This window comes from Macrosteles quadrilineatus, unplaced genomic scaffold (genome assembly GCF_028750875.1).
Source record: "Macrosteles quadrilineatus isolate MER2022 unplaced genomic scaffold, UCM_ALF_1.0 Scaffold_74__1_contigs__length_567022, whole genome shotgun sequence".
Lineage (NCBI taxonomy): Eukaryota > Metazoa > Arthropoda > Insecta > Hemiptera > Cicadellidae > Macrosteles > Macrosteles quadrilineatus.
The window spans coordinates 245970-318058 of record NW_026542667.1 but is presented as its reverse complement, the minus strand read 5'-3'; the positions used below and the strand labels follow the sequence as shown (position 1 = coordinate 318058).

General features: G+C 38.1%; 5 protein-coding genes across 5 annotated transcripts; 3 read left to right on the top strand and 2 right to left on the bottom strand.

Moving 5' to 3' along the window:
* Positions 1-2867: 2867 nt before the first annotated feature.
* LOC128981992 (cyclin-dependent kinase inhibitor 1C-like) lies at positions 2868-3188 on the bottom strand. The gene has a single exon (XM_054401022.1). The coding sequence runs from the start codon at positions 3186-3188 to the stop codon at positions 2868-2870; it is 321 nt and encodes a 106-aa protein (XP_054256997.1).
* A 5740-nt stretch (positions 3189-8928) lies between these two features.
* Positions 8929-18565, top strand: LOC128981991 (uncharacterized protein K02A2.6-like). The gene is made up of 4 exons (XM_054401021.1): positions 8929-11408; positions 14192-14286; positions 16487-16602; positions 18089-18565. Exons 1-4 carry the CDS (start codon positions 8929-8931, stop codon positions 18563-18565), a joined length of 3168 nt encoding a protein of 1055 aa, XP_054256996.1.
* Positions 18566-31910: 13345 nt separating this feature from the next.
* Positions 31911-33062, bottom strand: LOC128981990 (uncharacterized). The gene has a single exon (XM_054401020.1). The coding sequence runs from the start codon at positions 33060-33062 to the stop codon at positions 31911-31913; it is 1152 nt and encodes a 383-aa protein (XP_054256995.1).
* A 17790-nt stretch (positions 33063-50852) lies between these two features.
* LOC128981989 (uncharacterized) lies at positions 50853-51317 on the top strand. The gene has a single exon (XM_054401019.1). The coding sequence runs from the start codon at positions 50853-50855 to the stop codon at positions 51315-51317; it is 465 nt and encodes a 154-aa protein (XP_054256994.1).
* Positions 51318-51898: 581 nt separating this feature from the next.
* On the top strand, positions 51899-65068 carry LOC128981988 (nucleolin-like). Its single transcript, XM_054401018.1, has 4 exons — positions 51899-51969; positions 53186-53424; positions 53824-53934; positions 64920-65068. The coding sequence occupies exons 1-4, from the start codon at positions 51899-51901 to the stop codon at positions 65066-65068; spliced, it is 570 nt and encodes a 189-aa protein (XP_054256993.1).
* The last annotated feature ends 7021 nt before the right edge of the window (positions 65069-72089 follow it).

Sequence of the window (72089 nt, the reverse complement as noted above, 5' to 3'; positions counted from 1 at the left end):
GAACGACATACACTGATACACTCGTTGCTGGCGGCTCGTTCTATCCCTACCACTTTGGTTGGAATTGTGGGTAATTGACCAGCTGACTATTTGTTTGCGTCTGCTACACGTTAATTCGTTGTTTATACGACGAAATCGGTACAGTGTCAATACAAACAAATTACGATGTTAAAAAATTCAGAAACCCTAAAAAGACTAGAACATTCGTACAGGCAACTATACACCAGGCGTGCGATCGATGTGGGAACTGGAAGACCGGCCTATGTGGCACAAGATAGATTAATTGCAAGTGCTACGGATGGCCTCTGTCAAGGATTTTCTTCCATATTTGATTTCTTGATGCGAACAAGCCAATCGGTCAACGATGCCATTGTCACTCCTGGCGTTGACAGTGAGGAAGGAGAGGATGACGAGGACTTCGGGCCACCGCCGCAGGGACCACCTAACTTCGGTGAGTCAATATTTTATGGTTGAAAGATTGTATATCCCATTTTCTCATCGTACATTTAACGATAATTGGGTGATTTAATTTTTATTTTTGACTCTAGGCCGTGATGAGTATCGTTTACCTACAATTGTGGTAGTTCTTTCAATTTTACAACATATATTATAAGTTAGATGAAACTTTGCACCGTTGGTAGGGAGCATAATGCATCACTAACCAGAAATTGTGGATAGTAATTCTGACTTAGAAACACCATAACAAGGAAAATGGAAAACTTTTTTTAGAATAAAATAGGTAAATTCTTTCTCATTCTCTTACTGGAATATATATTCTGGAACTTAATAACGGTTGTACAGTGTGATTATATTAAAGAATTAATATTGTAAACAACGCTCCATTTACAGATCCGGCAATCCTAGATATGGGCATACAACCCAGGAACAGGGGGCGTGGGATAGGAAGGAAGGACCCGTGAAAGTTGAAAGAAGAATGAACCGTGGGCTAGAGATGGTGGAAGGTAAATATTGACACAATAAGTAACATACGTACAAGGGGGGGGGAGAAGCCTGGCTAGGTATAGTTTATTACAAATGTAAGAACAATATAAACGAAACCCACGTGTTATTTACAACTGATGTGGATTTGTATTATTTAGTTTAGGCTCTTGTGAACGAGTTAATCTCCTACTCACCTATTGATAAAAATTTGTGAGTTATCAATTTCATTGCAACAACTGTACACATATTTTGAACTTTGAAGGTCATTTCTTGTCAATGTTTTCTGTAGATGAAGAAAATGTTGATGATCCTGCCATTCCTAATCACTTAAATGCACCAACTCGTGGGCGTGAAAGAGGTCGCGGGAGGGGTGGTGAGAACAATTTTACTTACATATTACATTTGCTTGATATTATTTGTGAAAAATAAAGAAAAACAAGATAAATCTGTTGTGTAAGATTTTATTTGGAGATAAAATTGCATACTTTTATTTAAACGTAGTGTTCGGGACTAATAGCTGGACCAACTATCGTCTCATGCAACCATCAGCTGTGTTGCTCACTTAATCCTCGTTTCCGTTCGCAAGTTGTTACATTATATTGCTGTTAGTTCAGAAATATGTATATTATTGGTGTGATAATTATATTTTAGTGATTGTAGTTAAGTATTATCAATGACTAGCTATACCCGCGGGCTTTGCTCCGTTTAACGTCAAAAGTATTCGCATGGCTCAATCACGTCCTGGTTGAAGTTCGTTCGCTACGCGTACTCACCTTTAGGTTGGAGCTCGTTCGCTGCGCTCACTTGTTTTCAGGCTAGCTCGTTCGCTACGCTAACTCGCCTCTAGGTTGATGTTCGTTCGCTACGCTCACTCACCTTTAGGTTGCAAATTAGCTGTTGTCATAAATTACAAAAAAGTCATCCCTTTTATTGTTTATAATACTTTGATAAAGGTTTTTATGTTTTAATATTCAACATTGAAGAATTTAAACGTTGTTAAGTGCACAGGTGTGCTGCGATTGGGGTTTAATACATTTGGACTTACAGTATTCAAAAGTAAAATAGTTTTCTGTGCTGCACTCTGTAGAAACACTGTGGCACAATTTCAAATCATGACTATTGCTAATACAGAATGTTATGATTATTCAAACCTACAAAACAGTTGGTGAAAGCTTAGAGTAATAAAACAAAAAGTTTTGTTTTATTACTCTGAGGTGAAAGTAAACATCTGCTTTTGAATTATATTTATTTGTAAACATTGTAGATCAAAAAGTCTGACATTGGCCCACTTAAAACCCTCTGGGGCAGAGCCCTTTTGACGGATCTGCACCAAACTTCACTCGAACCATCCTTGAAAGATAACGAAATAATGCCTGAAAGTTTCCTTACAATCTGTCGAGCGGTTTCGGAGTCCGTAACGTATATACATATAGGTATACACACATCTATAGTTCCCCTTTTATAGATATAGATACACGATTGTGTCTAATTACAGACAAATGTTTTTAATCTACCAACTAACCTCTGTAATTTTTTTTGTTGATGTTAGTTTTGCTTATGTGGATATTGCATAGCTTACTCGAGTTAGGTTAAAATAACATTTTTTATATACGTGTGGTTTTTTATCCGGCCAAGACTTTGTGGTCACCCTGTATATTATGTTCTCTGACATATTATTTTTTTTTGTGTCAATGACATAAAAATTATTGGTCACAAAAAACATTTGCTCAGGTACGGTAATTAACTATGACGTGAAAATACTTGTGGTGTACATTTTATTTATTCTGTCAGAAAATGGTGGGCAGCCTAGAGAAATTCCTCAAGAAGAAAGAGGCCACAGAGGGAGAGACCGAAGAGGAAGAGGAGGAAGAGGGTTAGGACGAGGTCGCGGTCATGCCTAAACCAGGTGGAAGATGAGCCACTGGTCAAACCAGCACCCGCACAGGCACAGGCACCGGGACCAGCACCCGAACAGGCACCGGCACCGGCACAGGAACCGGGACCAGCACCCGAACAGGCACAGGCACCGGCACAGGAACCGGGACCAGCACCCGAACAGGCACAGGCACCAGCACCCGCACAGGCACAGGCACCGGGACCAGCACCCGAACAGGCACCGGCACCGGCACAGGAACCGGGACCAGCATCCGCACAGGCACAGGCACCGGCACAGGAACCGGGACCAGCACCCGAACAGGCACCGGCACCAGCACCCGCACAGGCACGGGCACAGGCACCGGCACCATCACTCGTACAGGCACCAGCACTCGTACAGGCACCAGCACTAGATATCGACGACCTAGAGCTGGAACTCGATATCGTAAGTCAAAGTATTTAATTTGATGGAATAACTGAAACTATGTTTTAATGTATAAAGAGTTTACCGATTATAACTATGTCCTTGATATTGTTTACAAAATGAACAACTCTAATAATTTATCTTCACCATGAGCTATGTTTTCCTTTAAACTTCAAAATAACGATACTAAATTAACTATAATTTTTTAAATAATTTTTACCATAGATAATGCATAATATTCATTACTTTTTCTGTAATATATCAACTAATCAATTGATTTCAGTGTGAGGCCAGGCCATCAAAACTCATACACAGAGAAATTAAATCACAAAAAGAAGCAGATCGCTTGTTGACTAGGAACGATGTCAAACTGATCCGAACTAGCACTACTAACTAGCGTTCAAAAGGAAAGACTACGCCATATGCCTAAATTACCAAAGTCTCTAGAAGAAGTACAACAGGCATTGGACAAGATCTACATAAGGACCTCAAGGACGAACTGTTTTTACTAGTCAATGACAAGGAGGCGCGTGTTTCTATTTTCTCTTGTGACACTAATCTTCAAGGTTTAACTGACAGTGAGTAATATTTATGGATGGCACGTTCGAGTACGCTCCTAAATATATCACGCAGTTGTTTACCCTCCACGGCTATGTAAACGACGTATACGTTCCTTTGGTATTCTGCCTGCTTCCGGACAAAAAAGGAGACATATTCAGATGTACTTAGGATGATTAAGGTGTGTATATGCAAATGTATGTTAACTTAGGTTAAAGTGGGGAAAAGTTTGAGTACATTTAGTATTTTTATTTTATTTTGAATTATTAAACTTTTTGTATAAACTATTTTATAAACAAATATTTTGTGCGTATGCTTGCCCTAAAATTAAAATTTTAATTTAATTAGATTTTTTATAATTTTTACTATGTAGTCCGATCACGGCAATAGAGGTTTCCTATTTCCCAATTTTCGGAAACGTGTTTTTTAAAAGTGAATTTAAAGTGTTTTTATTGTTAACATTCCAGTAATCCGGCATTTTAACTTATCCGGTAGTATCACGGTTCTAGGCCTATATCTACCGGATCACGGTACTGCGAGTCTAATGCATTTACTCAAACGGTGGTTAATAGAACAAATTTTATTTATCTGTGTTCAATACTTGGTTCAAAGTTCTAACACTATTTTTGTGTTTCAGTGATGGATAAAATGAACCACATGATTGGAATGATTGCCTCGCTGAGTGAAAAGGTCGACCAAATCCAAATCAACCAAAGGATTAATAATTTAAACGCAAATCAGATTATTGGCACACAATATAACGAAGATATGTTAAAGTTTTTGCCAATAAAGACGATTGGGGAGTTTGAAGAATTTGAAGTAAAATTAGAAGAAGAATTCTTCAAAAAATCCTTTGTAAGTATAGGTAGTGTTTAAAACCTAACTTTTATATGTATTGTTTCTATTAACACATTAGCTACCGACCATACTCACCCCTCAGTTACAGTGTAGAGTGGTCGGTAGGGAGCGTGATAATGGCTTAACATGAGATACTTCTCTTACAATTTTTATTTTATTTTTTCTAAAAATGTTACAGTGTTGAACCTTTCTCACCCACATTAAATCTTTTAAACTTAGTTTAAAAATTACCGTACTCAAAATTTTTATTTTTTTTTAGAAATGCTCCCTATTTTTTATGATAATATGATTGAATATTGAAAAGTCGATTTAAAAATATATAAATTATTCTGTGTTTTCATTCAATTGTATTGCAAAAAAGTCATTTTATGCAAATTAGAGGACGAAAGACTGTGTCAGTGTCAGTTGTGTGATGCCATTTATTCTAAATGAGATTCCATCAATTCTTTCTTCGCTAAAGCCTGGATACTAGGGTAGGATTTAAATTTTTTTTGCAGAAGTTACCCTTACAATTAAAAATTAAATAGATTTGGTAAGCTTAACATTAAAATGGATAGGCCTACTAGAATGTTTCATCAAGTAACTGATACTTTTTATTTTAAGGTGAAAGTGTCTACACTTGGAGGAAAAGATGCACATTTTTATGATTAATATCCTAAAAGCAACATTAGTGGACGAAGTTGCAGAATTGTTTTCCCTTACAGGAAAGAAAATGGGAAATTTCCCCCTTAAGAGGAAGTTCCTAGAAACGAAAACTTGTTGCTCGATGTTTGGTAAGCATTTTTTATGATATTTTTACTTGATTAATAATTTGCAAGAATGTACTTTAGAGGTTCAAGAATTGTCTTTTTTCAGATATTTTTCATTTTGATGTCCCCAGAAGTCAAAAACACCATTCGTTCAAATTGATACATATATATATATATATATATATATATATATATATATACGGTGTGTATATGCAAATGTATGTTAACTTAGGTTAAAGTGGGGAAAAGTTTGAGTACATTTAGTATTTTTATTTTATTTTGAATTATTAAACTTTTATATTTCTGCCTTTTATATTTCAGTGTGAGGCCAGGCCATCAAAACTCATACACAGAGAAATTAAATCACAAAAAGAAGCAGATCGCTTGTTGACTAGGAACGATGTCAAACTGATCCGAACTAGCACTACTAACTAGCTAGTAAACTTATATATATTATATTTATATTTATATTTATATGATTATATATATTATGTGTGTGTGTGTGTCCGTCCAGTATGTATATAATATTGAGTAATTTTTATCCGGTTTTGATAAGAGATGGTCCTCATGACTAACAACTGTATAAATTGTAATTTAAACTTATGTAAATATCTTAAAAATATATAATGTTAAGTGCACTTTTTCTTTGTTTGATTTCCATTGTCAAACCTTTTCTCATTAAGATAATTTCTCAATTAGTTTGTAATCAAATATAAGTGTAGAGGAATAAATTTGTTTTATTTGTTGTCGAAAATACAACGGTTGTTTTCAAATGACGTCATTTGGAGCAAAAGAGATTAAAGAGAGACATTTTATGCCAACATTTAAGGTACAGGGCCAGGTCTACCATAGAATAGGGAATTTGATGCCTGGCTCACAACAGCAGCCGTCTTTCCTACAGATATATTTTGTTGGTGATGACAACAATGAAAGATACATACGCTGTGGTTACTTTCAAAATGTCAAGCCTGCGTTGGTGGGTCAGCTTCAGAAAATTCTTCATGAAAATAATAAGTATATCAAGGACTTCGAAGCTGCTGTTGAGTCTGTTCCCAAAGATGTTCACGATTTCCAGGTAGTTATCATTGCTGACGAAAAGCCTTCTAATACTCACAGTGGACGTTACAATGCTCCTTCTACTAACGAAGTCGCTGACTTGATTGTCGGCCAAGTGTTTGAAAAGCGAGACCTGATCCTAGGGGGGGAGGAGGGGTGAACAGCAACATCATACATAGTGGTTTTTAAAATATTTTCTTTATTCATAACTCATACCAGGTACGGTAATAAACTAAGATGTGCAATTACTTCTGATGTACAGCTTCTTTATTCTGTCAGAAAATAGGGACCAGCCTAGAGAAATTCCTCAAGGAGGAAGAGGTCACAGAGGACGAGGCCGAAGAGGAAGAGGGTGAAGAGGGAGAGGACGAGAACACACTGTATTACGATTTCCACCTTACTGGGTAGACCTTAACCCCATAGAAATGATATGGTCACTCCTAAAAAATCATGTCGCTTCAAAAAACACCACATTTAAGTTAAATGATTGCATTGAACTCGTAAAGGAAAAGATTGGCCTAATTACACCCGAAGAGTGGAGAAAAAGATGCGAACATGCTTGGAATATTGAGGACAGATACATGGACAACGAGGCAGCAGTTCGTGATCTAACAGAAAGATTTGTACACATCTACGAAAATCAATAGGGAACCAGAAAGTAGCGCAGATGTTGAAGGGGTATTAAAGGACTGTATTACAGAAATTTTGAGAAACTTTTTATGATAAGTATATATTTGGTACAAATTACAAAATACCGTATCTTAGATATTATTACAGTAAATTAAGAATAGTGTTCTGTGGGGAAAATCCTAAAGTTAGAATGGGCCAAGCTAACTATTGGCCAATGAAATTAGCACCCCCTTGCATTGAGCAGTGCATTTTCGGAAAGTCAGTGTTATATATTCCAAATAATCTATCTTTTATTTAATATTGATCATATGACTGGAATAATTTCATATTGTAAATAATTCAATGTTTACATTTATTATTAAGAAATAAACATGTATCAAGAGTTGTGTTCATATATTTTGTATTATTTTTATATCTAATAATTTGGCGACGAGGAAGAAAATGACTGAAATACAAGACCTTATATCTACTTTGAACAGTTTTATGACATTAATGACACAACATACAAGTCAACAGACAGAACAGCCTAGATCAAAACATAGTACCAAGGAACTACTACAGAGCAATGCCTTGATGTTTGATGCTTATGACGAAAGTAAGGAAACGTTTGAAAGCTACACTCAGCGTTTAGAAATATTTTTTAAAATAAAAGGATTGACGGACAATGACTCAGAGACTGAACAATTGAAAGGTTTATTTTTAATCAATTGCTTAGGTGCTAAGCACTACAATCTGATCTGTAGTCTAACATCTCCAGACAAACCAGACTCAAAAACATATCAAGAATTACTGATATTACTAAATGAGCACCTAAGCCCAAAGAAGAACATACTTACAGAAAGCACAAATTCTTATCCCGTTTACAAGATGGAAATGAATCAATCACAAATTATGTCACAGTCCTCAATCAACTGGCTTGTTCAGCAGATTTCAAATCTGGGTGTAAAGAAGGAAAATGTACAAAATCAGTTATAAACCTCATGCTCAGGGCTCAATTCATCAGAGGCTTATATGACTCGGACATCAGAGAAAAACTCTTACAACTGGGGGAAATATCATTTGACAAAGCCTTAGAAATCGCCTTGGCTATAGAGGCATCAAAACTTGACAACCAGATTTTATATACTAGTAATAACCAGAATGACATTCACAAAATAACTAAAACAACAAAGAACAATATCGGCCCTAAGAATAAAAGTTTCTCAACCAAAAACCTCTAATGACTCAAGCAAAAAGAAAGACAGGAAAAACAAAAGGCTACAAAGACTGGGACTTTTAGATGTCTGTTTGCACTGTGGAAGGAATAACCACGAAACACAAAATTGCCGATTAATAGATGAACTAAATTGCAGGTATTGTCATAAAGATGGACACATAGAAAAGGTTTGCATAGCGAAACGAATACAGGAATTACAGTCTTCAGAGAAAAATGTAAAAAGGGTTGATGAAATTGATTCTGAATATGAATACGACGTTCAACGGATCATAAATGTATTGAAGAATAACGAAGGAGATGACAGAATGATGATTAACGTATCTCTAAATGGTAAACAGCAACGTTTTGAGTGTGATTCCGGAAGTCGTGTTAGCATAATAAATAATGATGACTTCAAGAAACTAGACTTACATGTTCCAGTTTGCAAAACAAGTGCTCTTTTTCGATCTTATACTGGACAAATTTTCAAACCAATCGGGGTCTGTACCCTAAGCATATCTTACGAAGGTAGATCTTGCAGAGAGGATCTATACATTGTAAATCTACCTAAAAACGCTATTCTTGGAAGGAATTTGATTCGAAAATTGAAAATTAACTTACACAATATTAATCTTGTTAATATGAAGAAACCAGAGGTTGATACCAACACTGTTGTCAAATCTATCAAGCAAAGATTCTCAAGCGTTTTTGAACAATGCATTGGTAAAACACCCAACTTTACATGCTCTTTAAAACTAAAGGATAATTCAAGACCTGTGTACTTAAAACCCAGACCAGTACCTCATGCTCTTCGAGAAGCTGTTGAGAATGAACTAGATAAACTTGAAAAAGAAGACGTAATAGAGAAAGTGGATCAATCTGAGTGGGGAACACCGATTGTTGTGATTCCAAAAGCAAATGGAGCGGTCCATATTTGCGCGGATTACAAGGTAACTGTGAACCAACAACTACATGACAGTCGTTATCCAATACCAAGAATAGAGGATATCCTTAACAAAATGAGAAATGGAAACTATTTTTGCACTTTAGACATTTACAAGGCTTATTTACATCTTTCAGTGGACTCTGAAAGTTCTAAAATCCAGACGATTACCACACATAAGGGTACATATCTAGCAAAAAGACTGTTTTTCGGAATTAAGACTGCCCCAAATGAATTTCATAAATTTATTGACCAAGTCGTACAAAATCTTGAAGGGACAGTGGCTTATTTTGATGATATTGTTGTACAAGGCTGCACTTTTGAAGAATGCAAATCCAGGCTCATAAAGGTCTTAGAAAAATTGGAACAACACAATCTACATGTGAATATTGAAAAATGCAAGTTTTTTGAGAGAAAGGTGCAGTATCTGGGTCATATCATCAGCAAAGACGGTATCCAGAAATCACCAGAAAAGGTAAGGGCAATCCAGGATGCTCCCCGTCCAACAAATATCACAGGAGTGCGTCAATTCCTTGGACTAGTACAGTACTATTCAAAGTTCATCAAAGATGCATCTACACTGCTAAATCCCTTACATCAGCTTCTAAGGAAAGAAAAACGTTTTCACTGGTCCCAGGAATGTGAAAAAGCTTTTACTTGTGTTAAAGAAGAGATAGCAAGTGACACAGTCCTTACTCCATACAACCCAGACTTCCCCGTGATACTTGCTACAGATGCTAGCCCTGTTGGCTTATCAGCTGTGCTGTCTCATAAAATGCCAAATAATGAAGAGAGGCCTATTGTGTTTGCCAGCAGATCCCTCACTGCTGCAGAGCGCAACTATAGCCAATTGGACAGAGAAGCAACTGCTGTATATTGGGGATGTAAAAAAATGTTCGATTATATATACGGAAGGAAGTTTACTCTTGCCATTGACAACAAACCACTGATGACCATATTTCATCCAGACAAGAAACTACCATTGTTGACTTCATCCAGGATGCTTAGATATGCTCATTTTCTTTCAGGATTTCATTATGAGATTGTACACAAAAAATCAAACGACCACTGTAATGCAGATTACCTCTCAAGACATCCCTTACCCATAAAAGAAGAGAATATAAATGTGGTTGACGAAGATTACACTGTTCGAAGAGAGACAATACACTGCATAACAACCGATACAATCATGGCTAAAGACATAGAAAAAGAAACATCAATTGACGAAGAACTCTTTCGCTTAAAGGAAAAGCTCCTAAACGGAGAAGTCGCTGACCCAGAAATATCACTTCAAGACGGAATTATTTTTAGAGGAAATCGTGTTATCATTCCAAAAAAGCTACAACCTAAAATCCTCCAAGAATTACACTCAACACACGTAGGAATAGTGCGGATGAAGAGTCTGGCAAGAAACTACTGTTACTGGAAAAACATTGATACATATATTGAGAGTATGGTGGCAAGTTGTAAGGCATGTTGTGAGAATAAGAAAAATCCAGAGAAGGCTCCTACCCATGTTTGGGAAATACCAAAACGCAATTGGCAGCGAGTCCACATGGATTACGCAGGACCTTTTCTGAATCACAACTTCTTGATTGTTGTAGATGCCAGGTCAAAGTGGCCAGAAATATATCCGATAAAAAGTGCGCCAACAACTGCCAGTACTATTCATTACCTCAGAGAAATATTCAGTCACCATGGCCTACCAGAAATATTGGTCAGTGACAATGCCAAAATTTTTAAATCTGCAGAGTTTCAAGCATTCTGTAAACGCCAAGGAATAAGACAACGATTCATTGCACCAGGAAACCCCTCTACAAATGGTCAAGCGAAAAGATTTTGCCAAACACTCAAGACAAAACTGAGGTGCATGCAGTTTGAACAGGGCACTTTACATGAAAAACTGTGTGCACTATTATTTCGGTACCGAGCTACACCACTGAGTACTGGTGCATCCCCAGCACAATTAATGTTTGGCAGGAACTTGAGAACCAAGCTAGATCTCTTAAGGCCTGGCGAAGATGACAAAAATGAGGCTCAACAACCAATATTTAACAAACATTACAATATTGGGGAGAGAGTACAATCAAGAAATTACGCAGGATCCATTCTGTGGAAATTTGGAACTGTGGTGGAAAGAATGGGACGACTTCACTATCTCGTAGAAATTGATGATGGGTATGTGATAAAACGCCACTTCAATCAACTTCGATCTTGCCAAGTGCCAAAAGATTCTACTCATTACAAAAGCCCTCTACCTAGCTCATTGACACAAACAAGACAAGAAAGTTCAAACAACCGATGCGACCCAAAAGCCAAAGTACCACCAAAGCAAACTAATCGAACTTTAATATTCCAAAATACCAATCAAAATTGTTCAAGACAACCGATATTCATGGGAAATACAAGGTACGGTATGTTAAGGAAATCAATAAGCAATTCAGAAAAGTCACAAGATACAGAAAATGTCTCAAGTAACACCCCAAGCTGGGAAGGAACTATAGACACTGAAACATCGGGTCCTACAGCAAGCACTATGCCTAATATTGAAGAAAAAAAGCCCTATACATAACAATGAAGCGTCAAGTACAATCCATCGTACAAGCAGCCGACAAGAGGCCGAAGAGCCAAGTACACAACAAGACGCTGAAGTGTCCAATGCAAACTCACAACCAGATGTTCCTGTCCCTAAAATTCGCCGCTCATTGAGAATAAGAAAACCAATTAAAAGGATGAACTTGTAAATGAACATTCTCTTAAATAAGTAGGGAGGAATTGTTATATATTCCAAATAATCTATCTTTTATTTAATATTGATCATATGACTGGAATAATTTCATATTGTAAATAATTCAATGTTTACATTTATTATTAAGAAATAAACATGTATCAAGAGTTGTGTTCATATATTTTGTATTATTTTTATATCTAATAGTCAGTATTTTTTTGCATTGAAAGAGAGGCTGATTATTCATAATATCTTCGATTAGCTCCAGTTTTGCACTGGAGCTCACATTATCGCAAACAACATAATTTCTGTAACATTATCAAAAACTGTTGGTTTAGGCTGTCTACTGGAATAAGCAACTTCTTCCAAAGGTTTTCCTGATCCTAGATGTTAATTGAATTAATGGTTATCCCCTAATATTTGGATCATGGACATTGTTTAGAATACAGAATATTTAGTGTCTGAACATGCATAATGTTAAGAAGCGGGTGTTAAAAATACAGCTGTACATTCTAGATAAGGTTTAAAATAGCCCACGTCAAAAGTCAGTTATTGGTCTTGTTTGAAAGATTTTTAGTTATTTCCAATACATTATCAATACATCTTGAGAACGATATAGGCAAGTTTTCAACGAAAACTTTAATATAGGATTTGGATATCCACGCATAGCACGTGTTGCAACTGTGCTTTTTACATAGCAGAGGTAAAAGCTATACAGACAGGGTTAAACAATTATCAAGGAGGAAAAAAGTACACCGGAAGATAAATTAAAAAAAAACTATCGATAGAAAACAAACTTCATTTAACCAAAGCTGACATGTTTTACGTCAGGAAGAAACAATCAAGACTGAGCAGTCAACAAATAAAGTATAACTATGAATAAAAGAAACAAAAAAAAAAAAAACAACAAAACAACTTGCCAGTCTCAGACATAAAGACAAACTATGTGTATTACAGACGCCAGCTCACTAAAATAAAGTTATAATAAAATAAATTAAATTTGCATGTTTAAAATACATGTCGTATCGTCGAATGAATCTTACTATGCTTACGACGAAACAGTAGTAAAGAAAGGAGCATATGAAGTAGCTTATTTTTTTTTATTTCGTTATGACCAAATTGGACCCAAAAGCCAAAGAGCTAGATATATTCTGTGACTCATGTGGTGGCCAAAATAAAAACTAGACCATGATTAGAATGGTTCACTATCTGGTCTATCATGTAAAAAGGCTCGATAGCGTTGAGATGAATTTCCATTTATGTGGCCATTCTTATTTGGAATGCTACCGAAATATGGTCTGCATAAATCTGACTTGAAATAGTGGGCGGAACTGCCTGAGGATTGGTATGAAGAGTTTCAGAGTGCAAGAGTGAAACCTTCCCCATTTCAAGTCATCGAGGTTAATAAAGGCTTATTCGTAAGTGGACATTGCTCTTTAGTGAGCTCTATCACAAAAGTTGCCCTTTTAAGTCAAGATCAGTTGGAGAGTTGGTCGTCATGAAACGACATCCTCGAATTTTAAAATTCAGGCTGTCTACTTTGGCCACTGGGAAGGTCATGCATTGAAATCACCATAGTTCATTGTAGTGTTTTCCGGCAAGGTATTTTTTTATCCAAATTCCATCCTTATGTCAACTGGCCCACGCTTAATAGATTCATTCTGTCTTGTACAATCAATAACTGTTAATGGAGCATAATTAGTGTAGTAATTAAATGAGAATAATGGTTCACTTTTTAAAATAGTAGTTTTCATGGAAATTTATGTACATTTTATAAAGAATAGCCAGCTGGTTTCGAGATGGATCTAGGTTCATTTGAAAATATCACATATACTCTTAAACGTCAAAAGGTTTCACAAATCGGAAATGATTCTGTTGATAGTTACTATGCATTAGCCACTATAAATGCTAATATATATTTCTGTAAAATTTTCATTGACAGTCCTAATTAACAACATATTGTAGGCTATATAGGCTTCGGACCTTCCCCACGAGGACAAGATGACACTGGATATTGAAACTAACAAACGTGAAGATGTGGTGTTACTTCGACAACCCAAAATTTTGGTGTTTGTGTATTGGTATTATAATAGTTAGTAATGTGGTTTAATTTAATTTCCTAACCCCCATTTGTTTATCACAGCTGAACGCAAATAAAGGCTTAAACGGAAATACATGGTATTGTTTTGCTTATTAGTAAGAATTAAATATCGATGACTAAACCTTATTTCAGAGTACCTCTGCATGTAACAGGAAGGATTGGGTTCACGGAATTAAAGTCTGCAACATTTCTGCTAGAAGCAGACAAGAGATATCATTCCATGGACAGTATCCGAATTTGATGAAATGCTACAACGAGAAAGGAATTTAGCATAGTCAAACACAATCTCTGGAGATGAATTAGTTTTGAGCTCAGTGCAAGATGATGATTATGAAAGTGTTTCGTTGATCTTTGGATCTAAGCTCTTACTGGAAGAACTGAATAGCACTGAAGAACTCCACATGGACAGGACCTTTAAAGTAAGGCCGTCAGTTCCTGAATCACGACAGCTTTTGACGGTTAGGTCATTACAATATATATTATACAACATATATTATACTGTATTAAACATAAATTTTATTATTTAGCGTAAAGGACAAATTACCATTTAAACTAATAATTATTAGCGCAGCAACGCGCGCCAGGTAGCTGCTAGTATTATATAATTGGAGTTTATATTATTATTGCATTTTCAGACCTTTCCGGTTTTTTACATATTAATGGAAAGGAAGTCATTGGCTGCATATACTAAGGTAATGCAATTCATAAAGGATCAAGTGCCAAACCTAAATCCAAAAGTAATAGTAATAGCAAAGATTACATATGCTACGCAAAAGTAATAGTTACAGAATTTAAAATAAGTCTCCAATCAGCGGTCACCGAGGGTTTTCCGACCGTCGGTTGCTGATTTCATTCTGCCAATATAAGTTAAACTCCTATTTATCTAATTGCAAAATTTCCATAAAAGGTAAAATACCCTCGCCGCAGCAAACTTGCAGACTAAGCTAATTTCCATTAGCTTGGTTTTATTTGTACTTAAGTTTTTTTTTTTTTTTTTTTGTCCTAGGACGCTAGGCACGAGCCTGGGATTGTTTTTCACATTACTTCAGGCTAGACCTAGGGGTTGCGGCATTATCACTTGGGTAAAATCCATTGGTGACTTGGCGGGGATCGGACCCGGGACCTCATGGACCGAAGTCCCGCGCTCTAGCCACTACGCCAGCTCGCTCCCCTGTACTTAAGTTTATTAGAATAACATTAGATTTAAGGAATACCTAGCTAGGGTTGCTGCTACAATATTAGGAGGGTAATAAAATGTGTTTTAGTCAAATGTTAATATCGCGTATATGTTATCGCGTTGACGGTCGTATAATTATTTACGGACTGAGCATTGCTCGTGGTGATTAATTTGTAGGACACGTTAAAAAAATAAAAACAGTTCTACATATAAAGGATTTTCATGATATAAAAACATCTAAAATGTATATAAATAAAATTAGAGTTTTGTCTGTGCATTGCTCAGAATTATATATCTTTTTGTTACTTTTAAGTTTCATTCATCAAAGAAGCCGAAACAAGTCTTACCTAAATGACCGTGAATCAGTGTTGTGTTTAAACCATCTGTGCTAAAAGCCTACTAATCGAGGTTTCCACTCATTACTTTCAGAAATGAAAATTACTTTAATAAATAAACACCTAAATTATTATTGCTTTATTATTATTTTATGTATTCATTCATACATAACTTTCCATCCGCATAATCAGTATCCAAAATACGTCGTAGGCTATGAGGAAAAAGGCGAGAAATTTAGGCCTAACGAACCTGCTACGCACTAATGAATTGGCGAGAAAGGCGGTGAATATGGCGATGGAACTCCCTAGCTCCCATTCCCCAGAAACATTTCGGCTGGTTTGGATAGCATAGTGATGTTTGCTGAGCAAAACAGAATGTAATATGAATTACAGCAATTTTTCACCTACGTACGATGTATGTGGATAGAAGGTATTGTCATTGATTCATTGTGTATTAATTAACAGGCCTACATAATTATGATTATCCATGGTTGGACCTAGCATAATGCAGGTTGTATTGTAGATGGGCTATTATGTCTCTGACATATGTGTTAAAATTACTTCCACGGCCAGTTACTTTATTTTTGTAGTTACTTTAAGTTTTGTATCGATGCCCTCATAAGGGGGTTTTTACCAATTTTAGCAGTTGGCATTACTGGGCAGTTATAAGCCTGCAAGTAATTAAACGTGTACAAAAATGTGTACACCATATGTAGATATAATTTAAATTGTACAAAAAAGGCATAACATATCGCTTACCTTTTACAGTACATTTACATATGAACTCTTTTTGACCAAAGATACTTTAAATACCTTACAATGTAGCTGATGTTATTGAGGATTGAAACAAATTAATCCTGAATGTAAATACCCTATGTATATTTTTTACGCGTACAGTACTTAAAACCATTGCAGGTGTTGGTGCTGGCAATTTGTCAGTTTTCAGACAAGCCAGAAGAACCAATAACAACCAGGAGGCATATCACCGAAAACGAATGATGCTGATGAGACACGCCCTACCAAACATCTGGGTATTCACTGGTGTGTATTACATGGGAGTTGGTACCTTTTTGGGGTCAAAAATGTCGATTTTTATTTTTTTATTGTAAGAAAATCTCCATTTAATTCCCTTTAAGAATATATATAACAATCTATGTGTAAAAAAATATTTTTAGTGTAAAAAAATTAAAATAAAATGTATGACACCATATTTTTAGACCGATTTGCAGAGTAATATCCTTATACACTTATGAGTTTTGCTACAACTTGTGGTTATTTTATTTCCTTGTTGTCTGTTGGTAAGCCTGCAAAAATAACAGCTGAAAGAATGCCATAGTAACTGTTGCTAAGCATTGTTTGTTGGTTATTTCATCTTGTTTGTTTACATTATAGTCTGTCCGTTCGGCTGTGATACCCAGCGGATTAGGACGCTTCTCGGAACTCGACCGACCCTCCCCGACCGCTCGCCGGGCTGGTTACCTCCCGCTATCTCCGCGTCCCGCCATCTCCGTGTACCGCTACCTCCGAATTTCAGAGTGACCCCTATAATCCTCGGTTACTTCCTGCGTTAAGACTTTCCGCCCAAACCTAACCTATCCTAACTTAACTTAACTTAACCTAACCCAACCTAACCTAACCTGACCTGACCTAACCTAACCCACGGGTTAAATTTTCATTAAATCTTCCATCCACGGGGCTTCGCAGCCGTGGATGCAATGACAGCTAACAACGCAGGCAGTGACGGGATTATAAGGGTCACTCAAGAATTCGGAGGTGGCGGGACAGATTTGGGTTCGGAGATGGCGGAACGCGGAGATAGTGGGAGCACACGGCCGGGCTAGCCAGCGACAAACAATGACTCATCTACAGTACCAGTCCCACAGATTTGCAATTTTTTTTATTTTAATTTAAAATAAATTGTTATTTATATATTTGATTTCTACACGAAATTCTGAAAATAATGAGCCCAAACACGATGTAATTACTTAATATCTAAGATCTGGAAGTCGGACAAAGCTGGTAACGATACAGGGTAAGGATGACAATATGAAATGAATCATCATTTTCTTCAAACTATGCCTTCGAAGTGATGATTCATATCTATTTGTGACTAATATTCAAAGTTCTTTCAGGATAATAGTTAAACTATGAGCGATGCTCAGTAATAGTTTGTGCCTTTTGTTGTAAACTGTGTCTGTGTCTGCCGTTGTATTTAACCGTTGTTTTTTTCGAGTTGTTTTTTTTTTTTTTTAAATCGATTATAGTGCGTCATAAAATACTACGGTTTTATTTTGTGTTGTTACGTGACAATGAGTGATAAAAAATCTAAAGTGTATCATTCCCAGGCAAGGACCATAGTGGCTAGTGTAATAAATTATTTTTACTTAGAAAAAGACAGTATGGGCCCTTTGAAAGACGTTACAAAAGTGTTGGAGAGAGTTTCTGAGGCATGCGGTGTACCCATAGCTACGGTGAAACGTCGAGAGAAAAAAAGCAGTTGAATTGAACGACCATCAGCTCGAGAACGACGAGGATATTGATGAAGCCGTAATTGAAACTCCAGACTCAACATGCGCCAGTACAACTACAAGGAAGCGACGAATCATCCTCAGCACTCCAAGGAAAAACAAACTCCGAGTTCGGGAGCGACATGTGACAAATTTGGATGATTTTGGAAAATCAGCAATCCGTCGCCACATCGTCAGTTACTACGAGCGGAAAGAAGTGCCCATCTTAAAAAAATTAGGTCATTCTTTGAAGGAAGCTGGACTTTTTTGTGGAGGTAAGACTTCTCTTGCCAAAGTTTTGAAAGAATTAGGCTTCGTCTACAAAAAATGCAACAACAGGAAGGTTCTAATGGAGAAGCCGTCTGTAGCTTTGAAGAGATGCCAATTCCTACGAAAAGCTCGTAACATTGACCTAGATAAGCCTTTTTTTCTTGGACGAGACATGGATAAATCAAAATGCGTCTGTTACGAAAGGTTGGACGGATGACTCTGTTAAGGGGACGTTAGGCACTCCACTTGGCAAAGGCAAGCGCCTAATAATTTGTCACGCCGGTAGTAAAAATGGGTGGATCAACGCACCTCCTTTAATTTTTCAATCGAAAGCCACCAATGACTACCACGAGGAGATGAATGCGGAGGTTTTTGAGAAATGGTTTTTTGACACTATGCCAAATGGTATTGCCAGCTGGAAGTACAATAATAATGGATAATGCCAGCTATCATTCTAGAGTTAAGGATAAACATCCTACCTCAAACTCCAGGAAATCGGAAATGCAGACTTGGCTGCAAGAGAAAGGTGTGTGCTTTCCTGAAGATTTGAGAAAACCTGAAGTCTACAATTTGGTCAAGTTGCACAAGCCACCATACCCAACGTACGTGGTTGACAGCAAAGCAGCAGAATTAGGACACAAGGTGCTTCGACTTCCCCCATACCATTGCCAATATAACCCAATTGAAATGGTATGGGCCTTTGTCAAGTCGTATGTTCAGGAAAGGAACCATACCTTTAAACTGAAGGATGTAGAGAAGCTTTTCACAGATGCTGTGTCGGCGGTTACACCGGATCTCTGGAGCAAGTACGTGAGCCATACTCAAAAAGTAATCGACGAAAGTAGTATTGTTATGGTAGTCCAGTCAATGAATGATCCAAAAGTAGGTGTAGAGTGCGTGAGCAGGTAACTAAGCGATTCCTTCAGAAACTTGTTCAGGGGGCTTAGGGTGTTAACATACCAAAAGTCCTGACTCCTAGGTGGTGAGCCAGTGGGTGGAGGGGGGAAAAAGGGGGGGAAAAAGGTACGCATTTTGGGTTTTTTGATTATATCTCGAAAACTATCAACTTTTTGTATACTATAGTAAATAATAAAATTGAAGAAGATTAAATTTTCTACAAGAAAAGTATATAATGTGTTTATTTTGGTTCAACAGATTACGAGTTATAACTTATTTAATTGATATCTTATTAAAATACTCCTTCCATAAGAAATACATGTAAATTAGTATGCGAATTGGGGCGAATCCTATCCGCCCAAAGGAAATATAACTGATATTCTGGAAATATTGACAAAATTTCCAGTAATTTGACACTTTAATCATGAAATTTTGTCAAACATTAAAGCGAGGGTGAGCGTTTAAAAATGGGATGATTTAAGGATTTTTTTTATATTTCCAATAAAAAAACACCAAAACTCGAAATTTTGTTACCTCACCCTCGCCTTAATTTTGGATCAATTTTAATGATTAAAGTGTCAAATTACTGGAAATTTTGTCAAGATTTCCAGAATATTATTTATATTTCATTTGGGCGGATAGGATTCGCCCCATTTCGCATACTCATTTACATGTATTTCTTATGGAAGAAGATTTTAATAAGATATCAATTAAATAAGTTATAACTCGTAATCTGTTGAACCAAAATAAACACATTATATACTTTTCTTGTAGAAAATTTAATCTTCTTCAATTTTATAATTTACTATAGTATACAAAAAGTTGATAGTTTTCGAGATATAATCAAAAAACCCAAAATGCGTACCTTCCCCCCCCCTTTTTCCCCCCTCCACCCCCTGGCTCACCACCTAGGAGTCAGGACTTTTGGTATGTTAACACCCTAAGGCCCCTGAACAAGTTTCTGAAGTAATCGCTTAGTAACCTGCTCACGCACTCTACACCTCATTCCTTGACTGGACTATGGGTACCTTGCGCGATGTGCAATTGATGTGCACTGATGTGCCAGACCACCCACGGTGGCACCTCCCCCCCCCCTCCCCCCTGCACCTCCCCCTGCACCTCCCCCTGCACCTCCCCCTCCCACTGCACCTCCCCCTCCCCCTGCACATCCCCCTCCCACTGCACATCCCCCTCCCACTGCACATCCCCCTGCACCTCCCCCTCCCACTGCACCTCCCCCTCCCCCTGCACATCCCCCTCCCACTGCACATCCCCCTCCCACTGCACATCCCCCTCCCCCTGCACCTCCCCCGCCATGCACCTCCCCACGCCACTGCACCTCCCCCTCCCCCTGCACATCCCCCTCCCCCTGCACATCCCCCTCACCCTGCACATCCCCCTTAGTCATCCTGCACCTCCGGATGTGCCAGACCACCCACGGAGCGAAGTGCTGGTGGCTATCCCTTTGAAGCTTCGATACAATGGAAAGCAATTATCGGTGGCGCTCTCTTTGATGTTTCGATACACCGGCACATCCTGGGATGTGCTAGACCTCCAACGGAGAGAGGTGTAGTCGGCTATCCCTTTGATTTTTCAATACAACGGAAAGCAATTATCAGCGGCACTCCCCTTGATCCTAGGATACAAAGAAATCCACTTAACAGGTGATTGACAGATCCATTAGTAAGACCATTACATTTGACGAAGGTGAGCAAATCTTGACAAGCATCTAAAAAGCTTTGTTTAGTTCACTAACAAAGGATCCTTTCGAGAACGTTCCTTTGATTGTCGACGACAAAGGAACACCTGTTGTTTACCACTGGATCTTCGCGGAGTTTCCACCCTCCGTGCGTCGTGTCTCTGCCTATTGGCACAGACAAAGAAATCCACTTAACGAGTGATTGACGGATCCATTATTTGAGTTTCTAAAAGCTTTTAGTAAGACCATTACATTTGACGAAGGTGAGCAAATCTTGACAAGTATCTAAAAAGCTTTGTTTAGTTCACTAACAAAGGAAACCTTCTAGAACGTTCCGTCGATTGACACCGACAAAGGAACAAGTGTTGTTTACCACTGGATCTTCGTGGAAGATTCCACCCTCCGTGCGTCGTGTCTCTGCCTTTTGCCACAAGAGCTTCAGTTAGGGTTTGGAGTTCGCTGTGTGCAGTTGTTAGTTTCTTAGCTACCACGCTCAACGGAAATTAGTGAACAGTGTTGTGCAAGTGTTTGTTTGGATTAAATCGTAAGTACTAGAGTTAATATTAATACATAATAAGTGTATAATAGTATTACTACACATTTTAGGAGATTTAACAATTATAATAACTGTCTTTGGCATATTGTGTAATCATCGAGTCAAAGGCAGTGTTTATTTTTTTTAAGAGTCTATCTCATGAAAAAAAAATATTTTAATATTATTGTACTTTAAACAAATTGAAATCCATTAAAATCAGTTGTAATTATTATACATGTCTTTATCATATTGCATAAACGTCAAGTCAAAGTCAATGTTAATTTTCTGTGAGTCTATTTTGAATAATATTTTAATATTGCTAATTCATTTTATTTTAAAGATAAATTTATATTATTAAAAGAAGTACTCCTGTCTGTAATACGAGGCGTTATCATATTGCAAAATCATCGAATCACATTAAACATTACTATGTTTCTTTGAACAATATTTCTAACACATATACATTAAAAATAAGTTCAAATTTTTTCAATTCAATTCAATTCAATCAATTTCATTCATGCAATTCTTAAATTAATTACATAATCCCATGTGCCATGCAAAGCACGCGCGGGATGAAAAACACATTTCATTTTCTTGTTTCTGGCAGCAAACAGTTCATTTTTCCTTCTTTGTAACTTTAACAGAACAGTGAGTAGACATTTCCTATTGCAACAGTTTTAATCATATAAATAACACTTATGTTATAAATATAAAAAAAAAATTAGAATAATTTAATAAGAACACGGTTTTTAGAAAGACAATAAATTCTACATGCAAATATAAATATAGTTATTTATCTAAAACAAAGCTAAAAATAAGTTACAGATTATTTATGCTATATTATGAATGATAGGAAGCAACAAAGCTTTTGACTTTATAAAAATTTTAAAAATAGTTTGTTGTGTGGGTGCGCGTGCGTGTGGGTGCGCATGCGTGTGAGTGTCTCCCCCTCACCCCTGCACCTCCCCCTCACCCCTGCACCTCCCCCTCACCCCTACACCTCCCCCTCACCCCTGCACCTCCCCCTCCCCCTGCACCTCCCCCTCCCCCTGCACCTCCCCCTCCCACTGCACCTTCCCCTCCCTCTGCACATCCCCATCCCCCGCCCCTGGTCATCCTACACCTCCGGAACTGAGTGGTTACTATATACTGCATACGGTATTATTATTATTTTTTTTTTTTTACTCAAATGCTATTCTATTTTTTGAATATGTGACATTGGTTCAGGACAGGTTTAGCTTAAATTTTAGACTACACTGGCATAATCAAAGATATTATTTATTTTTTTTTTATGAATAATTAATTATTATTTCTGTCGCGTGTCTTGCTGTAGATGAACGGAGACGTGCAATCACCACCGCCGTCGACGTACCTCGGTCCGAACGTGTGTCCCGTGTGCGATCGACCATTCTCGTGTCATGAACACGCCCTGCACCATTATCAGTCGGTCCATCTACAGACCGGTGGATACGAGTGTGAATGTTGTGACAGGACGTTTTCTTGTCATGATCATGTTCGAGAGCACTATGCGGTGACTCACGCGTCGCACTGTGGTCCGTTACCAACTCCGCCGCAGACTCACCATCAACGGTTTGAGTCGCCGGAGATTGATGATGACGTCATTGTCATTGACGACGATGACGACAATGCATCGGGGACGATCGAAGAGCTGCTCGACGTGCCTATGCTTACTGATAGTCAGCTAGAACCTGAAGGTTTGTATATTAATAAAATAAAAAAAAAATAAAAAAATAAAATAAAGTTAATCGTATGCATTCATTCGTTTTAATGACCGAATTTTTTTTACATTGACAGGATAGAATTATTCTTTCACATCTGAACGAGGAGAAGATTATTTATAAATGGCTCATAATTAAATTTTAATTTATTTTAACAAAAAAAAAAAAAACTCATTGCAAATAGGTCAAAAGAATATATATTTATTTAAATATTCTTTCAAAATATACGACATTAACTATTCTGGGGATCGTTATTGTTTACTATAGAAGCAGAGACAGCCACATGTCGGTGCTGCATGGCGTCGTTCGGGAGCCGGCGTGAACTTCGGGATCATCTTCGGGTGACCCACCTCGTCAGCGTCCAGTCGACCCTGGACGAATGGGCCGGTCTCAGCGAGGACGAGGACGAGGACGAAGACACCAACGGGGCTCGTCAGATGCTCGTCGATAATGTTCGGGGAGGTAATAAGGATATGATTTATATATATAAAAAAATAAATAAATAAAAGATAAATTTAGTTAATAGACTAATGTTTCAATACAAGATTCTTTGTTATTCGGTTTATAACATGAATTTTATTTATAAACCAATTTATAAATATTCTTTTCTACTCAGTTTATTATCTACAAAAAGAAATATTTATTTAAAATTTCTTCCAAAATAAATAGATAAATTATTTAGTAATAAATGCATTCAATTCCTTTCAATTTAGTTTATATATAAAAAAAAAAAATCTTTATGATTGGATTTATTTCAATAACGATTGTTCTTTACAATTAGCTGCTATAAATTAACAATCGATTGAAGAAACTGATCATTTGATTTCAGAGAGCCGTTCTGCTATTATGCGAGAGGAGGCAGACATGATGGCTGGTCCATTGTCCAAAGGAGACAGTGTCAACGACGTCGACGACGACGACAATGTAGACCAAAACTCGTCACCCGACCATTCTATTATCGGTAATTATTATTTGTACTTAAAATATATATATCCTATTTGTGAAAAAAAAGTCTTAATTATCTTAAACATAAATAATCAAAATAAATTAAACTTGATTAACGTAAAGTAAAAAAAAAATATATATAAAAATAAAATAAAATAAAAATAAATTAATAACATAATTGAATAATAAATTAAAATGTATTGATTGAATTGTAAATTAAAATGAAAGGATTGAATTATAAATCAAAACTAATTGACTGAATAATAAATAAAAATGCTATTGATTCAATTGTAAATAAAAGTTTTATTGATTCAATTATAGATTCAAAAAGAGTTATTAAATAAATCAAATATTAATTAAATATTTTGTTTGTTTGTTTATCTAAGATTTGACGACCCCGTCTCCCACCGGCGCTTCATCGGTGCCATCGCCGTCGCCGTCGCCGCCGCCGCCGCCGCCACATCAGCAGCAGCAGCAGCCGCCGCCGCCACCACAGCCCCATCAACTCTGGCGTCCGTGGCAGCAGCAGCAGCAGCAGCACCACCAGCAGCAGCAGCAGCAGCAGCAACCGACACCCCCACAGCCATCACCACCGCCCCCAGCGACGCGATACGTTTGTCCGGACTGTGGTCGAGCCTTTGGCAGAAGATTTTGCCTCAGAAGACATATGGAGGCCAACTGTCCGGCAGCGATATCCCTCAAGAGATTTCGGTGCCCTGAGTGCGGCCGCCAGTTCAAAACAGAGTTCAGCATGAACAGACACTTGCGTTTTCACTGTAGGTCGAAGAGGGTGAAAATATGGGGCACCGAGGATTCTCCTCCACCACCCCCACCGCCACCACCGACACCGCCTCCACCAACTGCAGGACCGTCCAATCAACATGGAGGCGGTGGCAGCCAAGGTAGTAGTAGTTACAGCCTTAGTGGTAGTGGTAGTGGTAGTGGAATTATTCTTTCACATCTGAACGAGGAGAAGATTATTTATAAATGGCTCATAATTAAATTTTAATTTATTTTAACAAAAAAAAAAAACTCATTGCAAATAGGTCAAAAGAATATATATTTATTTAAATATTCTTTCAAAATATACGACATTAACTATTCTGGGGATCGTTATTGTTTACTATAGAAGCAGAGACAGCCACATGTCGGTGCTGCATGGCGTCGTTCGGGAGCCGGCGTGAACTTCGGGATCATCTTCGGGTGACCCACCTCGTCAGCGTCCAGTCGACCCTGGACGAATGGGCCGGTCTCAGCGAGGACGAGGACGAGGACGAAGACACCAACGGGGCTCGTCAGATGCTCGTCGATAATGTTCGGGGAGGTAATAAGGATATGATTTATATATATAAAAAAATAAATAAATAAAAGATAAATTTAGTTAATAGACTAATGTTTCAATACAAGATTCTTTGTTATTCGGTTTATAACATGAATTTTATTTATAAACCAATTTATAAATATTCTTTTCTACTCAGTTTATTATCTACAAAAAGAAATATTTATTTAAAATTTCTTCCAAAATAAATAGATAAATTATTTAGTAATAAATGCATTCAATTCCTTTCAATTTAGTTTATATATAAAAAAAAAAATCTTTATGATTGGATTTATTTCAATAACGATTGTTCTTTACAATTAGCTGCTATAAATTAACAATCGATTGAAGAAACTGATCATTTGATTTCAGAGAGCCGTTCTGCTATTATGCGAGAGGAGGCAGACATGATGGCTGGTCCATTGTCCAAAGGAGACAGTGTCAACGACGTCGACGACGACGACAATGTAGACCAAAACTCGTCACCCGACCATTCTATTATCGGTAATTATTATTTGTACTTAAAATATATATATCCTATTTGTGAAAAAAAAGTCTTAATTATCTTAAACATAAATAATCAAAATAAATTAAACTTGATTAACGTAAAGTAAAAAAAAAATATATATAAAAATAAAATAAAATAAAAATAAATTAATAACATAATTGAATAATAAATTAAAATGTATTGATTGAATTGTAAATTAAAATGAAAGGATTGAATTATAAATCAAAACTAATTGACTGAATAATAAATAAAAATGCTATTGATTCAATTGTAAATAAAAGTTTTATTGATTCAATTATAGATTCAAAAAGAGTTATTAAATAAATCAAATATTAATTAAATATTTTGTTTGTTTATCTAAGATTTGACGACCCCGTCTCCCACCGGCGCTTCATCGGTGCCATCGCCGTCGCCGTCGCCGCCGCCGCCGCCGCCACATCAGCAGCAGCAGCAGCCGCCGCCGCCACCACAGCCCCATCAACTCTGGCGTCCGTGGCAGCAGCAGCAGCAGCAGCACCAGCAGCAGCAGCAGCAGCAGCAGCAACCGACACCCCCACAGCCATCACCACCGCCCCCAGCGACGCGATACGTTTGTCCGGACTGTGGTCGAGCCTTTGGCAGAAGATTTTGCCTCAGAAGACATATGGAGGCCAACTGTCCGGCAGCGATATCCCTCAAGAGATTTCGGTGCCCTGAGTGCGGCCGCCAGTTCAAAACAGAGTTCAGCATGAACAGACACTTGCGTTTTCACTGTAGGTCGAAGAGGGTGAAAATATGGGGCACCGAGGATTCTCCTCCACCACCCCCACCGCCACCACCGACACCGCCTCCACCAACTGCAGGACCGTCCAATCAACATGGAGGCGGTGGCAGCCAAGGTAGTAGTAGTTACAGCCCTAGTGGTAGTGGTAGTGGTAGTGGTAGTGACGAACCGTCAGAAATTCCGGGGAATATTGCACCTGAGAATTTTGAAGAAGTCGAGACGGCGTTTCGCGGACGATTAAAAACGTACAGATTACGTGACGAAGCGCCCTCTCGGCTTACTATCCCGGAGTTTCTGACTCAATTGTTTGAGGATATTGTAACGCTTATGCACCGCATATTGGAACACGTGACAGCCATCAAGACCAACCTGTGGCTAGATTGCGAATTCACGAACGTTCACGACCAAACGTGTCGACGCGCCTTTAAGACAAAGAATGTCGCCGTTCTCCGGTCCACCGACATAGATGAACTGTGTAGTAATTTGTTCCAAAAGTTGGTGGACGAAAAGGAGGCGTGCGAAATGAAGGGCTCGGGCTGGACCTTCGCGAGGATCGTAGACATGGAGATCCGCGTCAATGTTTACCGACCTCTCGGAGGTAGCTCGTACGTCCCGTTGCCCCAAAGCGTCGCTGCTAAAAAGGCCGTGATCAACGTGCTGAATGATCGGGATCAAAAATGCTTCATGTACGCCATTTTGTCCAAATTTATTCATAATCCCTATCGTCACCAGCTAAACGCCACGGACTTTTCACCCGAGTTCCGTGCGCGAATTGATTTAGATTTTTCCCAATTAACTTTTCCTGTACGGCTGGAGCAAATCCCGACATTTGAGAAGAGAAACGTTGGAGTAAGCGTAAACGTGTACGGATTGGATCGGGTCCGGACTACACGGAGAGACGGTCAATTAACATCAAAGTACGAATACATCGTATATCCACTCCGTGTAGTAGACCGAGAACTCGATGACCATTTCGACCTCTTGTACCTGTCAGATCATGAAACTACACATTATGCACTCATCAAAAACTTCGAGAGATTGGTCAGGAGCCAGATCACTCGACACCATGGTAGATTGTTCATTTGCAAGCGCTGTTTCGCTCATTTTGACAACACACCGACAGTTGACGGTAAACGGGGTGAGCAGCGACTTGCAGAACACAAGAAATATTGTTTAGACCATGCGCCGTTGCGCACCGATCTGGCTCCTAAGAAACACATTAAGTTTGATAGGTACGAGCGTACACAGCGACAAAGATTTACTATTTATGCCGACTTTGAGTGTGCGCTCGTACCATACGATCAAGAAGACGACCAACCTCTCACAGATCCACCGACAGTCCCCCCTCCGGATGAAGATCCAGCAACACAGCGAGGGGGAAAACCACATAAAAACAATAGACCGGATTCTGATCATGTCAGGACAAGGAAGGTTCACAGACCGTACGCGTACGCTTACTACGTTCGTGATAGCCACAGGTTAGGAGCCAATCAAGTAGACCGCGGTAACACGTTTTCGGAACTTCGTCTCTATAGGGGTGAGAACGCTGCGCATCATTTTATGGAATCCATCAAGAAAGACGTCCGGCGTATAGGAGATGTTTTGTACAAAACACGCCGGACCGAACCACAATTAGATGCGCAGCAAGAAGCGGAGTTTCGTGCCGCCACCAGATGTCACATCTGTAAGAAACCATTCGTCGACGGTGACGGTGACGGCCGAAACGATCCAGCAGTTCGTGATCACCAACACTCACCCCCCTACACGTTTCGAGGTGCAGCACATCGGTCTTGCAATTTAAAATTCAAGGAGCAAGACACGATACATTGCTACTTCCACAATTTGAGCAATTATGATGCTCATTTTGTGGTAAGAGAGCTGGCCATAGACGGGGGTGACGTAAACGTACTCGCCAACACTGAAGAAAAATACATCTCCTTCAGTAAACGATTCGTACATGACGGTGCGAATCGTCACAACCGACTCACACTTAGATTTGTAGATTCTTATAGATTTTTGTCCCGAGCCTTGTCAAATTTAGTTTCCCTTATGCCAATAGAACATCTTAAAATCACAAAATCCTTTTTTCCTGCCGATGCTGACTTTGCATTAGTACAACGCAAAGGAGTTTTTCCATACGAGTACGTAACGTCACTCTCGGTATTGGACGAAAACGTGTTACCGCCACCAGAATCCTTCAGAGACAGCCTACGCAAGGAGGACGTAAAAGAAGAAGATTATGCTCACGCCCGACGCGTATGGTCACACTTCAATTGCACAACCCTCGGAGACTATGCCGACTTGTATTTGAAAACAGACGTGTTGCTGTTGGCGGACGTCTTCGAGGGCTTTCGGGACCAGTGTCTGGAACATTACGACCTCGATCCAGCCCACTGGTTGACCTTACCGTCGTACGCTTGGGACGTGATGCTCTTCAAAACTGACGTGACCCTGGATACCCTACAGGACGTAGATATGTACCTGTTCTTCGAGAAAGGGATCCGGGGTGGCTTGACCCAGTGCGCAACCCGACACGCTGTCGCCAATAATAAATACACCAACGCTACCACCGTCAACAATCCTTCAACATCAGCAGGTGGTAGCAGGAGTAGCAACAATAAGAGGCGAATTGAAAATGGCGTCAGCCGAGACGGTCGGTTCGCACCTTCGACTTGAGAAAAGAACTTGGGCAAGACGCTGTCCAACGTCTTGCCCAGGATACCACTCGGCAGCGTGATGGATTTCACGTCCACGCGTGTAATCGGATACTTGGCCGTGCCACTCTCCAGCGTCTTGCTGTGCGCCACCAACACGCCGGGATTGATCTTACAACGACGGACGAACAGATTCGCCTCTCGAATGTGCACCTTGCAATCCGTCGCAGTTTTTGACATGACGGCAAACGAGTTTCTCGATCTGACGAGACGCAATCGCATTTCGACACCGTTCAACATGAACTTGTCTTGATTGCACAAGTCCAGATGTAAATTGCCCACCATGTCGACGTATGTGCTCTTCTTGACGAATCCTCGTCGCTTGACCAGTCCGTCGTTGGCAATGTCGCAATCGTCCATTTTGTCGGCTTTGTCTTCGTAGAACAGCGTAGTCGTGAGATGTGACTTTTTCGCACTACCACCGTAGTTCAGTAGGTTTTCCAAATAGGCACGATACGCGTACGTATTGTTTTGCGGTGACACCAGTTTGTGATTGACGAACAGATCCACTTGACTGAACAGTGAGTGCAGCCAATTGTTTACCGGACCAATTTCTTCCACTAACGCCTCTTCCACTTTTGTGCCGTCGCCTTTCACTATTGTCGCCTCGACGTGTAACAGTGTTTGCGTCAAGTCCGTGTATTCTTCTCCGTTAGCCGGTATGACGAACTCTATAGGCGAATCGTCTGTCAAAGACGAGATAGGCTTGTACTGAATCCACTTACCGTTCTCTATACTAGTCTGAGTGGGTGGTAACGAGAATAAATCCAATTCGGTTTTCACACATTCGCACGATTTCTGATGGATGAACGACATGTTGTTGTTGTAGAAAAATTTTATCACGTCTAATTGAATATATCTATTGCCGGTAATCCTACTCGTGCTCTCGTTCTTTTCGTAGATCGAATCTTTTTAGACCTGCTCCTGCGCGTCGTCCTCCTCTTACTGCCTGTTGTAGAACGTCGAGTTTTCGTTCTTTTAATCCTTTTGGTCGTAGTTCTGCGCCGTTTATTCGTTTTCTTATGCTGTCTCTTGGTGGCGGTAGAATATTTTCTCATGCTCCTCTTCCTCCTCCGTTTAGTGGCGGTAGCAGTGGACGTCCGTACTCTTAGAAGTGTCGCCAACGACTGTGGCGTGACGCGACGTATTCGTCTTTTCTTATACACCGCGCCACCGCCACTCAATACACGTTCTACTTTGTCATCAGCTCTGCGTTTCAGCGAGCCGGTAAATTCTTTGAGACGAGCAGCAGCCGCGTACTTGGGATGTTGCGTACCACCGGCGGACACCAAGTCACCCAAGAATCCGACTCCCGAACGTAACGCCTCCTTGCCGACAGTGGTCGCGCCGGACTTCAGTAACGGTGCCACAGAACGTACGAGTCCGGCGAGAAAACTGCCGATACCGTGTCCACGCTGGAATGCCGCACCTCTGTACACGGACGACACGCCATGTCCCGACTGTTGCAACTGTCGCCGGTAGTATGCCAAATACGGATCGTTCGTATTCATCGTTGCTGCTGCTGCTGCCACTGATGTTTATGCTATCGTCGTCGTCGTCGTCGTCGTCGTCGTCGTCTATTTAAGCTGTCGCGAGCGATCGGCGCAGGTGTAGCTTCATGCACGTAGTCCCGAAGTGGAATGGCAGTCGATCACCCGTGCTGCCCCTTAAGTCGATTTCCACGTTCTCGAACGCACTCTTGATGACAAGCACGTAGTGTGGATCCGTGAAATGAACGGTCTTGTGTGCGCCGTACACGTAGTTTGACGTATCGATGTTGACGATCTTCAATAACGGCGCCACCGTATCGCCAACCAATTGTGGCTCGACCAAATCGCAATACACGTACATGTCACCCGGCAGTCCGGCTTGTATGTTGGCCGGCAGTTTTGCTTTCTTGTTGCTCTTCAAGTCCGTCTCGGCGGGATCAAACCCCATCTGCAGCGCGAGACCTGTGCTCAATTCCATTTGTACCACGTGACTGCGAATCGCTATATCCACCAATTTGGTGTTTCTGTCGTAGACGAACGTGGCGTAAAACTGTAAGCTTTCCATAGTGTTTATCACACGTATCAGTTCTTCGATATCTTTGTAGTTGCCGGGCTCAACGTTGAGAATTTTCACCTTGACTTTGTTGGTTTTGTCGGAACCACCGGTGGCTATGTCGCTGAGACCTTCGTAGTAGATGAATATTTTCGCGTCTTTGCCCACCGTCAGAAACGAACAGGGATAATGCGCTTCGACCAGTGCCACTTCCCATTCACCGTCCGTCAGATGTATCGACGTGGGCAGTTGAGTGATATAATCGGCCACAGTGTTGTTCGGATAGTAGTTCATCGAACTGTTACTGGGCAGTGTCAAATAGAACTGACTGTGTTTGCTCATTTTTGTTTTATTATAATTATTATTATTTATTTATTTTGTTTTTTTTGCTGATGCGTGCCTTATAATTGTTTAACTTCCGACGCCGGTATCCAAGAGTTAAACTCGTTACCGTAACCTATCCACTTGACGAGGTAACGCTTACTGCGACCGTCACCTTTGGTGACAAGTATTTTATCGATTTCGTACAGACGGTCCGGTGGCAGAGTGATCTTCTGCAATTCTTCTTCGTAGAAACGACCGATCAATGGTGATCCATTCAAATCACGCAACAAGTACAACGGCAACGGATTATGGCCGTATTCGCGGTCCACGACAAACACTTCTTTACTCCAGTTCGTCTCGTATCCTTTGGTGAACGTACCTTTTTCCTTAGCGATACGCACCGTGTCACCCGCTATGAATTTCGCCTTTCTTCGCTTAGGCAATTTAGTCTTGATGCCGCTGCCACTGCCACTGCTGTACATGTTCTTCCACACTCTATAAACGATTTTCTTATCTTCTTTCTTCACGTCTATCGGCCGTAAGCCTCTGCCACCGTCAGTGCCCAAACTTCTGTGTGCACTTCGATTGTAGGCGTTCACCAGTTTTTGTAACACGTTGATGTAACGGTGCGTGTTTTTGTACGTGAGATAGCGCCACATGCGTGATTTCAAAGTGCGATTGACACGTTCAACGACCGCCGATTTCACGTCGGGGTTCTGTGTCGTGACGTATCTGACATTGTATTTTCTGAACAATTGTTTCACCTTGGCGCCGGTGAATTCCGTACCCTTGTCCGTCTGCAGACATCTCGGAGGTGTGACGGTGGTTTTTTTAAATATGTTCTCGAACGCGTTGGCCACTTCTGCGCCGCTCTTAGTTTTCAACGGCACCACGTACAATCTTTTACTGAACACGTCAATCGCCGTCAACAGATAATTGATTCCGTCGTTGAACGCACTCAGACCGCGCATGTCATTCAAATCTGCTTGCCACAATTCGTCCGGACCGAATACAACGTAACGGTTGCGTGCGAATCGTTTACGCACCGGCTTGTGCAATGTGTAAGTGTCTTGTGTTCGTAACCAGTCCAACACCACTTTTCGTGTTGTCTTTTTCTTTTTCCCCTTGTTATTGTTTTTCTTCTCAATCCCGTCACGAATCGCTCGCACTAGAGGTGTGACGCCACCGTATGATGCCGGATCTTCGGGATCGTAGTACAATCGTTCCATGATTTATCCGCACTATGGTGAAAACGGTTCCCACCTGTCCAACGGTGAAAGTGATTGATCTCTATCTTGCTGTTGTTGTGTTCGTTGTCTTCGATGAGCCGCCAACGAGGGTAACGGTGACGTAGGTGATAGCGTCCGCTGCTGATTAACGTAAGCAGAACGTAAACGATCGCGCATAGGTGTTCTCGGTGCCGACGATATGATCGGACTACTTGCCGCAGCCGACGCCACGTCACCACGTAACGATCTGTATCCCGCACCCAGATACTGTAACGCCGTTGAATTGTTTATATACTCCTTGGGCACATTCATGTCGCGTAACGCGTTCATGACTTCGTACCAACCGGCGGGCATGTAATCCACCATACGGACTCTCACTATGCAGTGTAATATGTCCACGATGTTCGAATCGGGAATTTTTTCATTTCGCACATACACCGCAAAGTCCTTATCCCAATTTATCACACTACCTTCGCGGACGATGAATCGTAACAGATTACGCACATCCGGCTTGTACGTTTTAGAAAAAGTGTCCACTATCTCCTCCACTGTACCGGGTGGCGGCGACGACGCTGATGCTGCTTGCAGTAATGATGCTGCTGATGATGATGATGATGTTGATGTCTCTATGATGGGAATACTGATCGGTTGTCTATTGACAGAGGCAAAATGTAAAAATCTTTGCAACACCTGTTGATATTGCTTCCATTTTTCGTAATCGCTCAAAGTTTTATCCGTCAATATGCGATGCATTTCATTATCGATACTGTTGCCTCTGTCATCTCCGAATCGATTCGATGACGACTTTATATTATCATTGTTGTTGTTTTTGTTGTTGTTGTTTTTGTTGTTGTTGTTTTTGTTGTTGTTGTTGTTGTTGTCACCACTGTTGCGTAACCGCTCGATCAACTCTTGCGGTACGACGACCATTTTCTTCGCGTACTCCATTATTATTGTGGGATGGATTTATGAAGTATGGCTTGTAGTACGGTGCTCAACAGTATGGGCAGTAGGAAACCGCCTCCTTTCTGTACTAGATATTGGCGTTTCTTAGCCCAAGTCTCACCTCTTTTTACCAATCGTCTGAGATTCGTTTTATACTTGTTCAATTGTCTCTTGCGTTTGTCAGACACCGATACGTTACCGCGTAACAGGTTGTATGCGCACTCGCACACCGACCGTATACGACTGATGTCGCACACCTTTAACAGCGCTTTACGTTCCTTCGGTGTAGCGTGTACGAGTGCCGACAGTAGAGCCGCGTCTTTCCTCACACACTGCGACATGACGACTGATACTTACCCGATGTGGATGTGTTCTATTTATTATTAATGTGGCCCCTGCTACCACTAATCTTCGGTAGGTATACAGAATTAATCGGATCGTCCGGAAAGATAGTCGAACGAATGCGCATCTCATCCGGTGTAGATTGTTTTAAATCTATCAGCAGATATGCGTGTGGATCGCGTGTAGCGTCCGCGTATGCTTCCTCTATAAATTTAGTATTATCCGGATAGATTTGACGAGCTAAATGTTTTATCTGAGCCCGATCTCTAGGGTTCTTAAAACACACTATGTAATGAGCATTAAGGGAAATATCTCTCTGACCGCGACCTTGATGAAACAGATTCTGCGTTATAAAGAAAACACTCAAGCTTTTGTGATGTGATCCTTTAGTAAACAGATCCACCACACTGCTGTCTGTTTCACGCATCATATCGTCCACGATGATCAAATTAGGTACACTTCCGTCGAAATCGTTAATGTCTGGCAGACTGTTTCTGTACTGGACAATACCTCTGCCTCTGCTGCCACTGCTACTGCTCTGTTGGACAATATCATTCGAGTGCGGATGATGCCAATATATGTTAGCAAAATCAGTATCACAAATTTCATTTGAGTGATCTATGAATCGCATGACGAATTGTGATTTACCCGAGCCCGAAGGGCCGGCTACTATGGCCGAAAACGGATGTTTCCACCTCAAGTCCATTTTGCTTACTGACTACACTAACAACACCACAAACTAATTTATGATAATTATTTATAACAATAGGGAAAAAGGAGTGTAAATAAAAAGACTATTTGATTATGCTGTGAACGTGACTATACGTATTGACTTACAAAACCTATCAAAGTTACAATTTCATTTTAAGAAAATTACAATAATCATTAGTTTTTTGAGGTTAGTAAAAATGATAATAAAAACAGTTTTGTACATTAATTTAAATTTATTTCAAACAAACTCCAATGGAGTATATTTACTGCCAGCTGGAGCGCTTCTTCTGACGAGGCATAGTCGATCACAGAATCCCCTGTTGTACTGCTCAATGCGTTGATCTGTGATCGCCTCGTTAAAGCGTCGTGGTAGGTAGACACGGATGTAGAGCTCATCGCCGAGTAGTCCTTCCAGCACAACCATGATAGTCTCTCCGTACGGTGTGGTCACTCGTTCGAATTTCACAATACGATAAGCGCACTCTTCACAAAGATCGATGATCTTCGTGTATGGCGTGTTTAATTGCACGGCGTTGAGTTCATTTTTTAAGTCCATCACATCACTGCTGCCTCCACCTCCACTACCACCGACACTGACTGACTCGCATTTCGGCATAATAAATGTTTTAGTGAAAAAAGTTTAAGTCAAGCAAAACTGTACACACGTTCGATCCGCACAGTGGTTAGACGATGAATGAATTGTTGTAGAAGCAGCGACAGCGCAGTGGTGGGGTGAAGAATGCAGGTGTGTCTCAATATTTCTCAGAATCCACCCCTGTAGGAGAGTCTAGCACAGACCGGTTTTTTGTAGTTGTTTCTTTTTGTTTCGTCCCCTCGACTGCAGCTGCGCATCAACACGTGGCTTCTTGGAAACGCTGCTATTGTTGGTATAATCTTTTGTCTCATCCGATTGCATCATCTTCTCTGGTGCCACAGAACGTTTCTTCCTTTGTTTTATTCTTCCGCCGTTTTCGATTGCGCAATCCATTGGTCGGCGCCACGCGGGTAGCGGCGTCATTGACTTTGTCACACCGTGTATTTTCGGGACTCCTGTCAAACGATCGACCCATAAATTCTCTAATTGTGACAGTAAATGATTCACACTGTTGTATATTTTATCTCCTTTCTTTTCATTCAAATATATGCCGCAACTGTGTGTTTGCACTCCTTCCTCAAATAAATGTAATTTCAATAAAACTCGCCCTCGATTAGCGGGATTCTGTACGGTGTATTGAAAATCTTCGTCAATCCACGTAATGGCTGGCGAATCGTTAGCCGATCTAAACACCCATCCTTCGTCTTGCCCTTGACCTAGTTCATCTTCTTTTTCTTCTTCTTTGTTAATTTCACTACCAATATCAGCTTGCACATTTACATCACGAGTCTTCTTCTTCTTGTTGTTATTAATTTTCTCCTGCTTATGCTGTTGCTGCTGTAATTGTTTCAGCTCAAAGTCTGGCTGCTCCACATGTTCTGTAGAAAAACCACTGATTGCGTTATCCTCCAAAGCTTGTATCTCCTCCATAATAAAACGTATTGTTTTTTCTGTATCAGCAATATTAGACATACCGACGTCACCAGTAGTAGTACTAGTAGTAGTAGTAGTCATAGTGAACATAACACTATGAACGCACGACACGAGTTTACTCAACGCACTCACAGAACTAACTGAATTGTCGGCGGTTGTATCATGTGATATTGACACCACCACTAGCGTTTTGCTGCGGGTAAACCAACAACTAATACTACGATATGACGTCATCACAAGGTGACGTCAGGACCTAGATACGTGGGTGGTCCAACTCGAAAACTGTACAGCACGACATTGCACCTTCCAGTTTTCTCGTTACAGTGCACTTAACTCACTAAAGCTTAGGTGGTCTTTAAAAAGACCGTTTGACGCCGAAGGAAAAGGGAAAGGAAAAGGAGGCGAGGTGAAGAATAATGATATAATTGTCTTTTTATTTCTTCAGCTCCTCGATTTCATCATAGAGTTCTCTCATTCTCTTAGAATCATATGCCCACCAGCTCCATTCAAAGTCGTCCCTGGGCTGACGGGACCAAATACGAAAAAATTTAATATGCAACTCTTTCTGCTCCTCCAGCAGCCGAAGTAGAGTCGCCTGACGTTCCCGCTCCCGCTCCTCTGCCACAGCGCACGCCTGGTGTAAATCGGCGTCGTCTATATCGCTCGCCCACTGTTGCTGTTTCTCTTGCTGTTGGTTGGCCATCTCGTGTGAACTCCAAACCCTATCTGAAGGTAGCGGATGAGTAACGCAGTATAGCCAGAGAGAGGGGGTGGGGATAGGATGCACGACGCAGAAACGATGGAAGTTTCCACGAAGGTCCAGTGGTAAACAACACGTGTTCCTTTGTTGGCGTAAAGCGATGGAATGTTCCAGAAGGTTATCCATTGTTATATTGGACTAAACAATGCCTATAGAAACTCTACTAATGGATCTGTCAATCATCCGTTAAGTGGATTCCTTTGTATCCTAGGACCAAAGGGAGTGCCTACGATAAAAGCTTTCCATTGTATCGAAAGATCAAAGGGACAGCCGCCAGCATCTCGCTCCGTGGGTGGTATGGCACATCCTAGGGGTGCAGGATGGGACGGACGAGACGATGGGGGGGGGGGAGGTGCCTTCATGCCTGCGTGGTCTGGCACATCGCTCCGTGGGTGGTCTCAAAAACTAAACGGTGCGAGTATGGACCATCTAGTTTTCTCATTAAAGTGAACTTAACTCACTAAGGCTTAGGTGGTCTTTAAAAAGACCGTTTTATGATGAAGCAGGAGGAGGATTAGGGGAAGGATGATTTAAATTCTGTTTATTTCTTCAACTCCATAATCCTATTTTGAAGTTTTGCCCATCGTGCCATATCTGCATCATGATGAGCCCACTCTACGTCGTCCCGAGGCTGGGAGCACCAAACATGCTCTATTTTGTAACTCAGCTCTCTCTCCTCCTCCTCCAGCAGCTGAAGTAGAATCGCCTGATGTTCCCGATCCCGCTCCTCCGCCTCGACGCACGCCCGGTGTAAATCGGCGTCGTCGATATCGTTCGCCCACTGTTGTTGTTTGTCAGCCATCTCGTGCAAAGTCCAAACCCTAACTGAAGGGAACGGGCGAGTAACGCAGTGTAGCCAGAGAGAGGGGGTAAAGAATGTGCGACGCAGAAACGATAGAAACTTCCACGAAGATCCAGTGGTAAACAACAACAGGTGTTCCTTTGTCGGCGTCAATCGAAGGAACGTTCTAGAAGCTTTCCTTTGTTAGTGAACTAAACAAAGCTTTTTAGATGCTTGTCAAGATTTGCTCACCTTCGTCAAATGTAATAGTCTTACTAAAAGCTTTTAGAAACTCAAATAATGGATCCGTCAATCACCTGTTAAGTGGATTCCTTTATATCCTAGGATCAGAGGGAGCGCCGACTACACCTCTCTCCGTGGGAGGTCTAGCACATCCGGAGGTGTAGGATGTGCAGGGGGAGGGGGATGTGTAGGGGGAGGGGGATGTGCAGGGGGGGGGATGTGCAGGGGGAGGGGGATGTGCAGGGGGAGGGGGAGGTGCAGTGGCGTGGGGAGGTGCATGGCGGGGGAGGTGCAGGGGGGAGGGGGATGTGCAGTGGGAGGGGGATGTGCAGGGGGAGGGGGAGGTGCAGGGGGAGGTGCAGGGGGAGGTGCAGGGGGGAGGGGGGGGGAGGTGCCACCGTGGGTGGTCTGGCACATCAGTGCACATCAATTGCACATCGCGCAAGGTACCCATAACAATACTACTGACGAAGAATGGAGATGTGAAGGACTCGATGAACAAAGTGTGAGGGAGTTCGTCATTAACTTGTGCCCAGGAGACTTGAATAGTGACACTGAAAGTGAGAGTAGTTCAACTGAAGACGATATGGAGTGCTCAGAACTTCCCTAAATCTCTTGTAAGGTAAATTGTTAAGTATTATTATGTATATAAGTATGTATATGTATTTATAAATTATATTATAGGTGATGTAGCTTGTTTTAATATTTTGTTATGATTATCATGTATAAACATTTGACCTTTTGATAATTATGTATGAATACAAAATAACTAAAAACAGCAAAATCCATTTGAAAGTAAAGTTTAGAAATTTGTACGCTCATTGTATATATACTCTGGCTTTTAAAAATCTTGATAATTATTTATAACGTGTAAATACAAAATAAATATAACAACAGCATCAATTTATAAGTAAAATTTAGACTTTCGTACGGTCGTTGAATATATGCTCTTTTTTATTTATTCGTAAGGGAACATTAAAAATCAATATTTAAAACGGAATTTTGAGGGTAAATTGTATAGTATTATTATTTATATAGCCTAAGTATGTAAATTATATTGTAGGCAATGTAGCTTGTTATATTTCGTTATTTTTATCACGTAAAAACATTTAACTTCTGTATGATGTGTAACTGTATAAAAAATGTAACAACAGCATTCATTTAAAGGTAAAGTTAAGACATTGGTACGGTCGTTGTATATATACAGTACTCTGTTTTTTCAAATATTTTGTACTAAGGGAACGTTAAAAATCAATTTTTTAAACGGAATCTTGAGGGTAAATTGTATAGTATTACTAGCTGACCCGGCGAACTTCGTATCGCCTAAGTTATAGGTTTCCCCTAAGACAGACCGATGGAAAGAAAGTACCGTTACGTTTAATTTTCAAGATGATCTCGTTCGCATCGCTCAATCACGTCCTGGTTGAAGTTCGTTCGCTACGCTCATTCACCTTTGGGTTGGAGCTCGTTCGCTACGCTCACTCACCTTTAGGTTGGAGCTCGTTCGCTGCGCTCACTTGCCTTCAGGTTAGCTCGTTCGCTACGCTAACTCGCCTCCAGGTTGAAGTTCGTTCGCTACGCTCACTCACCTTTGGGTTAGAGCTCGTTCGCTACGCTCACTCACCTTTAGGTTGAAGCTCGTTCGCTGCGCTCACTTGCCTTCAGGTTAGCTCGTTCGCTACGCTAACTCGCCTCCAGGTTGAAGTTAGTGTAAAAACATACAGACAGCGTAGCGTAGCGCAGCGTAGCGCAGCGCAGCGCATGTTTTAAATCAAAACCGTGCGTTGAAATGAGGTATGACATACTAGTAGCGTATTTCGGCGTAGCGTAGCGCAGCGCAGCGCAGCGTACGACCGAGGAACAAACTATTTTGTTTTTCTCAGAGCGTATTGGAGCGCATTCGACTGCAGACACGCTTAAGAGTCAATTCTAGTCTCTTTTCTGCACCAATTGGTCCCCTTCAATTAGTTGTAAGCGTCTCTCAATCACCAAACTAAATATGTGATCGAACGTTGTAGTCGACCATAATTCTTAAACCAAGACTCGTGTTTTTTAAGGATTGGAAATAAGATGTATTCACCATATGCCAGTTCCTGCCTTTACACACTTCATGGGGTCGCCGGAATTTTATCCCCCTGGAATTTTACCCCCTGGGCAAAGCTGACGTCACTATGACGTAGTAACCTGAGGGGCCAAAAGTTTGTTCGCGGCCGGAATTTTACCCCCGCGGATTTCGAAGTCTAATGAAAATAGTCAGAGCGTGATTAATTCAATCAGCGATAAAAACCGGAATTTTACCCCCTGTCCATATAACTAGTGTTTAGACAACTGAAATGTACGGGCCGGATTTTTACCCTCCGGAATTTTACCCCCCGGAATTTTACCCCCGGATTTTTACCCCCCGGAATTTTACCCCCTGGCCGATTTTATAAATTGAATGATTGGTTTTCTTATTTCTGTTTTTAATTAATTGTAAACATTTCATTATTTAGTGGCCTGTCTTTATTTATTTATTTTGTAATCTCATTCAGTTGATTGTATATACGTCATATTAACCAAAATTTGGCTTCAAAGATCGAATCCTAATACTTGAATCTCAAAATTAAAATTAAAAACATGTTCGATTAGTTAATGTCACAAATAAATTAAGATAGGCTACTTAATAATAAAATGTTTACTATTAAATTAAAACAGAATGAAGATAATTAATCATTCTCACTAATTTTTATATCTAGCCAGGGGGTAAAATTCCGGGGATAAAATTCCGGGGGGTAAAATTCCGGGGGTAAAATTCCGGGGGGTAAAAAGACGGGCCTAACACTCTAGGTTTTTATAATTTGATGTGTTCTGATTAAATTCACAACCGTGAAAATATATGTTTAATTCCGCGTTTAATCCATCGAGCTGATGTCGCGAAACTCAAAAGTTCGCGGCCGGAATTTTACCCCCTGGTTTGTGACGTCACGTTTGCCCAGGGGCTAAAATTCCAGGGGGATAAAAATCCGCTACCCCACTTCATGCACCCCGACACTTCTCCTACTGATCAAAAACTGCCACCTTGAGGTATTTTCGAGAAAACTGATACGAGCCGTCTTCGACAGAGCCATCTTCTATACTGATGTACCGGGTACACTATTAAGACCGTCTACAACCTATGTTGCGCTACGCTACGCTGCGCTCTCTGTGTGTATTGGACTACGCTGCGCTCCTATACGCTACGCTGCGCTGCGCTACGTTGCGCTACGCTACGCTGTCTGTATGTTTCTACACTTAGTTCGCTACGCTCACTCACCTTTTGGTTGCAAATTAGCTGTTGACATAAATGTAAAAGAAATAATAGTTCTGCACCCTGTTGGTAATCCTTGTAACTTTAATGCTATTGAACATCATAGAACAGAACCAACTTGTTTAATTGAAACAGCTGTTAAGATTCATTAATTCCATTTCTCATAAGGTTAACATGGGAAACTCCAGAGCCACTTAGTCCAGTCAATGAATGCTCAAAAGGGGGGTGTAGAGGACATGTAGAGGGGGAAATTTTTTTTCTGCGGGAATGTGTTCGGGGTATTTAGAAGATAAAAATACCAAAAGTCCCCACCCCTAGCCCTGCTGCTTCAGCGGGGGGAGGGGGTGAAAGACCCCATTTTTTAGTTTTTTACTTCTACACTGAAAACCATGCGTCGTAAGGAAATAATGTAAATTATAAAAAGAAAGATTATAAAATTCTCTACAAGAATGGTTATATACATTTCTTATGTATATGCATTAGTTTTAAAGATATTCTCAAAAATTATTTTCTAAATTGATTTTTCAGACATTTTTTTCCAAATAAATTCATATAATCGATTAGCCTGCTGTTGAATTACATTAGTAAGGATAGAAAACAGGTTTTGGAGCACTTACCTATATAATATAATATATCCATCGTATATATTGTGTTAAAAATAGTTTATATAAATTTATTTAAGTTATGTATTTTTGTCATGGAAACAAGTAATTTTGGCACACTAAATATTATTTTTTTTACATAGTTTTATTTACAATCTGTTTTGTAGTAAACAATAAGTAAATATGATGGCATTTTTAACAATAAAATAAAAATTGGAATGCATGAGTTAGCAGCTAAACAGCTTTAGCACTAACAAAAAAAAAACAAAGAAAATAAATTTCAGAGCTGCTGTACAAATAGAGTAGAAAGGTCTAAAACATTTTCTCTTTTTAGTCTGTAGACATGTTGACTGTTGTCTAGGAGGTTGAGGGCCAAATGGTTCGGATGAAATTCAAGCTTTGAGATGTATATTTTACTGCAGCTCGTAATTTCTTCAGTAACAAATGGAATTTTGCAATCATAGTGAATGGTGACGTTGGATACATACCAAGGGGCTCTCAGGATGGTTCGTAGTAATTTTGACTGAAATCTTTGTAATATATCCAAGTTTGATTTTGAAGCTGTTCCCCACAAAGAAATGCCATATGTCCAAATTGGTTTGAGGACAACCTTGTAAAGCAATAATTTATTTTCTATTGACAGTTTTGAATTTTTATTCATGAACCAGGCCAATTGTCGAAACTTTGAATTTAGATGTTGCCGTTTATTCCAAATATGGCTTCGCCAGGTAAGTTTTCTGTCGAGGTGGATGCCCAGATATTTTACTTCATTGTGGTGAGGCAGAAGTACGTTGTTTAAGTGGACTGGGGGACAGTTAGCTGTTCTGGTGGTGAATGTTATGTGTGCAGACTTGCTTTCGTTCACTTTGATTCTCCATTATTGTAGCCACGTGGAAAGACTGTTTAGGCCAATTTGTAGTGTTTGAGAAGCTAAAAATGGGTCTTCATGGGATGTTAGGAGTGCTGTGTCGTCTGCAAATGTAGATAAAAATAAATTTGAAAAAGATTATGTTTGCAGCTACATTTGTCCAGGTTTATTTATAACAATTACCGAAACCAAGACTTTTAATATACTATTGTTCATGATCTGACTCACTTGGGACGAGAGGGTCCGACTTCTGTCCCAAAAACAGGTGCCATTTGGAACTGAGAACCACCATCCAGGACATTTCCATCATTAAATTTTTGTTGATTAGACTCAATAATGGCTATCGAAGTGATAATGTGGTGTAGGCCCATATATCCTTTATCTTCCTCATTCATCAGAATGGGCATTCCATGTAAAAAGTTCCCTTAGCAGTTCTGGCATAACGGCCAACGAGGAACAATTAATGGACATTTCATTGCATGTACATCTTTTATTGCTACAGTCTTTAGTATATTTGAAAAAAAAACAAGCCCAACATTTACGTGGGTTAGGTGGTTCATTGGTTAAAACTAAAAAAAGATAACATCTTTGCACTCCCAACGCCACATTTCTGAGGGTAGTTGGTTTTCCAAACAGAGTTGTCTTTGATAAAATGATACAAATGATGACATTTTATATATTTTTAAACTGACAGCAATGTTTGAAAATATCCCACTCTTCCCTGAAACTCAAGACATCATGTCAAAAGCATCTGGGGTTGTAAGAGATGAATCCGTCAACTGTTACGATGCTCTATTACGTGGTCAGTAAGTAATTAATCATTTTCGGACAACAAGTTGTCACGGGAAAATATGGCTCTCCCTTTGTCCTCTGTGGGTTCAACCATCGATATTGCAATGATTAAAACTTTGTAGCAAAACCTTTAATTCTGTTTCAAAGGATTTGTACAAGTTAAAAAGCTATCAAGATTTAAAGGATTGTTAACGGTGCCAAATGGGATTGTACGATTGTTAATGTCCAATTGTACCCCGTTATGCCAGAACTGCTAAGAGAACTTTTTACATGGAATGCCCATTCTGATGCATAAGGAAGATAAAGAATATATAGACCTACACCGCATTATTACTTCGATAGCCAATATTGAGGCTAATCAACAAGAATTTAATGATGGAAATGTCCTGGATGGTGGTTCTCAGTTCCAAATGGCACCTGTTTTTGGGACAGAAGTCGGACCCTCTCGTCCCAAGTGAGTCAGATCGTGAACAATAGTATATTAAAAGTCTTGGTTTCGGTAATTGTTATAAATAAACCTGGACAAATGTAGCTGCAAAAATCATCTTTTTTCATTTTTAGTGTAATAATTATGCCAAAATTACTTCTTTCCATGACAAAAATACATAACTTAAATAAATTTATATAAACTATTTTTAACACAATATATACGATGGGTATATTATATTATATAGGTAAGTGCTCCTAAACCCGTTTTCTATCCTTAGAAAAAAACGTCTGAAAAATCTATTTAGAAAAAAATTTATATTATTTCGAGAATATCTTTAAAACTAAGGCCCCGTTTATGCACCAAGTGCGGTAGCGGTAGCGACAGCGGGAGCGATTTCTAACACCATTGAGTTAAATGGGGCTGTTTATGCACCAAGAGCGATAGCGATAGCGGTTGACCTCCCGCTGCGATTTCTAATTCGCCCGCTGTGTAGTTAGGAATCGCAGCGGTTGCTTGGGCTGAAGCCAGGGTTGCCAACTTGACCCACGCGCACGTACACTTAGGACAAATAGTTGTGTTAATTATTTGGCAGAGTTTGAGTTGGCAAGACTGTGTCCCCCTTCCATTCTCCTTTAACCAACCGCTACCGCTATCGCTCTTCGTGCATAAACAGACTCATTTACAGCGGGAGCGGGCCCGCTATCGCACCGCTCCCGCACTTGGTGCATAAACGGGGCCAAAAGCATATACATAAGAAATGTATATAACCATTCTTGTAGAGAATTTTATCATCTTTCTTTTTATAATTAAAATTTTTTCCGTGCGACGCATGGTTTTCAGTGTAGAAGTAAAAAACTAAAAAATGGGACCTTTCACCCCCCCCCCCCGCTGAAGCAGCAGGGCTAGGGGCGGGGACTTTTGGTATTTTTATCTTCTAACTACCCCGAACACATTCCCGCAGAAAAAAAATATCCCCCTCTCCATGTCCTCTACAATACCTTTATTGACTGGACTAACTGGGGCGCGGAGCCGTTTTAAGAATTTCGAAACGGGAAATAGATTACGTCCGATTCGCATACCTACAGAATTTACATAGGCTACCAAATTTCATAACGATCGGTGAAGTCGTTCCGGAGGAGTTTGCAGACAAACACTGTGACACGAGAATTTTATATATTAGATTAAGCATGTAGGCCTAAGTGTGTAAATTATATTGTAGGCAATGTAGCTTGTTATATTTTGTTATTTTTATCATGCAAAACATTGTACCTTCCCTTCTATATAGTGCTGTATATTATTTTCTTCTTGAAGAATCAAAACATAAAGAGTTTAATGATAATGCCAATTAGTTGTGATTTCTTATCCTAAAATTCATTAAAATCTGACCAATTTTTTCGTTGTAAGTTAGGGATTTATGGTTGAGCCACAAAAAAAATGAACCATCCTTTATACACTATAAACAAACTACAGTATACCGTCATCAGCGTTGTCCGACTTCCAGATCGTAGATATCAAGTAATTATATCGTGTTTGGGCTCATTATTTTCAGAATTTCGTGTATAAATCAAATATATAAATAACAATTTATTTTAAATTAAAATAAAAAAAATTGCAAAATCTGTGGGACTGGTACTGTAGATGAGTCATTGTTTGTCGCTGGCTAGCCCGGCGAGCGGTCGGGGAGGGTCGGTCGAGTTCCGAGAAGCGTCCTAATCCGCTGGGTATCACAGCCGAACGGACGGACTATAGGTTATGTTTACCAACTATTTGAAACAAGCTTTGTGGTATGTTTGTTTTTAGAATTGTTTATTTTTATCCAGTGTAGTTTAAATAGTGTGGTTGTAATGCCTAGAATTAGGAAGTTTTGTCCCAAAAGAAGCTTTAGAGGAAATCAGTATACATCAAAATGTGTGGCCAATCCTCCAACTGCTGATCAGACTCCTAGGCCTAGGCCTAATGAACAGGTTACACTGAAACAGTCATCTGCTTCAAAGAAACTAAAAAATTCAAAGCTCCCAAATGAGCTGAGCTATGATGAATCTCAGGTAAACTTAGTTGTTGACTTAGAACTGATTTCAGGCCTCATAAAATCGTTTACACAATGCAGATTTCACGCCAACAGTAACTGTGTCGAACTAGATATTGACCCAAACTTCCACGCGGGGTTGGTTCACAAGTTAGTGATCAAATGTACCAAATGCGCCAATTCCTCAAATGCCATGTCATCCAAAGCCATTCACAACATGTATGAAACAAATGCAAGGTTTGCGTACGCCCTAAGATCTATCGGGAAAGGCAATGAATCAGCAAAAATGTTTTCTGCCGTGATGAATTTAGCACCTCCAAGTACTAAATTTATTAAATACACAGCTAAGCTTTCTTGGGCTGCTATTGAGGTTAGTGAGGCCTCAATGAGAAATGCTGCAGTTGAAGCCATTCAACTAAATGATGGTGACAACAATATTGCAGCCGCATTTGATGGCACATGGCAGAAGCGGGGCCATACTTCCCTAAATGGTGTCATAACGGTAACCAGCTTCGACAGTGGCAAGGTTTTGGACACTGAATGTCTTACCAAATTTTGCACTGGTTGTGTAAATAAAGTAAACATAGAAAACCCAGAAAAAATGGCTAGACATAAGGAATTAGGTTGTAAAGCAAACTACACCGGCTCGAGTGGTGGGATGGAGGTGGAAGGTGCCAAAGCATTGTGTGGTCGTTCTGAAGAAAAGCTGGGCCTCAGATATAAAGAATATCTTGGAGATGGGGACTCCAAAGGGTTTTCAGCAGTTTTGGAGAACAATCCTTATGGAGATGAATTTGAAATCTCCAAACTGGAATGCGTGGGCCACGTACAAAAACGTATGGGTACCCGCCTACGAACATTGAAGCGGAACTTCAAAAAAACTAAACTTAGCGATGACAAGTTTATAGGAGGTGTTGGTCGCCTGACAGGGGCTGAAATTGACCAATTGCAAACTTATTATGGGAAAGCAATTAGGAGCAATTTGAGCAGTGTAGCGGATATGCAAAAAGCCATATGGGCTACTCTCTATCACCGGATGTCGACGGATGCCGAGCCTATGCACGACTACTGCCCAAAAACGAATGATACCTGGTGCAAATATAATAAAGCTAAATTGAATGGAGAAACTTATAAGCACCTACACCCTCTACCTAAGGCTGTGTGTGAGGTAATGAAACCTATATACCAGGATTTAACAAACAAAGATTTGCTTTCTCGCTGCCTCCATGGCCGAACGCAAAATCCTAACGAGAGCTTTAATGCTACCATATGGCAAAGGTTACCTAAAACTGTTTTTGTAGGCCTAGATGCCCTTAGGCTAGGAGTTGCAGATGCTGTGATTAGTTTTAATGAAGGAGCTGTAGGAAAAGCCAATGTATTAAAAAGGCTTCAGATCAATCCCGGCAAATTCACGGTTTTGGGCCTGAAACGGATCGATGCCGAACGTATAAGAAAAGCTGACAAGGAAATAAATGAAGAAAACAAGAAGAGAAGGGTGCAGAGAAGAAAGATGAAGAGAAAATTGGAGGACAAAGAAGAAGAAACCTACTGTCCTGGAGGTTTTTAGTGGTGGAGACGTATGTGTTATGTTTAAATGCGAATTCCCGAAACTTGTGTTTTTCTTATCTTAGGTACATTTATTTTAAAAACGGTTAAAGATACATCAGTGAATTTTTTTATGCATCTTGTGGACTACCTAATGGGATTACCCTAGCAGTTTAATAAAGGTAGGTTGCATGAAAACAATTTTATACCTGTAATAAGAAAAATATATAAAATAATTTTTACGAGTAAATTTTTATTTTATTTTTTTATATAGAAATATTTGTATTGGAACTATTATTTTGGTACAGCATGTTTATAATATCATAGTTAAAAAGTGGTAAAAATTTGGGGTTGGTAGCTCAAATGGTTGAGGAGATAATGGTACCTAAAGTTATGCTTGTTAGCCCATTTAATTAACATTGGATTCGCGAAAGGTACCAACTCCCCTACATGACGTCCATATAATGAAGACAAATCTTGATTATTTTGCATTTTTTAATTGTATTGGCAATTTATCAATTTGCAATATATTTAATTTTTTTAATTGAACTAATAACTATATGAAAGTACGAAAACGATTTGTCTGGCCCCAACTAGCAGAGTCTTTTCATTTAAGCGTCTTCAACACTTTCATTACCACCCGTAAACATCTCTTAATGTGAACGTTTGCGAATATTTGTCAATAATTAATGATTTTTTTTATTTGTAAAACGAACTTTCATTTGGAAACATTTTATAATTAATAAATGTATCGATACAAACAAATTACGATGTTAAAAAAATTCAGAAGTCCTAAAAAGACTAGAACTTTCGTACAGGCAACTTTCATTTGTAAACATTTTATAATTAATAAATGTATCGATACAAACAAATAATTGTTTGTGACGTTATTATATAAAAAAGTAACAGGTTGCATCTCAATAAGACTCAATAAGAATAAGACTCAATAAGAATTATCTCTTAAAGCTTTTCTTATTTGCATTCTATGATATATAATACAGTTTATTGCTGTAGATTTTTTAAATGCAGTGTTATTTGTGAGAATGTGTTTAACTATTTGATTTTGTGATAATGTTAACTACATTGCAAAAAGTGATTTATTTAGTTTAGCTCTCAAGTCATCACGTGCTTAGTAGTACAAGATTATGAGTATTATTATTATTTTATTATTATATTGCATACAAAGTGTTTTATCATAATAACGGTTTGATCTCTTTGGTTTTGTGATATTTCTAGTTTTACATAGAAGCCTATAGCAGGCTTATTTCTTAGCTTAAAAAAATTAACAATACTACAATCTTTTTGACCAAACTACAATGATTTTTGTGAAATAATTGTTTGTAACATAAAATAATTAGTAATAATTGGTTATACAAAATAAGAAAAGGTTGCATCTCTTAAAGTTTTTCTTATTTTCATTATGATATATAATACAGTTTATTGCCATAGACTTTTCAAATGCAGTGTTATTTGTGAGTACCGGTATGTGTTTGACTCTTTGTGTTTGATTTTGTGATAATGTTAACTACATTGCAATAATTATAAAGTGACTTATTTAGTTTAGCAATACCTCTCAAGTCATTAAGCATTTAGTACAAGATTGTGATTATTATTTTATTATTATAGGGTATATTAAGTGTTTGTTCTCTTTGATGTTGTGGTAGTTTTGATTTTATCTTAGACTAATTACCAATATTCAATGATTTTACCTAAAAACCTATAGGGTCTAGCAGGTTTATTTCTTCATTTACAAAAATTACTATAGGCCTACAACTTACAAAAGATCCTGCGCATAAACCGTTTCACGAGTCACTCGCGCGCGCAGAGGGGTGACGGTGGCGGCGCTGGCGGGGAAGTGGGGGAGGCAGTGGTGGGGATCAGTTGTGCGCTGGCGCTGCCACCAGTCTCGTCGTATCGTCTCTGTGCCCGCGCGAGCCCCGGCACCGGCTCGACTCGGGGGCAGTGACCTTGATCATGGCCTCAACCTCTAAATCGTCGTGTTCTTCTGGTAGACCATTGCGAGGTCAAGCACGCGAAGTTGTTTATAACGTTTACAAACATTTGAAGGAGCAAAAAGAGCAGCTTAAACTTAAATATAATGTTGCTGAATCAGCAAGTATTGCCACCGGCGTGTCAATTGCATTAGTTAAACGTATTGCAGCTAAAGGGAAACAGTCCTTGGTCAGTAAGGGGTCCCTAAATTTTTCGACGCCGTCGGGCAAATCTAGAAAAAGAAAGTCAAAGATTTTTATCGACGGATTCACGCGAGATGTGATTAGAAGGAAAATCCACGAGTTTTACGTCGTAAGAAAAACACCACCCACTTTGTCAAAACTGAAATCTGTGCTTGAAGAGGAAAACGTTTTGAAGTGTAGCCGCGAATACCTTAGACGAACGCTTCATCACATGGGATTTCGATGAGAAAAATGTAAAACAAACAGAAAGATCCTTATGGAAAAGCCGGAAATAGTGAAATGGAGGGCAGATTATTTGAGAGAAATCAGACGTTTAAGAAACCAGAATAAGACCATAGTGTACCTAGACGAAACTTATGTAAATAAGAATCACACTGTTTCAAATTGTTGGCAGTCTGAGTCTGAGTTAGGCTCAACAAAGTCCATAGGAAAAGGCCCTAGACTCGTTATAATTCACGCAGGTTCTAAACAGGGATTTGTGCCTAATGCACTACGTATGTGGCAGTCTGATAAAAAGAAAAAACAATCAGAGGACTATCACGACGAGATGAATTTCACGAACTTCTCAAAGTGGGTTTCAGAAGCACTTTTGCCTAACATTCCCCCCCAATGTGTAATAGTTCTCGATAACGCAAGTTACCATAATAAGCAGGATGGCAAAAAACCAACCGCCTCCTCAGTCAAACAGCAAATAATCGACTGGCTCTTGAAAAATAACATTACTTGTTCACCAACAATGACAAAATCAGAATTACTAGTTCTTGTAAAATCTGCTCCCGTTCCAAAAACGTACACAATAGATAAGCTGTTTTATGACGCAGGGCATGATGTTTTACTCCTGCCACCTTACCACTGCGATTTGAACCCTATCGAACTCGTTTGGGGCGATATCAAGGGAAGATTAGGAGAGTGTTTGGCCGAGAGTATGGCTGCAAAGAAAGAAATGTGTATGAGACTTTTTTCTGAATATACGCCTGAAAAATGGAAGAAATGTTGCGAACATGTGGAAAAAATTGAAGAATTATATTGGGAGAGGGATGCACTAATGGACGAAAATGTGGATAGGATTATAATATCATTAAATGACGATGATAGCGAAAGCAGTGAAAGCTCGGATAATGAAACCATTCACAGTTTGCCAAGTGAAGATGGAAATAGCGATTTTGAGGACATACGAGTGCTCGATTTCGACAGTTACTAACTGAACGATGTTGAAAATATGATGTATTAGTGTAGGATGAGTGTTTATTTCAAAAAATATTTTGTTAGGTGTGAGAACTATTTCTGTTTAAAGGTTTACGTGCAAGAATAGTAATATAGGCTAATATTTATATAGGCCTATACAATATATTGAGAGTGAGCGAAACAACCAGTGCATTATCTGTTTGTAAATACTGCCGTTTGAAGAACATACACATGCCGTCTAGCCGTCTACACGTCCAATGGAATAATGGAATAAGGTAGTAGAATTTCCTTATGTACTTATTTAATAGTTTAAAACATATTTGAATGTACTATTAACTCGTATACATGTATATTTTACCTTAAAACATGTTATAGATTTTTTTATAAATAATTATTACAAAAAAAGTCACAATTTTGTTGTTAAACTATTGAGGGCATAAAAGGCACGTAATTTGTAAATAAATTAATGGCATTATCATGGGTTCAAAGTTACACCTGAAACCTTATATTAAAATTTAAAAAAGAATTTACGCTATACTTATGACTATGTTTTTTATTTTTTATTAATAATTAAAACTTAAGTTACTCAAAGCAGCGATGGCCTGGTGTGGAGTATGGGCACGTATGGGTGACGCGTTGGCGACCGACGTGTCGTCGGAAGTCGGAAGGTGAATAGAGCGGGATCAGTGGCGGTGGTCGGGGTAGTAGGGGAGGGGGACTCGATCCCCCGCCACACCGCTGAAACCGCTCTCCCCCTCCACACCTGCGCGAGCCACGCCGTGTGAAGGCTCTTTTCTAAGTTGTTTACCTATAATCCTACATTCTTTCTTTCCAAACCTCAATGATATTTCTGAAATTGTTTCTAGTATTGTTATATAAAATAAGTAACTGGTTGTATCTCTTATAATTTTTCTTATTTATTCTGTGATATGTAATACAGTTTATTGCCGTGCTTTTTTCAAAAGGAGTGTTATTGGTGAGAATGTGTTCGATTTTGTGAAAACGTTAACTATATTGCAATTATTATGAACAAAGTGATTTATTTCGTTTAGCTTTTAAATCACCACACATTCAGTACAAAATTATTTGGTTATTTAAATATCTCCTTACATATTTTAGACATAGCCTATCTATTAGTTGTGTCCGTGTCCTATGTTATTTTATACCAAAGCTGTTAATTTTGTAATATTGAGATTCTGTGTTCATGTATTAATGTAGTTAAATATTTTATCTCTGTTATTCTCTGCTGTTGTAAAATAAGTTGAAATGTATTAATTAGTGGCAACGCAATCTTTAGTTCCTCATGCTCGACCTGATGAATTTTTATTTTACGATTACTATCTTTGCTAACATATTGTCATATTTTAAACATTTTTTGTTTTCTGCAGTATAATATAATTTGAAGTCAGGTAAAATTTGAACTTTAAAGCTAAGAATTTGATATTTTCTTCTTCTAACGTTTCAATTTATCATTAGGCCTATGATGTTGTTAAATCAGATGTTTTAATTTTTTTTAATAATTACATCGTATTATCACACACAAGATTTTTATTTATATCGTTTTTCATCTGTGATTTTACTTTTTTTAGACTGGATAAATTATATTAAATTCTTATTTTTCACTCTAAAATAAACGCATGAAAAGTGTTTTATTTGATAGTAGCACATAAAACAATATATTGTCGATAAATTAACGTACAATTCTGAACTAGGCAACACTCTTTTATGGTGAAATTGTGCGAGCATATACCCCATGAATTTTTCAAAACTACCAGTGAAAACCTTGAATTATGCATGAATTTTTTTATCTCACTTTGTTGGCAACCCTGAAACTACGATGTTAAACAATTCAGAAACCCTAAAAAGACTAGAACTTTCGTACAGGCAACTATACACCAGGCGGGCGAACGATGTGGGAACTGGAAGACCGGCCTATGTGGCACAAGATAGAATAATTGCAAGTGCTACGGATGACCTCTATCGAGGGTTTTCTTCTATCTTTGATGTCTTGATGCAAACGAGCCAATCGGTCAACGACGCCATTGTCACTCCTGGCGTTGACAGTGAGGAAGAAGAGGATGACGAGGACATCGGGCCACCGGCGCAGGGACCACCTAACTTCGGTGAGTCAATATTTTATGGTTGAAAGATTGTATATCCTATTTTATCATCGTACATTTAACGATAATTGGGTGATTTTAATTTATTTTTGACTCTGGGCCGTGATGAGTATCGTTTACCTACAATTGTGGTTTTTTTTTCAATATCACAATATATATTACATTATAAGTTGGATGAAACTTTGCACCGTTGGTAGGGAGCATAATGCATCACTAACCAGAAATTGTGGCTAGTAATTTTGACTTTGAAAACACCATAACAAGGAAAATGGATTTTTTTATAATAAAATAGGTAAGTTCTTTCTCATTCTCTTACTGGAATATATATTCTGGAACTTTATAACGGTTGTACAGTTTGATTATATTAAAGAAGTAATATTGTAAACAACGCTCCATTTACAGATCCGGCAATCCTAGATATGGACATACAACCCAGGAACAGGGCGTGGGATAGGAAGGAAGGACCCGTGAAAGTTGAAAGAGGAATGAACCGTGGGCTAGAGATGGTGGAAGGTAAATATTGACACAATAAGTAACATACGTACAAGGGGGGGGGGAGAAGCCATGGCTTGGTATAGTTTATTACAAATGTAAAAACAATATAAACGAAACCCACGAGTTATTTACAACTGATGTGGGTTTGTATTATTTAGTGTAGACTCTTATGGACGAGTTAATCTCCTACTCACCTATTGATAAAAATCGGTGAGTTATACATTTCTTTACAACAACTGTACACAATTTTGAACTTTGGAGGTCATTTCATTTCAATGTTTTCTGTAGCCTAGATGAAGAAAATGTTGTTGATCCTGCCATTCCTATCACTTAACTGCACCAACTCGTGGTGGTGAGAACAATTTTACTTACATATTACATTTGCTTTATATTATTTGTGAAAAATAAATTATAACAAGAAAAATCTGTTGTGTAAGATTTTATTTGGAGATAAAATTGCATACTTTTATTTAAACGTAGTGTTCGGGACTAATAGCTGGACCAACTATCGTCTCATGCAACCATCAGCTGTGTTGCTCACTTAATCCTCGTTTCCGTTCGCAAGTTGTTACATTATATTGCTGTTAGTTCAGCAATATGTATTCTTAGTGGTGTTTATTTTAGTGATTGTAGTTAAGTATTATCAATGATACACGATTGTGTCTAATTACAGACAAATGTTTTTAATCTACCAACTAACCTCAGTATTTTGTTTTGTTGATGTTACTTTTGCTTATGTGGATATTGCCTAGCTTACTCGAGTTAGGTTAAAATAATATCTATATATATAATTCCGTAAGTCAAATTTTTGTAAAGAAATTGTGAGTGACTGGATGGCCGTAGAAGGATGGGAGGGGTCTTATTTTAAAGGTCTTGACGTGAATTTTGAGGGAAAACTATTCATTTTTCTTATTTTTTTACCATAAATTCGCAACAGAATAAAACTTTTCCCATTAAAACAACATGGGGTTTAATTTGTTTACATCTTTTGAAATGAAAACAGAAGTCATTTACTGCTGATTTCTGTTTACTTCAATACAGCTGATCGTGCTATATCTTGAAAACAGTGATCAATACACGCATTTGGTTGACTTTTAGCCAGTCAACTATGAAATGTATATCTACAGGGTGTCCCGGAACTCTCTACCAAAATTGTAGAGCATTGTTCCTGAGTTAGAAACATATGTAAATACCATATTTAAATTGTCCGGAAGTCCTTATTTACTTAGACAGCCGCCATTTTGTTTTTTTCACTTATTAATTTTTTTCCAAAAAATGGATTAACATACGAAATTGAAACTTTGCACAAACATTTATGACAACCAAACAAAGCTACAAAAAAATTATGAAGATTTTCCAAATTCATAAAACAAAATGGCGGCCATTTAAAATTTTGTTTATTAAATAGCCCAAAAACCGTTGATTTTACAAAAAATTTTAATGGCCGCCATTTTGTTTTATGAATTTGGAAAATCTTCAAAATTTTTTTGTAGCTTTGTTTGGTTGTCATAAATGTGTGTGCAAAGTTTCAATTTCGTATGTTAAACCATTCTTTGGAAAAAAAGTAATAAGTGAAAAAAACAAAATGGCGGCTGTCTAAGTAAATAAGGACTTCCGGACAATTTAAATATGGTATTTACATATGTTTCTAACTCAGGAACAATGCTCTAAAATTTTGGTAGAGAGTTCCGGGACACCCTGTATAATAAAACTGAAATCTTGAAGATTAACCGGAAAAACGTCTGCATTCTTTGTTTATATTTAAATCATATACTCAAGTTTAATTTTTTCATGCTTTTACGTTATTGTCGTGTTAAAGGAATAAACGACATAGAATAAATATTCTGTATAAATATTCAAAGAGTCAAAATTAAATCTAACTTCTGTTTTGTTTTTATTTTTAAATCATATGTTCAAGTTTATTTTAAATGATTTTGTTTTCTTTATATTTCTACACATTTTAAGGTTAAGGTTGTGTTATTATATACAACTAAAATAACCTACAAATGTTATTGGTTCTAAAATGGTGTATTTGCATTCCTTCGTAAGTAAATATTTTTTTAGTGCAGTGAATATACAACGTAGAGTCATCATATTCGATCATACTTTTATAAAATCACCAGGGATTCAAGATGTTTTGGTATGTAGGCTGCTGGATATATATTCTTTTCATTATAAGTACTGTAATTGATATGAACGCCAGGGGAAGACCACAAAGGCAGGGAGCTGTTCATAGGAATGACAGTGCGCGTAGAAGAGCAAGAGTAGATAATGACGAACTTAATCAAGATATGTTACAACCCCTTTTTAGGAGACCCATGGTAGACGAGAGAAATGTAAATATCCATGATGCAGGATTACTGGACCAAGAGTGCATTCAATGTAGTGCTCTTCATTATAGAGAAGAACTAACGAATAATCATTTTATGACATGTTGCCATAACGGACTTATTAACCTTCCTCAGCCAAAAACTAATGTAGAACTTAAAAACTTTTTTGAAGAGAGCCCATAACTGTATAAATTCATTCGACAATACAACAGTGCGATGGCTTTTGCTTATTTTTCAGCCAGTAAGAAAGATATTCCAGGAAAAGGACCATACTGTTTCAAAATTCAAGGACAGATTTATCGTTCAATCTCAGATTTGTTGCCTCAACATGATGAAGACCCCGTGTATGGCCAATTGTACATTATTGACACATCAACAGCAACAGAAATTCGTCAAAGGCGTCGGAATATGGATCGTCGTAGGTATAATAAGCCTACTGCAGATGAAATTGCAGGCGTCTTTAATTCATCTGAAGGCGAACCTCCAATTAATTTTTTAAATTCCAAATAGGGAAGCTTTTATTTATCCTCATTAACCACAAGACCAAAGCTACCTTAGTAAACCAGTATTTATTCACAAACAATGATATGTTTGCTGCCTTTTCATGTTAAACCACTGGAGTGATTCAAATTATTTATTGAAAATGACATCAACAAAAGCAAACAAAGAAGAACAACAAACTGGTTTTTACACAAAAGATATGGTGTAGGGATGCCTATTCTGACACATAGATAATGTTATTCTGAGTTTGTTTAAATACCGGAATTGCAATATGTTGTTTTACATTTCAGCTTTTTAGGGACTTGTGTCCCTACAAGCCACTAGTTTTTTATATACGTGTGGTTTATTATCCGGTCAAGACTTTGTGGTCACCCGGTATATTATGTTCTGTGACATATTATTTATTTTTTTGGTGCCAATGTCATAAAAAATTATTAGTCACAAAAAAACATTTGCTCCGGTACTGTAATTAACTATGACGTGAAATTACTTCTGGTGTACATTTATTTATTCTGTCAGAAAATGGTGGGCAGCCTAGAGAAATGTACTTACAGATGTACTTAGGATGATTAAGGTATGTATATGCAAATGTATGTTAAACTTAGGTTAAAGTGGGGGAAAGTTTGAGTACATTTAGTTTTTTTTTTATTATTGAACTTTTTGTATAAACTATTTTATAAACTAATATTTTGTGCGTATGCTTGTACCTAAAATTTTAATTTTAATTTAATTTAATTTTTTATAATTTTTACTATATATAATGCATAATATTCATTACTTATTCTGTAATATATCAACTAATCAATTTCATATCAAGAAAAACCTAATAATCACAATAATCGGAAGTTTTTACACTAAGTTTAACAAAAACATTATCACTTAAAGCATTTAAAAATAAAATATATACCGGTACAGTATGTGGTTAAAAAAAAAAAAAAACTGTTACTAATGAAAAATATTGTTTTCTATTGTCACTGACTCGAGTTACATATAGATTTTCTACGCCATTTTGCTTGGCTGATGCAGGGTGGAACAGAAATTCTAGGTGGCTAGTCTCCCCTAAACCCTTATTCAGTTACCACTGTAATAAAGCTTTTTTATTATCCGTGTTTCATGTATGGCTAACGATTTAGTGCCCTAGTGTTGGTAAATAGCCTACTCTCATTTTATCTAAACATAGCTTGCACTTTATACTTGATTCAAGTCGTGACAACGAATGCTACCGAATCTAAACCACAAGTACCACAAGCTCGTACACGTTCCTCGCCCATGTTTACCGAAAAAGCTCAACGAATATTGTTCGCATGAGCTCATGCTCCGCGCTCGCCTGGGCTCGTCTCCTTTGACTCATCCCTTAACACGACAAAAAACCTGAGCTTAGGCAAGCGCAAATCATGGCGAAACGAACTATACATGAGCAAACCAGGTACACCAAAGCTAGCTCTAGACATGCTCCATTCGCCAAGCACAAAATATTTGACTAGCTGATCTAGATGTCTTGCTGTTTGCTGATTAATGAGTAGACGTCTCCACACATGTTGTTTTCCGAGCAACTTTTCATTTTTTGAATAGTAAATATTCGTTCACTTTAAGGTGTGCAAAAATACGGACAATGAACAGGAACACCCGAGCACGAATGTTTGCTGCTTGCCAAATGGGCAACACCTATCCACACTACGTGCGATTTGTCAAGTCACTGCTCAATGCTTGGCAAACGGCGCATGTCTGAAGCCGGCTTAATATAAGTACCTTAGCTGGCCTATATTCGGCGATAGTGAACTGCTACCATTCCATTAAACTGTTTTGTATTTCAATAAATTGAGGTTTAGTGTTTTTCTATACAGCCGATCAAGTAAAACCAAGGAAAATATCTTCAAACAAAGTTGTCCACAGTGTTAATTTTTTCTAAAATACATTATTTATTAATATGTATACATAATCAATGGTAATTGCGCAAATGCACATGCAACACACTGTGGAACCTGTAAAAAGAGCTGTTTTGTATGTTGTTTTGTTCGTTATGTTTTTTATAGTTTATTTTTTTTATCTGATATAAATAAAACATATATTTACCAAAATGCTAACACAATGGTGTCTGATTATCTGTTTTAGATAGAAGATTCAACACCTGTTGACAATATAATAAGTCATGACTCTGATGCTCTTTTACCTACAACTAATACATCAAGTATTGAGGTCAACATGTTGGACGACGATAACAGATCTGCCAACACCACCCAATCAATGTCTACAACCATAACCCAACCCATCCGTAAGAGAAACTATTGTTTATATTGTGACACTCTCGTATCAAAATTTTCAGAACACGCAGAAAAGAAACACAAAGACCAGCCTGTAGGCAAGGAACTAATTAACTTAAATACCATAACATGTCCCAAAACTATAAAACAAGAGAAAACGAAGTTCACAGATTCTATTCCTAAGGAATGATGCCACTACATTCATTACAGTTAAAAGGGGACGTCACAATGAGAAAATTTCTCTGTTAGTTACTTGTGACCACTGCAAGGGTGTATACAGAAGAGATAAACTTTCTGTACACCTAAAATCATGTTCTTCTTACAATCAAAATGAAAGTTCAAAACCACTTTACAGTGCTGCTATCAAAGAAAACTCAACTCCTGTAGGAATATGTAAGACATCAAATACCACGTCTGAATTTCAGACAGAAATCTTAAAGGGGATTGGAATAGATACCGTGATGGAGGCAGCTCTGCAGGACCCGTTGATTATGGAATTCGGGAGTCGATTCCATCTAAGTAGGCGTGAGCCGTCAGGCAAAAGTTATGTAATTCGGGAAATTAGGGATTTGGTCAGATTGCCAATTCAAATCAAATCAAAAAATGATAGTATAACAAGTTTGAAAGACTGCTTGAAGCCATCATCATTCAATAGTGTAATCGAAGGTGCTCAAGTCTTAGCAGGGTTTCTGCAAAATGTTAGAATGTTTAGAAAAATATTGTGATAATTGGAATTTAAAAGTGAATCTAACAAAATCAAAGACAATATTTTTTAGGAAAGGGGGGAAATTGGATACAAATTGTAAGTGGTTTTATAAGGAAAATCCAGTACAAATTGTAAATGAATACAAATATTTAGGTGTTTTGTTTACAACATCCTTATCCTGGGAGACACATTTTAAGGAGAAATCTAGAATAGCAAAGTTTGCTATAAGCTCATCATGGTCAAGATTGTTAAATTTTAGGACTGCTTCTTTCAGTTCTAGATGTATTTGTTTTAATTCCATTATTAGATCCATTTTGTGTTACAGTGCACAAGTTTGGGGTTGTTACGAAAGTGCCCAGGTAGAAGCCGTTCAAAGGAGGTTCATTAAAAAGTTGTTAAAATTGCCAAGAAATACCGAAAATTATGTTTTGTATTTAGAGACAAATTTAGAAAAATTGCATTTACTCACATTAGGTCAAAATGTAGAGAGAGCGATGACGTGGTTTTTGTGTAGGGCAAGTGTAGTGTTGTGTGGGTTTTTGTGTAGAGCGCGATATCGAGACCAGTACTTGCTCCTTGACCTTGACCGCGTCGGCAGGACATTGCTGACTGATAAGGCTGACATTGGACTTGTGTCGTGGCTTATTAAGGCTAGAGCTCAGCTGATTCATTTGAATTATAAACCATGGAATGATGGAAGTGGGCTTTGCTCCCTTTGCAATTTAAATCAAGATGAAAAAGTTTTTCATTTTGTAGCAGAATGTCCAATTTTAAAAAAAACATTAGATTTAAATGGTTGGGTAGACATTTCTTGGCTCAAGCTGAGTTTATTTCATATTTAAATGGGGAGGATTGGAGTTTTTTCTGTAAATTTTTAAGGGAGGCTTGGTTTTATAGATGGGATTTAATCTAAGAATTTAATTTTTAATACGACTTTCTGCTTCATATACCATAGTTAGATGTTTCTTATTTAATTGTTTTTTCCTTATGTATATATATATACAGGGTGACAAAAAAGGCTGGAAACGGTTTAATATCTTTTTAACTAAATTCGTTAGAAAATTCAAACCTTTTACATCAACTTATGAAAACTACTTTTTGCAATCATTGCCATTATTTGACCTTCACCAGGGGACGGCCCACGAGGAGTAGGTACATAATCTTTAATGTAAGCATAGGTTGATATGCACATCATTTTAAAGGTCTGGTCAAGTGGAGTTCATTGCCGGAAACCACATCAAAAAAGATTCATCTGTTACAAAATGGCGGCAGTTCAAAGTTGTTGCGGAATATACCTGCAGAGGCCTTAGTATTGGTAAATAATCATAGTCAACATTAGCAGGGAAATCTGAAACCCGGTTAAATTAGTTTTGAAGATTGAATACTATTATTCTATGAGCTAGTTGACTTTAAAATACAGTTTAAGCTCTCAAACTAATGTTTAATACGAGTATTTGCCCATACTAAGGCCTGTGCAGGTATATTTCACAAGAACTTTGGACAGCTGCCATTTTGTAACGGATGAACCTTTTTGGACGTGGTTTCCGGCAATGAACTCCACTTGACCAGACCTTTAAAATGATGTGCATATCAACCTATGCTTACATTAAAGATTATGTACCTACTCCTCGTGGGCCGTCCCCTGGTGAAGGTCAAATAATGGCAATGATTGCAAAAAGTAGTTTTCATACATATAAGTTGATGTAAAATGTTTGAATTTTCTAACGAATTTAGTTAAAAAGATATTAAACCGTTTCCAGACTTTTTTGTCACCCTGTATAAATGTTTTTGTAAATGAAGTTAAAAGTGTATAAATAAATTTTTTGTTCTTTTACCTAACCCGCCATGTTAAACTTCCCTAACCCAAGCGTGATGTATGCAACTTCCTTACTTCTCGAGTGATGTAAAGTTGAAAAAAACTCACTCGGTGATGTAATGAAACCCTGAGTGCTTAACTTAAAAAATATACCTCTATGGAGGCATCGACGTTCAACGCTAGAAATCAGCTGTGCGCTTGAATGTTATTGTTATGCTTTAAAGTATTTTCATAACCTAGCTTTTGTTTGTAAAAGAACGTTACTGTTAGATGATGAGTGAAATGGATAATGAAAAATATTGTACGTAACCCCATGTATATTGTCGGGTCAGGTAAAATCTTGTACGTTACACGTTACGCAAGAGCGTGTTTACATCTCTTAGGTGAATTATGCAACTCGCTTCCGCTCGTTGCACAACATTCACCTGCGTGATGTAAAAACGCTCTTACTACACTTGTAATGTAAATAGCTATTATTACTGTACAGTTGGAATTGTTTTTGTTAAGGAGAAGGTATTTATGTTGCCAACCAAACAGACGGTCAACATTGACCATTGTTTAATAAGTGTTAGGTTTTTATTATAGCAGTACCTATGTATTTTATTTTATGTGCAAGTTAGTGTTGTATATGTTGTACATATGGAGTACTATTATGTAATTTACACAATAAAGCACTTTTTCATTTCATTTTAGATGAACAGCTGAAAGATTTAGAAGAATCTACTGTTAATCAAAGTGCCAGTCTCGAATGGATAGAAGCAAGAAGAGAACGCCTGACTGCATCAAATTTTGGCCTCATCTGCAATAGAAAAAAACATCCTCGTGTGCCACCGTAATAAACAAACTTCTTTATAAAAATACTTTTGTACATGTAAATGTATATACTTCGTGTAATTTAACTAAGCATGTACACATTTTTAAGAATTGTTATTTTTTCAGTAAGTTAAATCTAGTAAGTTGATTAATGGATTACTAGTGTACATGTTGCTCGAATTCGAGCAATTACAAAGTATTACAGGAGTTATTTCAGATTGAATAACAGTCATATTTACAATGAATTTAAAAGAGTTAACTCAAATATTGCCGTTGTGTAACTCAGACCCTGTTTATCTTCGTTATTGATAAACCTAAAGCATTCCGGACGGTTCTCTCCTTCTCAAAATGCCTCGCTGTACAGGCAACACAGGTCATTAATAGAGGGCCAATTGAGACCGAAAAGTCGTTTTGGGGTAGTGTAAGGGCGCATTCGTAACCAAATAGTTGAAGTTTTCCAGGTTCATGTTGAGACTGTTAAGCTGATGAGTTAAGCCTATTACGCGCCACTGTTCTGTAGTTGCGGTCGTTATCACGATTGCGCCTCCTGTCTATGTTTCGTTGTCGTTGCGTCGGAGACATTTAAAAGAAATAAACAACAAATAATAAACAAATTATAGCTACACAAAACGACGATAAATGCACAAATTTAAGTTACAATCATGCTAACACAATCCATCATAGCGACACAAAACAACGATAAATACACAAATTTAAGATACAACCATACTAACACGATCCGTCTTGGGGGTTATGTTTACACAAACTCAAATAGTAAATAAATGTACTCAATGTGTTTCATTGAATTGAAAAGTAAATATCAGCAATACAATTATACAGCTGATCAAAATGTAAACAATTATGTTCTTCATAAGGATAACATGGGAACTTTTAAAGCCACTGGGGCAGAGCCCAAGGGACTTTTTCAAAAATGTAAGGTCAGTTTGCAAATCTACGTGACACGCTCTTTCCAATGAGACGTCAATGGATAAAATCGGTTAAGAAATGGCGGAGGAGTTCAACCGACAAACTTTCGTGTAGCGTATTAATTATATAGATTTCAATTAATTTTTACATAGCTTTGATGTAGTTTACCATAAGATTATAATTATTTTACTTTACTGTGACACTATTTATGTATGTATATACAAGATAAATAAAGAAATTTGACTATGACTATGACGTCTTAGTAATTTTTCAATCATAGTAATATAGCAGAACAACGTATGATTTGCAATATTAAAAATAGAACAGTAGAGGTTTTAATAAGGAAAACTAAACACAGAAACTTGGAGATAAACATAATATATCTTTTAAATGTCTTATAAATAGTTAATTTTACAATATAGAAAAATGTTGATGTAATATTGGACAAACTGAACAATCAATATGTTTTCTAAAATAACTTCGTCAAAATATTATACTCGAAACTTTGAGAACACATTGTTAGGATAATAATAATAACAAATTTGTATCAAATGTTTTATAATAAAATAAGATGAAAATCTCTGATTAAAATAATCTTTTTCTAAAATCTCAAGGTCGCTCTTTAAATGCAAAAATTGGGAACGCATTTGTTACGATATAACAAATGCGTTCCCAATTTTTGCATAGTAAAGGAGAATTTAGAGGATAATTAAGAGCAAATTGAAACTAAACCAATTTATAATGTTACAGATGCCCATCCCGAGGACCGATCACGAATGATATAGTATCGGTGGGTTGTATTCGGGATGGTCATGTCTCTCGGTAATTTAAGACGGAACCTGTAATTTCCTTCTCTTAAAATGACTTCACCGTTTTGGTGTCATCAGTAGAATTTCGAATGTACGGTTTTTGGGTAGCCTATCAATTCTGGGTTTTTTCGCTTGCATTTGTGGTGGACGACAGGGTCGAGCAAAGCCTGGCGTTCGTGGTTGGCTAGGTAAAATCTTGTCTATCACAACAACACGTGAGGTGCTCGGTGTTGGATCAGATGTACACGATTTTTCCTGAGCCTGGGTTTTGACAATGATTGATGGTCTTTCAAATGACTGAGGATTTGTAGTGACAGGTTTGCTGCTAATAATAGTAGGTTGAGTGGGTACCATCCTGCTTTTCCCCTTAGTGTGGAGGCTGCACACATTAGCAGCAGGAAAACAGGACCTTTCACAACGCTCACCTTTTTCACCCCTTTTTTGAAAATATAAGCACAATGTGGCTTGGGCTTAAATACAGCTCGTCTTTTGCCATGAGTTTTTCCATTTTTTCAGAAGGGTTTGACTGGGAGGGAAGGGATTCTTTTGAGGATTCAGTTTTGGTAAAGAGTTTTCTAACAACGGTGGGTGCAGCAGGGAGGGATTTGGGTGGGGGTTTTGGAATGGTAATTTCAGGAGAATCTATGTCAGGCATTTGGTTCGAGGAGGAATTTAAATTAGGAAGAGTTAGGCTATGTGCTTGAGATTTTGGAGATGGCTTACGTTTGGGAGTGGATGGCTTTTCTGGAGATTTAATAGGAGATAGTAAGGAGAGAATTAAGGGAGGGAGAAGCATGGATAGAGGGGACTTATTTGTTTGATTTTTGGACGATGACGTAGAAGAAGAGGACGAGGACGATGAAGATGAAGAAGACGAGGAAGACGATGACGAAGAAGAAGAAGAAGACGATGATGAAGACGACGATGATTTAGACCGTGGCTTCGACGAAGTGTTACCAGAAGAAGATCCAGGCTCTACAGATGATTGATTAGAACTTGTAGATTTCTTCATGGTATCTTCAAACAAAGCAGAAGAAGAAGATGATCCCTGTAGTGTCTGAGAATCTTGTAAAATGATTTTTAGCTATTCTGGTTGTAACTATTTCCTTGGATTGTTGGAAATGTGTGATGGGGGCCCAGAGAACCGGACCTTTTACCCAGACCAGCAATACAGCCCAAACCAGCTTTGATTACACTTATTTAACTAACACACTTATTTACCTTAATTTTGATTGACACCTTCCAAACTAATACATAAATATATATATGAAAAACCTGATTGTGGGATGAATAGATTGAATTGTAGCTGGTATATGAACCAGGAAATCCCTTTTACCAGCAACTTAATCTCTAGGAACATGTGACTTCGAAACATGAAAAGGATTGTTTGATTCCGTTAGGCGGAATCAAACTTGATAATTAATGACAACATTTTCCAGCCTAGTAGCGAAGCCAGTGGCTTCCCACCCTGAAATTTACTGCTAGCCTAACATATTTTTATAGTTTACTTAAAACTAATAATTTAACTTAGCTTAATAATTTAGCTAATAATAAATAAAACTCAAGCCGTTTATTTTGAATCCTGGAAAACGTCTTTGGTAAATAAAAATGTAGCAGTCGTGCAGATTGACTTCGCTGAGAACTTTTCCCTAACACAACAAGATGAGATTCAGAGTGCTCACTGGTGCCACTCACAAATAACTGTATTCACCTGTTGTGTTTGGCATGGTGGTGAAGTTTACAGTTTTGCTTGTGTGAGCGATGACTTAAAGCACTGTAAGAACTCTGTGTGGACCTTTTTAAAAGTTCTTATTGAAAAAATGAGGGTTTTAGCTCCAGAAATCTCTCATTTTCATATATTTTCCGATAATTGTGCCGGCCAATTTAAAATCAAAACTTCAAAGTCACTCATGCTAAAAGTAAACGTTTTAAAAACTAAGGACCCTGAAGTTGAAGAAGAGACCTACACGGCGTCGACTGCGGTACCAAGATGTCTACAGCAATGATTTAGAAGATGAAAACAGTTATGAAAACTCTGCATGTGGAGAAATTAGAGCAGCTCGTGAAATTGCCACATCGAATTGTGAAAACCACAATGCAAATCCTGGCGGTTTTGTATTAGTAAATCTGTTAAGTGAGAAAAATAAGGAATTTCGTTACTTAGCTGTTTGCCAAAGGAAAATAGATGATATTTTAGTCACTTTCATGAAAAAATATGGTAATGATTCAACAATTTTCAAAATGGTAATACACTAAATAACCCATTCTATTCCAAATAATAATTTCAATCAAAAAATATCAATTTTTTCATATTTATATATTTGATATAAGTATACCTGTAGTCTTAAGATTAAGGTAAGTAAAGAGGTGGATATCTTCTATTTGTAATATTTCATTTCATGCATTCATTATTTAGTATTAAGTTCCTTAAAATATGTCTTTGTCATTAATCACTCCTCAGAAGGTCATCCAGGCTATAATGATAGGGCTGGCCTAATATTCATTTAACTTTTTTATACAAATCTACTAATTTATGTTAAATTAAGCATAAAGGTTTTTTTAAAAAGCCCACAACTTGTATATTTATTACATCTTCTAATATATAAAATTCTCGTGTCACAGTGTTTGTCTGCAAACTCCTCCGGAACGACTTCACCGAACGTTATGAAATTTGGTGTGTAAATTCTGTAGGTATGCGAATCGGACGTAAACTATTTCCCGTTTCGAAATTCTTAAAAGGGCTCCGCCCCAGTGGCTCTGGAGTTTCCCATGTTAACCTTATGAGAAATGGAATTAATGAATCTTAACAGCTGTTTCAATTAAACAAGTTGGTTCTGTTCTATGATGTTCAATAGCATTAAAGTTACAAGGATTACCAACAGGGTGCAGCACTATTATTTCTTTTACATTATGACAACAGCTAATTTGCAACCAAGAGGTGAGTGAGCGTAGCGAACTAACTTCAACCTGGAGGCGAGTTAGCGTAGCGAACGAGCTAACCTGAAGGCAAGTGAGCGCAGCGAACGAGCTTCAACCTAAAGGTGAGTGAGCGTAGCGAACGAGCTCTAACCCAAAGGTGAGTGAGCGTAGCGAACGAACTTCAACCTGGAGGCGAGTTAGCGTAGCGAACGAGCTAACCTGAAGGCAAGTGAGCGCAGCGAACGAGCTCCAAACCAAAGGTGAGTGAGCGTAGCGAACGAACTCCAACCCAAAGGTGAGTGAGCGTAGCGAACGAACTTCAACCAGGACGTGATTGAGCGATGCGAACGAGATCATCTTGAAAATTAAACGTAACGGTACTTTCTTTCCATCGGTCTGTCTTAGGGGAAACCTATAACTTAGGCGATACGAATTTCCCTGGGTCAGCTAGTAGGCCTATATAATTTGTAAGAGAATTGCAATATATCTATATTTCATAGAATATAATTCAAAATTAGTCCTTAAGGAATCAAAATTCAAGTGATCAGTGATCATACAATGTGTTCAACAATAGACTCTTGCAAACATTCTGATAGTGCTCTTGAAGAGAGAGGGGAGCCATAATTAAAATTGTTTAAGAAGAATACCAGATTTCATCCAATTTAAATTAATTTAATCTCATCAAGAAAATCCAATTGATATTTAATCGATTCAAGTCAACCTCAAGAGGACTCAATTTCAACGTAACTTTCCAAATTTAAGTATAAACCCAAATTTAATTTTAAACTAACTTATTAATGATGTACAGTATATATATGCTTTTCTATCAGTTGAGTTGTGTTAACGATATTTAGTTTTATGTTCTCCTCCGGTCTAACCTATAATATGAGATGATCTGTAGAGTCGGGACAATGTGATTCGTCTGTCTCATGTATCACTATGATGTCGATGTTCCTTTTATTATATGACCATGTATCAAGTTTTTTTTTTAAGTCACAAAATTCCCATGTTATTCTTATGTAGAATAGTGTAAAATGATTTTGTTTGTTTGTTAATAGATATATCTTGATCAAACTTGTCAAATTTATTTGTTTTATACTAGGCTATTAATATTTTACTATAAACACACTTTATTAGCCTCCTTGTAGCAGCAAACCTAGGTAATCGTTAAACGCAATGCTATTTTAGATTTAATTGAAAATCAAGTAAGTAAAACGGAAATTCGCTAGGTCTGCAGGTTTGCTGTGATGAGGGTATTTAATATTTTCTCTTACTCCTTGTGATCCTTTCCCCTTACGTAGTAAAGAATTACAATTATTTTCAATAATCCCCTTTTATATTGAGCATGGAGATACTGTAACTAATTTTATTACTTATTTCGAAACACCCTGTATGGAGTGGTTTAATAGACTTAAAACTAGTCCCAACGGATTTAAAATAACTAAAACCATCGAAAACCACACTTCACTCGACCTTAAATGTAAAAACAAAATTATTCACGAACAAGGGCCCTTCGGATCAAAAAGGGCCCCAAAAAGGGCCTTAGGACGCCCAAAATTTTGGGGACTCATCGGATCATCATTTCTCATATTATTAGTAACTCACAGGTGAAATTTCATGAATGTACAAATTTTGTTGTTTATAAAACCCTATTTTACCTGTACTACCAGCTGTTGTCAATTTACTGTTTACTGTCTTATATGTTATTTTTGTTAAGTGAATGGGCTGATTTATTTAAGGGTTTGTCATGATCCTGTACGCACAACGGCTGCAAGACTATACCTTTTGTGACTGACTATACTGTACCAAGATAATACGTTTTTTACAAGATTTTGTGTGTTCTTTTAGTTAAATGAAGTGCAATATTGTAAAATTAAAAGTCCCAAACACACAAACAATATCAGCTTAATACAAAGGCTAGGTGTTATGTACGTTTCATTAACAAGATATTGTGTATTCTTTTAGTAAAATAAGATTCAATATTGTAAAAAAAATCTTTCACTTGCAGTTTGAGAATTTCTGTACCTAAGCAAAAAAAATAATGAATTATTGCATCTATTAAAACTTTATTCTTTACGAAACGTTCCAAACGCCAATATTGTAGAGTGCTATTTTTCAGTATAAAAACGTTGCTTGTGCATATCAACTATGCCCAAGCAATGTTTTTCCACTTCATTTACACTTAAAATTTCAAAAGCTTAATAATTTGGTTTTTTACTTAAAAAAAATCCTTATAACATTGTTTTGACTAGACCTATCAAGTAGAATCTATAAAAATCCAAAAATAATCTTTAAAAAATTACTCTCTTAACGTTTTTTTTTAGTTTCTGTAAAGTTTACAAAACGGCGCATGGAACGTTTTTCCAGGGAGCCATTCATTTGAGCCAGGGAGTGGTGAAGACGTTGGTAACGGAATACTTCCACTTCGAAGTGCTTTACCAAAATCACTGTTCAGGTATATAGCTGGGTCACCTTCCTTGCCATAGTGTCCAACGTCTAACATCATTAACTTGTAGCTGTGATCCACCACAGAAAATAAAACAATACAAAAATATGCCTTATAATTATAATAGGCAGATCCTGATTGGTCGGGGCAAACGACAAAAGGGCTTTTTAGAGATGATTGACGCCTTTACTGACGTAATGAATAGGAAATCACCATACCCACTGGGTTCTCATCTAATAAGAGCTTCCTTTCGTCTCGACCAATATTGTGAAACACAGAAAAAATATTAGATTATGTAAAAGTAGGAATGTACGGGCTTAGAGTGAAAGGGAAGAAAAACTTACTACACTTTCAAAAGGGGATCATCATGTCCATAATATCACTGATTGGGCTTTTTGAGGGGTTGCAAAAAGCAGGATTAAAGTACATAATGACTAGCAGGTTAACACGAGACTTGCTTGAAAGTTTATTTGGCCAAATTCGAGGTGCTGGTGTGTTTGCAGACCACCCAACAGCAACAGAATTCATCTCACGAATAAAAAAATCATGCTTTCAAACAAAATGCCAAAACCTTCACCCAAAACAAATATTTAAGTGGAGGGCGAAACCAGCTTGGATGTGTATTTGACAGCGGAACTCATCCAGTCGACTTTCTCTCGTGATGAATTGTTAGAAATATCAACCCCTCCAGAAAATACAAACGAGGATGAAGCTAATATTTTGCCTGATTATGAGGCGAGTGAGCAAATCGACCCAGATACGAAGTTGTCAACAAGGAGCTGTACCGAGGAAGAAACTCTTTCTTACGTAGCTGGATATGTTACGTATAAGTCCAGGAAAGTAGACCCATCACTTGGAACAATGAGTAGAAATGTACCTGAAGAAAGTTTGGACAATGAAGCGTGGCTGAAAACTTTATCTCATGGTAAACTAACAGTACCTTCGGAAGAGTGAAAAAAAACCATACAAAATTTTGAAATTGTATTTTTAAATTTTCGCGGAGAAGGAAACACTTTTTGTAAAAATAAACATGTAATAGCGAACCTGAAAAAGGTTTTAATTGAAAAGTTCCCGCATATCTGCAAACAATCCATACATTTGTATGCCAGAGTGAGGACATTCATAAGATTAAGAAGTGTAAACAACAATTTGGACTCTAAAAGAAGGTAGATAAAAAAGCTAAAATATATAAATAGATATTTGAACCATATTCTCTCAATTTTTATAGCAATTATATATCAAAAATAATAAAATGATGTAAAGTAAATGAAATTATACCCCCGCCGCAGCAAACCTGCAGACTAAGCGAATTTCCATTTGCCTGATTGGATTTACACTAAAATGTCTCCTTAAAAATATCACATTTATTCCCTATTTAAATTGAATCAGTTTAACACATACTTAGGTTTGCTGCAACAGGGAGGGTTAAAATGTATTTTTTATGTAAAATGTTAATAGTTAGTAAGAAATAAAAACATTTTCCAAATTTGGGCAAAATATGTTAATAAATAAGCAAACTACAACAGTTTACTTATCCTCCACAAGAATAACATGGGAATTTTAAATTTACATTTTTTTTTTTAATTTTCTCCGTAACCATTAGGCGCATTATAACGCTTCAATATACTAAATTATTTGTTTTTTTAAGCTCTACAAAATAGTTTGGAAAGAAATTGCAAAAAATTAAGTTTTTTGGGTCAAAATGGGAAAAAAATATTTTTACCCCATAAACCCCCGTTCCCATGGTCCGATCATGCTGGTTCGCGAACTCGTTCGAATAAACGTAGGTTTACACGTTTGTACCAAATTTCATCAAAATCGGATCATTTTTACTCGAGTTATCGCGCTAACGGACACATATATATATATGAATTTGAACGGATGGTGTTTTTGGCCTCTAGGGACCTCAAAACGAAAAAAAATCGGTCCCGGGTCCAGGTCTTACCATGAGTACTACGGTAATAGCTTATTCCCTATATGGGAAATTCGCTAAAAACACTTTATTTTATAAAAGTTTATTTAATGGTCACAATATTAACATATAAATATTTTAAAATTAAAAAAAAAAATCATTGAAACTACCTCTAGCTTGAACTCTAGGCCCTAGTTGATTCAAATGTCTTTATTGTTGATTTCAAACAAGTACTGTCCTCTTTTATTATTAAGCTGAGGCTGAGGCACCAGAGAAACTATTTCATTTTTTTTTTCAATGATAGAGATGGGCTTGTTAGAAAAAACAAAAATGTCATATGAACTTTATTTTAAACAAGTCATCGCCAATGTCTTGCACAACATTAGCATCAGGGAAGCAGGACTTTTCACAACAATCACCTTTTTTAACCCCTTTTAGAAAAATATAAACACATTGTGGCTTGGGCTTGAATGCAGCTCGTCTTTTGGCCATGAGTTTTTCCAATTTTTCAGAAGGGTTTGAATGGGAGGGAAGGGATTCTTTTGCGGATTCTGTTTTAGTAAAGAGTTTTCTAACAGTGGTGGGTGCAGCAGGGATTATAATGATGGTAAATCGTGTATGTCAAAGTTTTATTCGAAGATTTGGTCAGTTTTTCTCATATCAGCCTACACAAGATTAAGATAATAAAAACCAAAATGGTGGTATCCACTACTTACTTTGGTACTTTTTGCGG

Excerpts from the sequence above, each read along its gene's own strand:
- LOC128981988 (XM_054401018.1), top strand. The coding sequence starts at position 51,899 with ATGGCCTGGTGTGGAGTATGGGCACGTATGGGTGACGCGTTGGCGACC. Across the intron at positions 51,970-53,185 it reads GTGTCGTCGGAAGTCGGAAG|GCAACTATACACCAGGCGGG; the intron begins GTGAATAGAGCG and ends ACTTTCGTACAG. Across the intron at positions 53,935-64,919 it reads TGGGCTAGAGATGGTGGAAG|AAGAAGAGGACGAGGACGAT; the intron begins GTAAATATTGAC and ends ACGATGACGTAG.
- LOC128981990 (XM_054401020.1), bottom strand. The coding sequence starts at position 33,062 with ATGGAACGATTGTACTACGATCCCGAAGATCCGGCATCATACGGTGGC.
- LOC128981991 (XM_054401021.1), top strand. The coding sequence starts at position 8,929 with ATGAAGAAACCAGAGGTTGATACCAACACTGTTGTCAAATCTATCAAG. Across the intron at positions 11,409-14,191 it reads CTCGTAGAAATTGATGATGG|AGTACCTCTGCATGTAACAG; the intron begins GTATGTGATAAA and ends ACCTTATTTCAG. Across the intron at positions 16,603-18,088 it reads ACGCCCTACCAAACATCTGG|CTCGAGAACGACGAGGATAT; the intron begins GTATTCACTGGT and ends AACGACCATCAG.
- LOC128981992 (XM_054401022.1), bottom strand. The coding sequence starts at position 3,188 with ATGGTGCCGGTGCCTGTGCCCGTGCCTGTGCGGGTGCTGGTGCCGGTG.
- LOC128981989 (XM_054401019.1), top strand. The coding sequence starts at position 50,853 with ATGACAAAATCAGAATTACTAGTTCTTGTAAAATCTGCTCCCGTTCCA.